The sequence below is a fragment of the Archocentrus centrarchus genome, chromosome 22, assembly GCF_007364275.1.
Source record: "Archocentrus centrarchus isolate MPI-CPG fArcCen1 chromosome 22, fArcCen1, whole genome shotgun sequence".
Taxonomy (NCBI): domain Eukaryota; kingdom Metazoa; phylum Chordata; class Actinopteri; order Cichliformes; family Cichlidae; genus Archocentrus; species Archocentrus centrarchus.
The window spans coordinates 22,791,247-22,852,194 of NC_044367.1; the positions used below are offsets into that span (position 1 = coordinate 22,791,247).

The following is a 60,948-nucleotide window of genomic DNA, read 5'->3' on the forward strand; positions in this document are numbered from 1 at the left end:
CCCTTTGTGCCTGTAGTAATTCAGAATACCTTTTTGGCCGTAAAGACGGTTAAAGACAATGAAATTACACAAATAACTCCTAAAGACAGAAACTATACACGCTGGTTTTATAGCTTTATTGTTCACCTCAGACTTGGCTAAATGAAAAATTTCCACACTGTGCAACATAGAGTGGAATCATTCCACCAATTAGTTACTGTACAGAAACACTCTCCAAGGGTAATGTCCAAAGGCTCCGTATGGATCAGATATTATTTATATCAGATATCAGTGCAGATAAAATGGTTGCTGCACTCAGCGGAGACAGTGCACTCTCTGGTGACCATGTACTGTATAACATTCAGTGGTAGAAAGTAACTGAATACATTTACTCAAGTATTTGAATTAAGCACAATTATGTTTATTTCACTTGACTTTTTACATTTTATGCCACTTTAGTTCATTTCATCTGAACTAAATATTTCGCTTTTAGATTTTTTTTGTGATCCTTTTATTTTTTGTCTTGTGATGGCCTGCAGGATGTACAGTAGGCACTCATTTGCATCTAAATAACCTTGTTGTTGAGGTATTTTTAGAATCTAAATTGTGTATGTAAACTCCAAATCTTGGTTTCAAAAGCTGGTAAGTCCTTACTCTGATTTTTGGAAGCCTGGATAAGCTGAAGTTGTTGAGGTGCTTGCAGGTGATTCTTGGTTTTCTGTTGTATTTGCAGTTTTTAGCATGCCTTTGTTCAGAATTTTTTCCTTTTTCCAATGTAAGCCAAAGGAAGGAGACTGTTTTATTCTAAAGTTAAGCTCTTGTTTTGAAATTTTACTTCTCTTCATTGTTCTTTCTCCCATACTTAATAATGTCTTGATTGAGTTTACAGGTGCCTTACTATCCCACTTCCTGGTGTGTGTATATATAGTCTGTGCATTCTCCCTCAGTCAGGCTGTTGTCAAAACTTTAGTCCCTTCTTATTTTTCCTGTGTTTTGTCTTTGCCTGTTTAAAGGATAAAAATAAGACACTTTCTTTTTCTTGTCAATGCATTACCTACAATGCAATACTCACTGCTTCTTTTCATTTTCAGTAAGTACAGAAATACATCCTGTTGCATGCTGTATACAGACTGACATGACATACTATTTCATCCATTTCGTGCACAGATGATTGTGGGTCACCAAAAAAGCATGTGGGTGTGCATACTGCTAAATGCAACCGGATGCATTAGGACATTCTGGTATCCTGGCAATTGTTGGCATGTTGCATTTCACATAGTATTGGAGCTATTGGAGCGTACTAAATCTTACTAAACCATATGAAATCAGCATCCTAAACAGTGATAGTAGTATTAACAGTATTGGTAAATGCATCCATGATCTCCAGCTGTTGAGTAAAGTGAGCTACAGATGTCTGTTAAGCACTTAGAGCTTTTTTTTCCTAAACACACAGCCCCTTTTTGGATCCAAGAAGAACCTAATCATCTTTTACTTTCACATACTGCGTGTTGTAATACCCACAAAAAAAGTGACTTGAATGAGTAAAATTGATAGCGTTTTCCTTCTAAAGTAGCTCTACCCTTACCAGCTGTAACAAAATTAAGCAAGGATATAATTACATCATATATAACTGTCATAGTGCAGTGAAAACAGGCAGGCTTGGACCCAGAAAGGAGGACTCGAGAGTCAAAATGTGAACTGAAGATACAACTTTAATACAGAAGATTCTCCAAACAGAATATAGACAGATTAGACCAGAACTGGGAGTCAGACTTGGAGCAGGAACAGAACACCACACTGTGAATGAGGGACGGTGTGACAAAGAACAGAAGAGGACTCAGACAATATGTACACAACAGGCAATCCGGTAGTTGGAACACACCAGAGAGCACAGCTGAAACTAATCACTGAAGGCCAGACAAGAAGTATAACTAAATACAAGACACGAGTGTGAGGAGACTATCAAAGTAAAGCAGGAAGTAATAAACATGGAGACCAGGACTGCAACAAAGATGGAAGATAAGTGCAGAGACTGATTTAACACAGGAAACACAACCGAACAGAAGGACAAGATAAACTACACGCAACCAAACGGGAAACCACACAACCATGGGGACAGGACACAGGAGGGACAAGACAGACACAGAGACACTGAGGACAAGGACGTGACCAGAACAGACCGGACACAACCGAACTAACATCACATCAACAGGGAACACAGGGGAAGCTAAACGAGGGATGGAAGTATCAAAGAACAATCAAGAACAGAACTAGATAAAGCCCCAAAACCTTAACACAAAACTCAAAACCAAACCAAGACAATAACAGTATATCAGACGCAAGTCACTTTTACTTAGTTACTAAGTTATTATCCTTAAAATGTCAGTGCTGCTTTAATTGGCTACACCACCTGGTGATAATAGCAACTGTAAAAATGGCAACAAAAATAGGCTTTACACACACACACACACACACACACACACACACACACACTGCAAAATTACTGATCAGAAATATTAATTTAAAAATGCAACTAACATTTTTTTAAAGATTTTTATTTATTTTATTATAGGAAAGGTGAGCTGTGAAACACAACATTTCTCACATCCTTTCACAAAGGCTGGTTATTTTTACATTAAATATGACAATATGGGTTCTTACAACATGACAACCACCTTTAAAAGGGGGGGGGGTGTTGTTTTCACCCTTGTATGATGTCAGTGAGAGGGGAAATTCCTAATATGGTCATTTCAGCCTCACTCACCTGCTGTTTGCAGCACACAAGTGATGTTTATATAATGATTCCTGATATCTAAGCTTTGGGTAATGCACTTCAGAATGTCCTGGGCTGTCTTGGAGAACAACAGGTGATGGTGCATGAAGAAATCACTTTTATTAGTGTGGGCTGTAAGATTTCTAGAAATAATGTGCTCACTTAAAATCTTTGAAGCTAACATTAATATTTACAGTACATATTATTTTAAAATAAGTCCTTGAAAAAAATCTCTCAGATAGTATACATATGCACAGCACATGACAAACACAGGACACGTGCAGCTTGCTTTGTGGTGAAGAAGACCCTGGGATTATTTACACCTCTGTGTCACAGAGTTCAGTTCTTTCTCCTTTAAGAGAAACATTATATTTATATTCTCTGATTTTATTTTGGTGATCAGGGTCTTTGTTTCTGGCTTTGAGTGACTGATCTGGATCAAACCACAGCTTGTGTGTCAGTGCCTCTGTGCTCGGTCAGTCACGCTGTTGACAGCTAGCTGATGTCCAACACGTTGGTGCTGATATGAAAGCAGATGTAGGAGAAGTACTCCTGCTGACAGAGTCCTGGGATGTCACAGCTCACCTGTTTGACAGATAACACACAGAAAACAGTCACACACACACACACACTGAACCAACAGGAGTGTTTGTGCACCGTGCAGATCCTGCTTTGGTTTGTACTGCATATTATGCACCATGGTTATTGTGCCCTTATTTGCATGCAGTAAATGTGGTTGCAGTATGTTAGAGCCAATTTGCTTTATCTCACTGTTGTCTGGCAAGACCACGTGAATTTGCCTGACAGATATGTCATTTCCTGTTTGGTTGGTTTTTTTTGTTTGCTTGGGTTTTTTTTTTTTTTTGGCGGGGGGGGGGGCTGTTTTTTTCCCCCTGAGTCTTGATTAAAAAACCTTCAGTATTTTGTGAACCTACCAAATGCAGGATGGGAGCAAAAGGAACAAAAATACATTTGTTCAGGCAGGCCACCAAGTCAAGCTCATCCACAGTACCCTTCAAATGAACTGATTATAACCTTATTACGACATTATAACAGTGTGGCTTCTTACATCAGTTATGCTGGCGGTGGGGTCCAGATGCACAAATAGTGAAGCGAGTTCTTTTTTCAGTTTCTTCGAGTGCTTCCTGTCAGTCTGCATTAGAAGAGCCTGATAATTCACAGGCAATCCATACCTGAAAGCAGAAATCATCAGATGAACATCAATCGTGAGCCCTTTTCACAAGAGAAAATCACCACCATCATCAGGGCTGACCTCAGGACTGATTCCACAAACACCCGCAATGCTTTCAAGTGAATCCAGGCAACAAACACTTCACTGAAATTCACCTTCAGCCAGCGTACAAAGATTCCCTGTGAAAGAGAGAGGCACATAAATAATACACCACAACATTAAAAAACTTCACAGAGAGCCTATGTAATGTTTGACTCACATATTGCTCCTTTTTGTGAAAACTAAGTTGCGCAATCTCCTGTTGCTTCCGCTCCTCCAGATCAAAGCTGTAATTGCGCACGAAGAACCTGTGTGGATCAGAGGCTACACTTTGGTAATTCAAAGAGACAACACAGACCTGACCTTATTAGGTGTTTTCTGTCACACCGTCCTGCTTACTTGCTCTCCTGGGCTTTGGCTCTGAATTCACAAACAGCTCTTTTGAAAAGTGTCACTGAGAAGACTCCCTCCTCTCCGTTCTCATACAGCTTCCTGACAGACACCCAAGACAGCAATAAAAGAGATTTAGTAACAAGGTAAAAGACAGCAAGGAGAAAGTCAAGTAGTCTTTATCACTTGCATCGTAACCTACTGCTTAAAGCAGACTTGTTATGCTCATTTCAAGCTCCCTGTTTTTATTTTTCATTAATACTTAGCAGACTGATCAGTATGCATTTGCAGAGTGCTAGGATTCCATAGACAAAATCAGCTTCACTGTCTGAAGGACATACACTTTGTTAGGTACACCTGTTCAACTGCTCGTTAACACAAATATCTAACAGGCCAATTACATGTCAGCAGCTCAGCGCATTTAGGCATGTAGATGTGGTCAAGACGACCTGCTGCAGTTCAAACTGAGCATCAGAATGGGGGAAAAATGCGATTTAAGTGACACTGAATGTGGCATGGTTGTTGGTGCCAGACAGGATGGTCTACTGGGATTTTCCCACACAACCATCTCCAGGGTTTACAGAGAATGGTCTGAAAAAGAGAAAATATCCAGTGAGCAGCAGTTCTCTGGATGAAAATGCCTTGCTGATGCCAGAGGTCAGAAGAGAATGGCCAGACTGTTTCCAAATGATAGGAAGGCAACAGCAACTTGTTACAAAACCACTTGTTACAAGCATGGTACACAGAGGAGCATCTCTGAATGCACAGCAGGAATCGGAGATTTGCATCATGGATCTGCAGCCAATATATCTGCTGCAACCATGTGATGCTCTCATGTCAACATGGATCAAAATCTGTGAGGAATGCTTCCAGCACCTCCATGAATCTATTCTGTAAAGAATTAAGGCAGTTCTGAAGGTAAATGGAGTCCAACCCAGTACAAGCAAGTTATACCTAATAAAGTGGCTGGTGAGTGTATAATTAACACTATTTACTAAAACTAAGATCAAATGTGGAATCTTTTTGTCTAAAAGTTAAATAATTATTAATTAATCTGTTTAGCACATATTCACTGAGGAGTATCTCACAAGTGATAGGTAGTGATCGGTAGATTTATCCCATTTTTGGAAAAAATAAAAATGAATAGGAAGTTGAATTGCTTTCTGAACATCAGCTCTGACAAAATGCTTTTATCATGTCAGGTGTTCTGTCTTATTTCATGTGAGATCCAAATATTCAAAACTTTGACATTTTACACTTCAAAAACAACATTTTTCCCCCTGCTTTCCAGGCCAAAAGACTCTTACTTTCTCCTGGTAATGAAACACCTGCGGTTACTTAGCCTGACCTTTTGGATGCTGAGAGCAGCTACCGGTGCGCTTGTACTTGGATCAAATGGAATGGCTTGTATTGTTGCCAAGAGTGCATAAAGACCGCTCACCTGCTCGACCGAGGGACAACAAATTCTGACAAGGACTCATAGGTCCTCTCCCACTGCAGGTAGCTCCCTCTGTGACCAGAAAACATGAGCAGAAACACATTTTAACGTAAAGAATATCACAGGAACACACAAATATGTTGTGTCACTGACCGGGCCACCACTACCAGCAGAGTGGTGAGGTACTCTGAGACCACCAGGTCTTCTTTCCTCACAACATCATTCAGACTGCAAGTCTGTAAACTGCCACTGCAAAGACAGACAGTCCAGTTTATAGATAGATAGATAGATAGATAGATAGATAGATAGATAGATAGATAGATAGATAGATAGATAGATAGATAGATAGATAGATAGATAGATAGATAGATAGATAGATAGATAGATAGATAGATAGATAGATAGATAGATAGATAGATAGATAGATAGTGTAGGGATTTATTTCTGTTCAGTATATAACCAATGTTACTCACTCTAGTTTGTGCTTAAGGTTTTCCAAGCTTGCTTTCACATTCTTGTACGCCGCAGCACGAGATTTTAACTCTGCCTCCACCTGCGAAACTTCCTGAAACACATGCAGGTATTAAACCTTGGGTAGGGAACATATTTTAACCACCTGAGGGGGAACTAGACTCCTGCAGCTGCTTTGGGCTTTGCTTTCAGGATTTAGAAAAGTTAGGCAGAGATGGGAGACATTTGCCAAACATGTCTTTTCAGAGTTTGTGGTTAGAAAAAAGTGTCGCAGCTGGTTTAAAATGAAGGCCTTTGAACTGGAAGAGCAGAGTTTGAATTATGTGTGAAGTTGAAAGTCAGCAATAATTTATTTTGGTGGGCAGAGCTTAAAACACAGAGGTGGCAGCAGCTGCAGAAGTAGTGCTCATTTTCAAATTCAGGAGTATTTTTTTCTCTCCCATTTCTAGTTTTTCAGCTTTCACAGCACACATGCATTAAATATGTAATGCATGAACTGAATGCAGTAACAGTTCTATACCTGTGCAGCCTGCAAGTAACTTATATACAGAAGTTACAATATTGTTCAACTTTATTAATTTAAAATGTAATTTAATCTTGTCAAATGTGTAAGTTAACTTTTATTTTTAAAAGTCTGGATATTTTGGTCTTGCCTGCTCAATCGTATAAAACTGCATATGAAGGTAAGCTAACAGGCACCAATCTGAGAATGATTTTTGGAAGATTATTTCTCAATCTGTAAATAAATAAGTAAAACTTGTAACTTTTATTATTCATTGGCTGCAGTCTGCCTTACTTAATTAAGCTTCCACATTTAACATGGGGTAAAATGAACTGTTCACTGTAATTCTCTGTGCTGTGGTGTATTTGCAGGCTACATTCATCCTGGAAATAAACTGCATACCTTGTTAATGATATCTGCCAGACTGGAGAGAGGAAGAGAGGTGGGATATTTTGCTTTGTCCCATTGAAACTTGGTCATGAAGTTCATCAAGTCCACTGAGGGAAAAACACACACACACACACACGCACACACAGATCTAACTGAAAACACAACAATTTTAACCATCACACAGAGGCTTTGATGTTGCTTTAAAAAAAAAAATCAAGCAGATTCTCCAGAAATGTGGGAAGAAATTCACAGTTTATAGCAGGAGTCACACAGAAGTACACGCCAGCTCAAAGAGCAGATAAAATACCCCTCAGAGCCTCGAGGTAAGCTTTCAGTGGTGACAGGGTGGTTCTCTGATTCTTGCTGTAGACTGATGGAGGGAAGAGTAATCAGACATGCTGGTTAGCCTGGTCTGCTGTGTCCTCTCACACAGCCTACAGCCTTAGTCTACTACAAAGTAAAAGCATCAGGCTTTTAATGGAGTTTTGCAGTAGCTCTTAGTCTTAATTGCAGTGTGCATGTGGCCTGTAGCTAGTTTTTCTATGAGGTAATTAACACTGTCAGCATGTGTGCTTTTGTGTGTGACTCACCTCCATTGGCCAAAGCATTTTCCAACACTTTGTCACTGGACTGCTCCATCACCTCCTTCATACACTGGCATGTTTTTTTGATCACACTGACCAAGCGACAGGAAAAGCACCATTACTACACAGTGTTTACATGTTTTGCATTAAGCTTCAGCTGCACACAATGAACTATTACTCTGGAAAGGCCTCAAACTGAAGACAGATTTGAGAAAGCAAGTAAAACTAAATTTGAGATACTGGACAAAAAGAAATCTGTCTGGCATTTAAGACGCCCCGTGATGGTCTGCTTGATTGCTTGATTTGTTAACTTGTCTCTGTGGCAGACCTTTATGCTGTCCAGAGCTCCTTAAATGTGATATAAATGTGTTCTGTCCTTGGTTCTCCTGTTGCCTCTTTTCAAGCCTCTTAAATTGCGTCCTTGGTGTACCAATTTCTCAGGTGAGCTCTGTTTTAGAAATGATTTTGCTGACTTAGCTTAGTCTTTCAGCTATTTTGGAGAGTTTTTGCCCTCTAGGACACCTGCTTACTCGCCCTCATGTGTCTATGTGGCATATCTCTTTACTGAACTAGATCAGAGAAGCAGACCGTCACAGAGACCCAGTGTTTCTTGTTAGAATCTATTAAACATGGGCATAGTTTTTGGCTCTGGAAAGTGAAGTCAATATGAAAGTGCCTTAAACCTGCACTATATTTAATGGCCAGCAGGAGGTGACTCCTCTCATTGCCAAATGGCTTCTGGCTGTATAAAAGTCTATGGGAAAATGGTCCTCAAATCTCTTTCTCTGTGACCTCAGTAAACACTTTCCTGATGACTTGATTGGCTTTTAAAGACTTGCTGAATAAAATATAATGCTCCTTATGTAAATTATTGTCATTGTTTGAATCAGATAGGAGCATTATCTAGGGTATGAACTCACTGCACGCAATAAGCATGCAATCATATTCAGATCCACCCCTCACTTGTATAAATGGTTTATAAATGGCAAGATGGTGAGAATAAAAAACTCAGTGGATGACATCACCAGGTTCCTTCCATCCATCCATCCATCCATCCATCCATCCATCCATCCAGTTTAGGGTTGCAGAGAGCTGGGGCCCATCCTAACTGTTCTTACCAGCAACAAACCCACGCTTACTTTTGGACTGTGGCAGGAAGCCGGAGTACCCGCAAGCACAGGACAAATTCCCAACCTTCCTTACTTAATGGAGGTTTTTTCTTATATTTTCTTTGTGCAGTTCAACATTTCAACACCTGATAATATTGACTTCCACACCTCATGGTTGTCTTTTTCTTTGTTCCATATTAATTTAATCTTATATTAATTTTGTTATTATATGTTCTGATTTTTTAAATCTTAATCCTACATCTCATCCGTGTCTCATCCTTGTCATGGCTTCTCAGCCAGTTGTTTTAGATTGTTTTTTCCTGTTTGCATTTGTCCAGTTTGTTGTTCAAAGCTAAATGTGGCTCACATTGCTAAATGGACTGGTACTTATAGTATATAGCACCTTTCTACTCTAACTGAGCACTCAGAGTGTTTTGCTGTGGCTCAAACTTCAGATGTGAGCCACATTTTGGCCAGACCTTCATTGCTATCTGGGAAATTATAAACTGAATTCATAATATCTGAATTATAGTCAAAATTAAATGACTGAAATTGGAATTTAACATACCTCAAATTGCATTTCAGATATTTGATGTTTAAGCTTTTGTTAGATACAAATTGATAATTAATTTCTTAATAATTTTAATGCAAAGAAATTAATTTCTGAGCAGTGAGTTTTGAGTTTTGGTTATTCTGTATTCCCTGATTTATTGTCTGTTCTCTCCAGTTTCCCTAGCTTTTTAATCTGTTTTTCTGCTTTTCCCCAGTTTGTTCCCTCGTGTTTTCCATTATTTTCCTAAGTTAGTTAGGAAAAAACCTCCTCCTGGGGCAGACCCAGCATGGAGGCCCTGGAGGAGGAGACCCCAGGGCAGACCCAGGACACACTGGAGAGATTATATCTCTCGGCTGGCCTGGGAATGCCTCAGTGTTCCTCTAGATAAGCTGGAGGAGGTGGCTGAGGAGAGGGAAGTGGGAGTTTCTCTGCTTGGGCTGCTGCCACCGCAACCCATCCTTGGATGGATGGATGGATGGATGGATGGAGTTTTTTAACCTTAGTTGGATTTACAGGTTTGTTTGTTGTTTGTGGTTTTTGTCTGTTTTATTTCCTGCAGCATATTAAGTTCCTACCTTTTATATCCATTTAACTTTGTGGTGAACTGTCCCTTTAAAATCCACACTCACACTGCATCAGCTCAGATGTACCAACAGTGAATTTAAAATCAGGAGGGAAAACTAACCGATAGCCATCCCTGACCATCAATTAATCATGGCACAGACCGCACAGGAGCTCAGAATCTTTGGGTCTTAATGAAGAACAAAACTGCGCATGAAGATGCGAACATGCAGCGATTGATGAGACAAACAGACTCCGGGAACAGAAACACATCAAGAGCAGCATATTCGGCATTTTTACCTTTCAGCCAGTGTGTCGAGTTTGGAGAGATCGTCTGACATGCTGAGCAGACTGTCCAGTGTTCCCACCTGAGGTCACAGCACAGTTAATGTTACTGCGACCTGTGTTTAATCAATCTGTCTTCACAGATAACTTGGATCGTTAGACCCTGCATTTACAATCGCTACACTGGAAGACATTTAATGTCTGAACTCTTGAACCAAAATGTATTCCCTGCAAGACAAGATGATCACTGATCACGTTGAGTGAAATGAGTCAGATGGAAATTTTGCCTCAAACTGTAGAGAGCAACCTGAGCCTTTACCTCTTCATCAGAGTAGGACACCAAACACCATCACTCTCCTGTACTGCTACAAACACAGAGCTAACACACACTCACGCCTCTTACTCTGTTTTTGTCAGTGCTAAGATGCCCCTTATCTCCCCCTGTAGCACAGTATAAATTATTTTTTTATCATTCAGATGATGCACATCCTCACCTTGAGATCTGGAATGGAGAACTTGCTGCAGGAGGAGGCCAGGTTGGTTTTGGCAATGGTGCGCTTGAGTTTCTCTACATTGATCAAACTGGTTTTGTCCAGTGGGACAGAAATCAGCCAAAAGTCTGTCATGACTCCCCACAGGTACCGGCTTTGGCACCAAACTGTGTTCCAGAGCAGACAAACCTATAGTAACATGAACTCTACTACTGAAATATATACAGGGTTTTGTTCTTAGACTGCTTTGTAAAAATGGTGTGATGACTTTTCACCTGTTCTCAGGGTTTTATTCTTTCAGCTCTTACTTTGACAAAAAGGAAAGAGAAAGCTCCTTTCAGAGCAAAGACTTACCTTCAGGTTATCTTCATGACCGTCCTGTGTCTGTCCCTGTGTGAGTGTTGGAGAGTCTGAGAAGCAGCTTCACCTGAGACTGGCTGAAAGCCAGCCCACTGTCCTGTTACGTCACTCCGGGTGAGCTGAGCAAATAACAAATATAGTCACCATTTTTGTATATGTGTGTGTGTGTGTGTGTGTGCTTGCGTGGCTGTGTTCACTAATAGATTGATGAGTATTAAACATATAATTCCAACTGGTAAAGATGAATGTAAAGCACCAATTAAAAACTAATTGGACAGTACAAGAACAGTATGAACACATTTTTAATACTTGATACCAATAGCAAATTTCCTACCTGTGAAAATAATCGTATTTGTAACTTAACAACAGAAGTTTGGCCTGTATGTGCAGAAAATAAAGCTCATATGCCACGTTGTGATGCGGGTGGCGTGGGTTCGAGTCCCGGCCTATCGCCAATTTGCCCGTGTGTCTTTCCCCTGTTTCCTCTCTCTCTCTCTCCGCTGCTGTGGCCAAAAATGCAAAAAAAAACCAAAACCTCCAAACCTTTATTTACCGCATTAAATTAAACTCAGATGCTGAAGAAACAGTTCACCCCGTGATACTTTTTTTAAAAAGGAAAAAATATACGGAAGATGATAGCATCCCAGCATTTAGAGGCCTCAAACAGTAAACTCACAACTAAACCTCTTCAATTTTAAATGTGGAATCTGCATAAACTGCCAGTACATTCAATTCAATTCAATTCAATTTTATTTATATTGCACCAAATCACAATAAACAGTCACGTCAAGGCACTTTGTATTGTAGGTAAAGACCCTACAATAATTACAGAGAAAACCCAACAGTCAAAACGACCCCCTATGAGCAGCACTTGGCAACAGTGGGAAGGAAAAACTCCCTTTAACAGGAAGAAACCTCCAACAGAACCAGGCTCAGGGAGACCGGTTGGGGCTGAGGGAAGGGAGACAGGACAAGACATGCTGTGGAAGAGAGACAGAGATTAATAATAACTAATGATTAAATACAGAGTGAAGTATAAACAGAGTAAATAAGGTGAATGAAAAGAAACAGTGCATTATGGGAACCCCCCAGCAGCCTAGGCCTATAGCAGCATAACTAAGGGAGGGTTCAGGGCCACCTGATCCAGCCCTAACAGCTTGATCAAAAAGGAAAGTTTTAAGTCTAATCTTAAAAATAGAGAGGGTGTCTGTCTCCCGGATCCAAGCTGGGAGCTGGTTCCACAGAAGAGGGGCCTGAAAGCTGAAGTATCCCAGGAACCACAAGTAATCTTTAAACTATCCAATCACTGGAAATGACATTTAATTGTATATGTGAAATACCCAACTCCCTTAAGGAATTATGTAATTAATAATAATTAAGTTCATCATTGAACACAGGAAAGAAATGGCTCAACACTTCTTCTTGCAACCATTTCTGTTAAATGAACATCACATTTCATACTTTTTTTTTTAGCTATCTGAAATACCATTATAATTAGTACAAATTATATTCATAGTATAAAAAAATTCTATCTATAATCACATAATCACTGGGCAGAATTTCATTTAAGAGTTCCAGAACAGGAATTTTCACAAGATAAAATGGCATTATTGTAATTACAACATTGTAATTATTTCCACATTTTTAATTTTTTAATATGTCATAGACATCAGACATGCAGTCTTATTATTAAATTAATGCATCTGCAGTAGTGGTGGTAAACTCAGTTCATTTTATTGACTCTGGTTATTCTGAGTCATTCAGTAATGTGATCCAGGTCACTTGTGTCATTTGAGTGCACCCCCCCCCCCCCCCCCCAAAAAAAACAAAACAAAAAAAAAAAACAAAAAAAAAAAAACAAGGGTTAGGGTTATGAAGGGTTATTAATTCACTTACACATTAAGGCATAAGTTGAATATAAAACTATAAAATACAGAGATATAAATAGTAAGAAATTATATGTGCAAATTAGAGGATAAACTAAGAATTTAATATTTTAAATAGCTATATAAACAAAAACAACCAAGCTGAAAAAGGGCTAAATGTGCAAATGACAATAGCAAGTGTATAAAATCAGCCACATAAAGAACACCAATGTATTTAAATACTTATTCATTGGAATATTTAACTTAATATTTACTCAAATCACTGACTGGAGTGAAGTCAGTCACTTGAGTCAGCGGTGTTTCCGGTGAGTCCACTACTCCGCTGACCGCTCTCACTCACTCACTCACCTTATGTACTTAACAGCAGCAGCTAGTCAGAGGACTCATACGATCCGGGCTAATGGAGCCCTCAGATTCGTGATTCATAATTTACTAGGAAGATTCGACTCATTAACCCAGGTGATTCAGGAAATGGCCGGTGCTAACTTGCAAGTCTGAAAAGGAACACCAACATGGAAGCACCTTAGACCTGCGTTCATTTTAATGACCAGCAGGTTCAGTGGTAGCGCTAAGGATTTTTTTCCATGAGTCTATTTTTTTCTGTGGACTCATGTGTCCCTTCAGAAGCCCATTTTCATTAATCCAAACCACAATTACATGAGTCCAAATTTTCCAAGGCAAACTGAGGCCAAAAACATAACCAGAGAATTGCCATGCTCATATGCAAAGCTGTGGCTGTGTCCAAGGTGAACCGAAGATGGTGCCTTGAAAACAAAGATGTTTTGAAATAAAGCAGTGAAAGAAACACAGGTGTCTAATGAAACATTTTATATTAATATAAGATCTTAAATATAAAATCTTAATATAACAAGTCTTGCCTAGTAAAGCTAATGAATCATTATTAAATGGACATGAAAATTCCAATCACAGATAGACTGAGAGATTTACAAGTTGGACAGATACCAATGATACCATTGCTCTGAAATTAGAAAACAGATCAGTGAGTATACTTTCCTAACTTCCATTCAAATGCGTAGACAAGTATTCATGCACCAAAACAGTATTCAACACCGACTGAGTGAATATACATTTGCCTGTACCCTGAAATTCCAGTCCAAACTTGCTATACGGCATTGGAACTCAGAGGGAAGGCCTAGGACTAGACCACTATTGAGTCTGTGGAAATGCTAGGGACTTAGGGGGAGGCTTGGACTGAGAGTGGTGCGTAAGGAAATTATGTTGCATTATTTTAGCTTGGGATTTTCCTTTTTAATACGTAGTAACTAAATAGTTCTTTGAATAGAACTTTATTTGTCATTATACATACAACGAAATTAATCATTATACAACAAATTATATAACGACGTTCCGTCACAATATAACGAAATTAACGAAACGAAATTGATTTTAAGGCATACCCTAAGCAAGGGCCTATGAAAGGTGTACAAACCTTGATTTCAAGGCTGTTTTGGCTGAAATACAAAGGCAAAAAGTCCCTAACTGTCTCGTTTAGCTGCCATTTTTTCCACAGTCAAACTCAATATGAAAGCAACCTCGCCTCCAGGCCAGACATTCTGATACTAGAGTTACATACCTACTGTACATACACAAACTACCTCCTGGACTTCAGGTTTGTGGGGGGGTTTATATGGTGTTGTCTAAATTGCTTCCTCATTGGTCTGAAAAACTGTGCAGGGGCCTGTCCAGAAAGAAGGTGTGGGGAATCACATAGTCAAGAGATTAAAATGTGAGGTCTTCTTCATCTTCGCCTGCCTGGAAGCTCCATATTCAACACACTTTGCCCAGTATATACTGCCTCCTCTCCAGGCTCTCTTCCACCTGCTTTCTACTCTCACTACAGATCACAATGTCATCTACAAACATCATAGTCCATGGAGACTCCCGCCTGACTTCATCTGTCAGCCTGTCCATCACCACTATGAACAAGAAGGGACTCAGATCCAATCCCTGATGTAATCCCACCCCCACTTTGAATCCATCTGTCACTCCTACTGCACACCTCACTGCTGTCTTGCTGTCCTCGTACGTCCTGCACCACACTCACATACTTCTCTGCTATTCCTGACTTCCTCGTGCAGTACCACAGCTCCTTCTGACCTTCTCTATATATCTCCATCAACACTCTCAAAACAGCAAACACCATATCTGTAGTGCTCTTTATTGGCATGAAGTCATACTTCTGCTCGCTCATCATCACCTCTCTACTTAACCTAGCTTCAACAGCTCTTTCCCATAGCTTCATGGTATGGCTCATCAGCTTTATCCTTCTGTAGTTACTACAGGTGTGCACATCATCATCATTGTTCTTGAAAACTGGTGCCAGTACATGTTTTCTCCATTCCTCAGATATCCCCTCCCTCTCCAAGACTGTGTTAAACAATCTGGTCAAAAGGTCCACCGCTCTCTACTAGACATCTCTATATTACCACAGGTATGTCATCTGGACCAATCGCCTTCCCACGTTTTATCCTCTTCATAGCTGCTCTCACTTCCTTTTTTACTAATCCTCCTATCTCTCATCTTCTTCATTCATCAGCTCCTCACAGTACTCCTCCCATTTTCTCAACACACTCTCTTCATTCATTAGCTCATTTTCATTTTTACATGGTCTGTCCTCAATCACTCTAACCTGCTGCACATCCTTCCCAACTTGGTCTTTCTGCCTAGCCAATCGGTACAAGTCCTTGTCTCATTCTTTAGTGTCCAGCCTCACCTCACTTTGAGCCTTTGCTGAAAACCTATCCTTCCAGTACTTCTGTCTACTTTGGTCATCTCCCTGACTATCCCACTTTTTCTTTTCCAGCCTCTTCCTTTGAATACTTTCCCAAATACATTATTCATAATAGGGCAGCCAAATATAGGTGACTGTGATTACTCTGGGCAGGATATAACCAAACAAATTCATGATACAAGCCATATTTCAGTACCACAGACTATCATTGAGAAGATGTGAGGGGTTTCTCTCTCTTTTTGCTACTTGGTTTATCAACAATAAACAGAGAATACGACTCTTGGCTATGCAGTGACCACCTGGAACTTTATACATAATATTACTTATTCTGTTTTTGCTTTTGTTTTTGTTTCTGTAAATTAATCCTTGCTATAACTGTTTAACAATTTTCAACTAAATTTAAAATGAAACCTCCCTAGTTAAAAACGGATATGTAATACATACTCAAAAAATACATTTTTGTATATCAAATGGTGAAAATAATAAGGAAATGCTTAGACATCTACACGCTGCTGAACCTCTCGGAACTAGTCTGTGCGGTTTCTACTCGGACCTGTTTCTCTAAACTCACCTCCACTTCCTGTTTTTGCTCGGGATCGGCAACGTGGGTCCAGCGTAGCTCGTCGGTGTGTTGTACCAGCATCAGTGTTATGTTCATTTTCTACAATGCAGGTTTCCAGCGTGAACGATGTGAAAATTTATAATCTGAGCTACGGGAAATCTCTTCCAGAGGTGAGAAACACAGTTCCTGCTCCCGATGCTCCCCATGTCATACCTCTAGTTACTGTTTCCCTTCAGCTTAACAGGCTAAACCCAGCTAGCCGCGAGAAGAGTGTTCTTAATAGTATGTATGAATGAAATGTCACTGCTGAATTCATACTCATTAACACGACAAATTAATTGTTATCCATATAAATAAACGGGAAAAAAAATGTCATTGCTTGGAAGAAGTGTAAAGATTCAGGAGGGCATTCTTGTGCCTGAAGTAGATGAGTCCTACACAGAAAATGTAATGATAGTTTGTCTGTATTTACGGCAGAGGTATTTGTTATAATTTGGGTGTTAACAACGGACTAAAGGTCTGAGCCTTCAGACACTTTCAGACAATCATAAACGTTTCGACGAAGCATTTTCAGGCAGGTTAGTGCAGTGCACAGGGCTTCACAGGCGGAGAAAAAATGTAGGAAAACTGATAAATGTAAATTAAAAAGGCGAAACATCAATTTGAATAAAATGTTCAATGAAGGGAAGGAGCCTGTTGAGGTGGTTTAGGCATCTGATGAGGATACCTTCTGAACACACCGGGTAACATCCAGCTTCCTTATCGCCTCTGTCTTGTTCATACAGTGGCTGTCCGACCGGAAGAAAAGACAGCTGCAAAAGAAAGATGTTGGTGAGTTGACAGCTACGATTACAGCATCACACACACTTATAAATTTTCTCCAAAATGTTTGTCATTTCTCACACTGTTCTGTTCTTTTCTCAGAAATTCAGCGCAGGATTGAGCTCATCCAGGACTTTGAGATGCCCACAGTGTGCACCTCCATCAAAGTGTCCCGGGATGGTCAGTTCATCCTGGCAGCAGGTAAGGCAAACTAAAGCTGCATTTCCATCTCAAGCGCTTTTATTCCCAGAATGCTTCAGCCTGATGGTAGTCTGTTAAACAATTATTAGGCAAATTGATTGGCTTAATATTAAAAAAAAAAAAAAGTTGTCTTTACTCAGCATCATCCGATTGGTTGATGGGTTGATTGTAGGTGATATTCAGCTTTTTTTTCTGATTATTCCTATAGTTATTTAAAAAATGCCAGTTTCAAATAAAATTAGTTTTAAAATCTGATTTGGCTCTGGTGCAGCCGCTTCTGTCTGTTTGTAGTTCAAAGCAGTGTCCTGATTTCAGAACTATGTAATTGGTCGCACGTCACAGGTGAAAGCCCAGATGAGCTAGTGGAGACTGTGGTTCAGAGTTTAGGTAGCAGATATCACTGATGTTGCTGTAAAAACACCACAATTTCCTCTGCTCAAGTTGCAACACTACGATAGTGCTCTGCTTCTCCAGTGACAAGCAGTTTCCCCATCACACTAAAATGCCTAAATAATGCACTTTGTTGCTGTAGCAGAAACACCCATCCTGCAGAAGCTGAACAAGAAGCCCAAACCATCAAATAAGGAAAACGTGACCAAGCTGATGCTTATAGTAAAAGAGTACGGTTATGCTAGTGGCTACGGGCCCCATTATACCTGCCATCTGGTGCCTGGTGAACAGCACCATACGTTGACGTAGTTGATGTCAAATTGGTGTCACATCTGCTGTTGCAAGCCGCCGTTTCTGATGGTTGTGCGCTTCTTTATTTTTGTAACTTGGCATGTTGGGCCGCTGCCACCACAGCAGGGTTGAAACATGAGTGTATAATCATGCCGGTTTTTACAGCCATTTTAATGATATATCCATACAGAAGCTCACACATTATACAGAGGGATATGTTGCAACAGTTTGAGAAGATGAGACTTGGCGGAAAAAAACTCAGCAATCTATTTGCCTCGGGTTTCGGTGACTTCTCCTCCTATGCCAGTGCTGATGTGGAGGTTTTGTCTGAATGGCAACTGCAGGGAATACTGCAGTGGGAACCTAAGCTAAATGGATGTGGCAGCAGCTATAATGGGGCCCTAAGTTAGCAGGCAAACTGAGCCAGAAGTTACTAGAAAATCATAACAGTTAATACTTGGAACATGTTTTGTGGTCAATAAAAGTGCTAGAACAGTTTAAGAAAGCAAAGAATAACAGATGTAAACAGTTTTGTCTCTCAGTAAACTAAGGGGCATGATGCTCTGATGCTGTCACTAATATTGCAAATGTTTGTTTTATTTCAAGAAGGAGCAGAGTACATGGATCCATCATGTAAAAGTGGTAGATTTTTCTATAATCCCTGGCAGGTTGGCGGCTTCTTAAAGAAAGAGAAATAAAAGAAAACATACAAAAGCACAGAAAATCTCTTGAAATGTCACATCTAGTTTCTAAAAATATGCCTGTTTACCATGAGGCTAAAACAAAGCCCAGCCCTAGACAGTTTGAAATTTGAGAGGTTAAAGTGATACACCTATACTTTTTGGTATCCTCTGAACTGATGTCACGGCCAGTGGTGTCACGGAATGATTACGTCGCGGGTCTGGATCATTCATACTTTACAGTGGAAACAGAAATGCTAAACGGGGGCAATTTTTGAAAGGCATCTTTTGGGGCAGAACATGCACAGAGGCGTGAGCCACCCTGAAGCGACTTGTAGTGGAGGTAAATAAGAGCATGAGGTTCCTGGTGTCTGGGGAAAGTTAATAAAGTGGAACTGTTGCTTTAGTGTTACCTTAAAAATGAGAGTCTGTGGCAGTCCAGGGTTGCTCAGGGGATCATACATATTTTTTTTTTTCCCTAGGTACTTACAAACCAAGGGTTCGCTGTTATGACACCTACCAGCTGTCCCTGAAGTTTGAGCGCTGTCTGGATTCAGATGGTAAGTTTTTAGACTCCAGCTTGTTGCTCAGCTCCGTTTACTGGACAGTGACCAATTTGATGATTTTCTTTTCTCCCCCTGGAAGTTGTGGCCTTTGACATCCTGTCTGAGGACTACTCTAAGGTGGGACTTTTTTTTTTTTAGGCATCCTAATAACACCCTTAAATGTTTGGTCTTTTTTCAGAATTTTTAAATTCACTGTGTTTTTCTGTCTCTTGCAGCTGGTGTTTCTGCACTGTGACCGCTACGTAGAGTTTCACTCGCAACATGGACACTACTATAAGACTCGTATTCCCAAATTTGGACGGGACTTTTCCTACCACTATCCCTCCTGTGATCTCTACTTTGTGGGGGCGAGGTGAGAGTACAATCACTTTTAGAGCCCTCTGTGCATGTTTTAGGAGTTAGCAAAGTGAAAGAATCCCACGAGTTTGTTTGGGCAGGAAGGTAGAGCGGTCTAAAACTCCCACACAGGGATGGAGATCTGCATGTTACTTGATATTTGTTGTGGGAAACAAAAATGTGACTGTAACGTGCCGAGATGTTGTGTTTGTCATCCCTGTTACTGGGGGGGGGTGATAAAAGTAGTGAATGGTTAAAAAAAAAAATGTATATCAAAATACAAGTCTGGCAGTTTCAGAGTACTTTTATCTTTTTGTGTGGCTGGCTTATTCTGCAAAGTTTTTTAATATTTTAAAACTTGCAGTATAGTGTGTCAGCAGCATGGTGACAGCAGCGAGGAAGAACTCCTTTTAACCCTTTAATACTGAACCTGTTGCCGGTGACAGAACGTACTTCAAAAGTGCCGCTGTTCTCTGACTTCTGGCAACAATGACCGTAATAACCCTACATTGGCTGTGAAGTGCAATTTCTAAGCTTTCTGAAACCGTCACATAATTACGGTAACTCAAAGTTCCTTTGACCAGCCGCCTCAGCAGTAGTAATAATTAAAATAATACTGCTTTAGTAAGCAGTATTATTTTAAAGAGTTATGTGCAATTCATTAATACTCAGTTTTTGTTTTCATTTTCAGCTCAGAGGTTTTCAGACTGAACCTGGAGCAGGGACGTTTCCTTAACTCACTTCAGACTGATGCTGTGTAAGTGTTTGTGTGTCGATGCTAATCCGGTGTGATCTGATATTAACTCCTCAGCTGATGCTTCTTTTTTGTTGACTCCTCGACCAGGGAGAATAACGTGTGCGATATCAACCCCATCCACCATTTGTTTGCAACAGGATCCGCTGAGGTAAGTGCCATCACAGGCACTGTGTGAAAGGAGGCTCGAGTTATTATCAGACGCAAGTGAAACACTGGCTGTGTCTGAGCGGTTTTCTCCATTTAGTGCTAATATAAGGCTAGGTGCTTGGACTTTATTACATTATTTCTCTTTTCAAGTAGTCACTAGTTTCAAAAATAGGATCTTTTATTTGTACAGTACAGAAAATTAGCTCCACATTGAGTTTTTTCTTTTTTCTCCCCCTTTATCCATCTCTTCTCACCTCTGCTTGATATTGTTTGGTAAAAAAGAATCACATACCAGCTGGGCTGACAAAAAATAAGTGTTAAGTTCAAATCGCTGCCTCTCAAATAAAGCTGCCCACATGAGAACTTGCCTGCTACTGCTTTCTAATCATTTTCAAATCTGCCCCAGTTAATTAGAAAAACTCAGAATTTGCACTTGTGTGAATCGCTGACATTTCTCCCGCTTGCTCACCAGGGACGGGTTGAGTGCTGGGACCCCCGAGTCCGGAATCGCGTGGGCAAGCTGGACTGCGCCCTGAGCAGCCTCACCGAAGGAACGGAGTAAGGGGCAAACTGTCACACTCAAAAAGATTTCAGCTGATCTCAGCCCGACGACGCATATGCAGCCACATGGCACTTTTCTCCACGGCCTGCATGAAAAACAAGCTGCAAGCTGTGTGTCATTATGGCACAAAACACAAATATCCAGCTTATTATCCTGTTACCGAGGAGCTGCAGTCCCCACCCCCACAAAAAAAACTTTTAAGTACTGTTCTGTTAACCTGGTAACTTTCTGATTGATTGTCAACAGAATTCAAGCTTTGCCGTCCATCAGTGCGCTGAAGTTTAACGGCTCCCTCACCATGGCGGTCGGCACCAGCACCGGGCAGGTGAATCAAAACATTTATGTTCCCCCAGCGTTCGTTTTCCACTGCTTCATCTGTGCTATTCCTAATTTCAAAACAGCATTTTCACATTATTGTCTGTCAGCAGTTGAACAGCGGTCAGGCCTTGCATCGCTGTAGCTTCATTCTTCTCCTTTTCCTTTGTGTGTTTGTTTTTGTGAGCTGTCAGCTGCCCACAGCCTGCAAAGTTCCTGTGATTAATCAGCTCACAATTAGGTGGCTGATGTCATGCAGTTTCCTAACTAAAGTTCAGTCTTCACTAAAAGGTCAAGGGCTGAGCTTTTGGTTAACCATGTAGATGTTTCCTCATGCCTTTAATTGGATTTCTCCTTGTTTTGGTCTTTGCATTTGGCAGCCCTCTCCTTCCAGGCTTCTGACAGTTTTCTCTACCTCTCTGTTCTCCTTCAGGTGCTGCTGTATGACCTGCGCTCCAGTCAGCCGCTTCTGGTTAAAGATCACTTCTACAACCTGCCAATCAACTCCCTCAACTTCCACAATCAGCTCGACTTGGTTTTGTCTTCTGACTCCAAGATCATAAAAATCTGGAACAAAGACACTGTAAGTAACAGCCAGCGCAGGACCCGAGTTATCCGACCTGTGCGTCATTGTGTTTTCACTGTCTGAATTACAAGAATTTCTTGCTTTAGCGGACCATCAGGATTTGTCTAGAAACTCTTGCTCACTCTCATCTCTCATTCTTCTTCCATCTTTTCCACAGGGAAAGTTGTTCTCCTCCATAGAGCCTCAGACCAACATCAACAGTGTTTGTGTCTACCCCAATTCAGGTGAGAATAAGTCATAGAAGCTGGGAAGAAAGTTTAAACAGAGCAGCGGCTGCAGTTGTGAGCTGTGCCGATGGCGGTTCAATTCAGGATGCTTTATTGAGGATCAGGATTGCCAATGAAGGATGAATGATTTAGAGTGATATAATTATTAATTATATACAGTGACTGCTTTCTTGTAGCAGCATACCTACTGCTGGCCTCGTCATCTCCTCTGTCTCTGTGCCTTCTTTGTCTCTGATAAAATTTAAAAGTGTTTTTCTGGATTGATCAAACCTTCTGTGACTGAGTCAAAGTTACTTTCGTCGTTATCCACATGCATGAGCTGTTGATTTTTAACCAGCAGCTATATACAGATTAACCTCATCAACCCAGCTGTATTTACTTTAATTTGTACTTATGCTCCCTAACTACACTCCTTGCATTCTTAATATTAATGTCACATAACTGAAGAGTTATTTCTCTGACAAAATAACTTATCAGAGGTAACTTGAAGGCATCAGTTTAGGAAAAGTTGTGCAGCAATGTTCACAGTACATTTCTGATTGACTGTATTCAGGAATATGGTTACAGCTTTAAGGTGTAGTGCATTTTAAATAATAATTTTCATGCAGCTGCTCTCCACCACAGGGTGGCACCATCTTACAGTAGAGCTGTCACACTGTAATTGTGTGTCAGTGTATTTGAATGGAAACGGGGAACAAAAGCCTAAAATTTTTGAGGTTTCTTCTCTAAAGCTGTGAGAAAAGCAGCACCAATTCACAGATTCTTCTGGTTTTGCGCCTTTTGGCTGCCTGAAAGCTTTTTAACTCATTATTAGAGCAGAAATCAATTTTGGCTTTAGGATATGCAAATTCAGATCTTAGACACTGTTTCATATACTGTTCTCGCTTTTAAAGTGCAGAAGGAACTTGAGATATAAATTACTAGACAAGATTTTAATTGGTGCTGTGCCCTCTGATTCATGAACAGGTATGCTCTTCACTGCCAATGAAGATCCCAAAATGAACACATTCTACATCCCAGTGAGTACAGAAGCATTTATATTCTTGTACACAGATCGCATTTATATTTGCGGTGCCCAGAAGAATAATTCATGTTACAGATGTGCACACAGCTTAACAGTGCTGGGGCATATTTAGCAGCTGGCCAAAGAGCATGAATGTGCCATTTGTTTTCTGTCATTAAATCAGTCGTTCTCAAACTGAGGGGTGCGGAGTCTCTGGAGCTTGAAAAGACTTCTTTTTTGTTTCTTGAAGACGTTTCACCTTTCGGATGAGAGAAGCGAAGCGTGCCAGAAAAAGCTCAAGAACCGCTGTTTTAATCAGACTCTTCATGAACCCTCTGGTTAATGAGTAATTACCTCCACCATTGAGGTTATGGTTTTGGTAGCATTTGCGTGTCTGTAAACACGATAACTCAAAGTTTTGAATGAATTCTGATAAAACTTTGTAGGGGCGCAGAGTGGAGTCGTGTTAATGAGCCATTAAAATTTGGCTTACGTCTCCAAGGTCGACTTAATGATTTATTGGTTGAAAATTCACAAGAAGCCTCATAACTTAAAAACTATAGTTCTTACAAGTGTGGCATGTATTATCGACCTAAAGAAAGTAATGTATACAGATTTAAAATAGCATGCCACTTTTGACCTCTGACCTCTCCTTCAAGGTCAGTAGATTGATCTGAAGGTCAAAGTGATAATAATGCTATACAGAGCTATTAAGAACTATGTTTCTTACTGCCATTGTTTGTCTTGACATCTGACCTCTTCTTCAAGGTCAAATAAGGTCAATCTTTCATAAATGTTTTTTTTAATATTATATAATAAGCTCAAGTTATTGGTACCCGGTAATGTTTGTGTAATCAAAGTAAACATCTGCCACTTATCTGAATTTTACTGCACTGCAAACTTCGTAAAGTACATTTAAAAAGAACAAAGAAAGCAAATTGAATATATACACAATACAATACAATACTGCTCCCTTAAAAGTAAATACTGCCCAGAGGGTGAGCTGCCTTGCAGAGGTTTGCACTCTGAGTACTTCTTGTTCTTGCTGTCAACAGTCTGTTCCATGATACAATCTTACCTCATGTGATATTGTGGAGAGTGCGTGCATGCATGCGTGTGTGTGTGTGTGTGTGTGGGTTGGTGTGTGTGTATAGTCAACTAGGGTTTGCTTAGTGTAAATGTGTAATTTCCAGCCCTGATTCCCATGCATGTGTTAAACTTGGGTCCTTTTGTCCCACACGAGAGAGCGAAAAGGTGAAACTGTCACTGTTTTCAATTTAAAAGCCAAAAACTGGACCTGATTTAAAATTAGCCCGTTCAAGATCATCTTCTTAGGCATGTCCAAACTCCAGGACAGCTGCTATTTTTAGATCACTCCTCAGAAGTCCTGTTCAGACCTCTTCGCTCAGCGATTTCACTGTGGATTCCAAGCTTGTGCAGGGTAAAAACATCAACTTGTTTCTAACTGGCCCAAAGTTCAAGAATCATCCCTGATAATGAGAGCCGTGTCTCTGTTCACAGCAGTGCAGTTTTTGTCCACAGATTCCAAGCCTACAGTAAAGGGACTTTTCCTGTAATGAGATGAGGTGTCAGATGGAGGACATTCATAGGAAATGATCTGAGTTTTTTTTGCCCACACCAACACAGTCCTTGCTCACCACCTAACAGATTTGCCTTCCTAAGGCCGTCGTCCACTTCCTGAAAATGAGCAGGTGGTGCAAGATCTGTGTAAATGCAGAGTTGGAGCCTCAAGTGGAGAAAAAAAAATGGATTTGAGATACTTTTGTCTGCAGCAACAAAGCACTTGGAGTCATTCTAAGTTGGCAGGAACTGTTAGAACCCAAAACCATATCACAAATTAATGTTAACTGATATACAACACGTGAAATTGTACCGATAATAAACCAAACGTTTGGACCCCCATGTGGATGCACAGTGGCTTCGGGTTTGGGGCTTTTTGAAGCGGACACAAAGAAATATTTAATATAATGTCTCAGTGTGTCATCTTTCAGTTAATTAAGAAAAGAATTGTCAGATTAATAAAAATAATGCTGCTGGTAATAGAAGTGGCAGTAAGCTCTGTTTGCTGCCCTGTTTGGATAAGTGAACTGAACAGTTTTCTTTGAAAGGTTCATCCTATTCTATCATTATTATCATGTTGTAAAAGCTTTTAAAATTATTTATTTATTTTTTTTCCAGTAATTTTAGAATAACAATAGACCACCGTTGTTGCGACTTAACGGCACGAGCTTTGATGAAACTTTGGAGCTTCAGTGTGGCTCTGAGGTGAAGCCAGGTTGTTACTGATGTGGAACAGGACGTTTTGTCCCAATACTTTTTTTTTTTAATGAAGCTGAACATCTATTCAGGCCTTTTCATCCAAGCTGACAATTTGTTTCTGCCACATTTCCTCAACCAAAAAACTGCTCTGAACTCTCTTCTCCTCATGTGACCCCCCCCAATGATCTCTCTGTGAACTTTGTTTGTTCAGGAGTGATGAAACTAAGAGCTGGGCGCTGGACTTGGACCTCAGTGATGTCAGAAGAAAAGAATTTAACCCATATCATCTCTGTCGGTACCAAAAGAGCGAGACGTTTAGAATGTGATAGAAATATTTAAACTTTGACAACCAGGTTACTACAAAGTGAAGAAGAATGAGAGCATTTGTTTACCAGCAATGGCCAGAGCACGACAATTTCTTAAATGGGGTGACTCTTTCTCATGTCCACCTGTTTCTCTTTGTCTTCAGTTTACTGAAGGAAGCCATGATTTAAACAGAAGAGGAAACTTTTTTTTTTCTTCTGAATTTGCTTTTCTGCAGACCTTTCCACAAAACTGGTAGATCTGTCTCCTAAAGTGGGCTCTAACTTACCTCTCTCTGCTGTGAAAAACTTTCCATCTGAGGTAATCTTTCTGCATTCAGATGTAAAATGTAAAGATGAGGGGAAAAATCTAATAATAGTTTGTGCGGTACAAATACTTTCTGCTTTGTGCAGTGCTATTAATAACACTCTGACCTATCCGAATTGCAGTATGTCACAGACTACTGATGGCCCCAACCCTGAGTTTGGGAAGTTCTAAGAGATTCTGTTGTTGTTTTGTTTTTTAGGTTAGTGACTAAACTTGTTATTTCTTTAGGTAGTCTTCAGGAACAGTTCTCCAGGCTTCTTGAAGGACATTCAAAGCTCTCCTTTGGATGTTGGCTGCCTTTTGTTCTGCTCTCTGTCAAGATGATCCCACACTGCTTCAATAATGTTGAGGTCTGAGCTCTGGGGAGGCCAATCCATGACTGATAGTGTTCCATTGTGTGTTTTTCTATCTAGGGATGCTTTTGCTGCATTGACAGTGTGTTTGAGGTCATTGTGATGCTGAGAAATGAAGCTGTTGCCAATCAGATGCTTTCCAGATGGTATTGCATGGTGGCTCAAAATCTGATGGTACTTTTCTGCATTCATATTTCCAACAATTTTGACAAGATCCCCAACAATACTGGCTGAAATGCAGCCCCAAACCATGACAGAGCCTCCATCGTGTTAAGCAGGTGGCTGTAGACACTCACTGTTGCACCTCTCGCCTGATCTACATATTGACAACAATTTGAACTAAAAATTTAAAATTTTGATTCATCACTTAAGACCTGCTGCCAATGATTTTCAGCCCACTTCATGTATAATTTGGCATACCTCAGGTTTTCTCTTCCCTTCTTCTCTTAAGAAGCCACCCTCCACTGAGACCATTTCTGAGGAGGCTTCAGTGAACAGTAGATAGATCAACTGAAGGGCCAAATTCATCTCTCCTGTTTCAGGATTTTTTTTTTAATTTCTTAAGGAGATGTTTTCAGATGCTGCTCCTCTGCTGTAGGTAGTTTTTTGGGTCTGCCATTTCTTCTTTTGGCCTCCACTTGTCCGGTTTCTTCAGATTCTCTAAGGGCACACTGCACACCATAGTAAGATATATCAAGGTTTTGGCTGATACCTGTCTGGGAATTTTTTACCTGTCTTTTTTTGTAGATTCAGCTAAAGAAATAGAAACAAAGGATGTGTTTTTGCAACATGCTGCTAAGCAACAGAATGCCTGAAGATACAATTTAAAATTGGTTCTTTGCTAAGTTGTCTGTTGTGTGTAGACACAACACTGATTCATTCCTTGATTTAGGTGGCTTTTTATACTTGAATGATTCATGCATCTGTGTTAAGTAACAAGCAACAAAATGTTCTCTGAAAATGATAAGGTATGAGGACTGGGCTAAAAATGACTGAGTAAGCAAGACAATGTTAAAAGATTACAAGAAAATCTGTCTCCTTGGAAGCAAAATATAAAGAAACGAGAAGGGCAGCGTGCATACTCGCCCACCCCAAACTGTCTACGTGCAGATACTGCGCTGCAATAGATGCCACCCAATGTTGATAAATTACTAGATAACAAAGACTAGAAATTTTATTTTACTGGCTTTAAAACAAATTAGGATTATATTGCCATGATTTTATATTTTTATTAAGAAAAGTTGATCCAGATGAACAGATAATGTTATATATAATCTGGATATATTTTGTTTATGTGCCTTAATATCATCCTCTAAAAATACTAAATCTAAGAAAAGAAAAACACAGATTTACTGAGATATGAATTGTATATGTGTATTTTTGTGTAGGGTTTGTTAGCTCACTTTGCATTATTGTGAGCATTTTAATTTAAAATAGAAAAAGATAATGAATGAAAACAGTAACTGTTTATACCTGAGTACCAAATTGCATGACAATATATGAAAAATTCACTGAGATATGAATTTAAAAATTTTGGCAATGATGAGAGAGGGATAGATGGATGGTTCTTAGGCCCTTCAGAAAAAGATTTGTCAATTTTGGTTCCAAACATACACATTTGTGGGCTCTCACAATGGTATAGAATCCTTTTAAAAGTTCCTGGAGCCTAGGTCAATTGTTCCTTGTACCACCCTCAACAGCTCCAGAAATTTTCATTGAAATCCATTCATAATTTTCCAGACAAAAAAAAAAAAAAGAAAAGGTGACTGAAAACACCTATTGGTGGGCAAGGTAATCAGGGGTGGCTCAAAACCTTTGCACAGTACTGTATGTTAGAGTCTGAGAGATGTAAGTATCCACATCAGACGGTGAATGTGATGCTCTGGGCAGATGTGTGCACCTGCTAATTTTTATCATTGTGTGGGCTTGTCTGCAAAAGTCCTTCATTACAGTACATCCACTATGCATGTGCCCTTAAGACAAACTTCAAGCACAAAAAAAGTATAACGGGAATGAACACTCGTCCATGGGCTCTGCAGCTGTCCCTGTAATCCCCGCCTTATAGTTCAAAAACTGGAACCTGGGAAGTGTTTTGCATTTATGCCTAAAAATAACTATAAGGATTGATCAGATCTTAAAAGAAGCTTCCACTTATGCCCAACTCATACTGAGCTCATGCATGAGCTTTAATTTCCCAGTTGTCTACATCTGTGAAAGCTATAAATAAGGCCAAGTGAGTTCTGGAGTGGTCAAGACTTTTTGCTAGATTAGATCCTGGCTGGAGTTTTTACACTGATTTTAATCTAAGTTTTTATAATATCTACAACAAAACGTCTGTTTTCTCAACTCTGGTGTCACACTTTCCGTTTTATGTTACGGTTTATGACCTGGATCATAACAAAACAGATCTGCAAGTTGCTGTCACTACTGCTAATTTACCCTATTTTGGATACCAGTAGGTTATAGAAAAGATCCCCAATATAAGAATGGGTGGGGGACATAAAAATCTACCCTGATGGGGGTCACAAGCTAGTTCTGGTCTCAACCACAGATAAATAGGAAGGGCAACCAAAGTAAAAACTGTGCCAACTCAGCATGCCGCTTCATACACTGTGGTAACCCCATGGTAAATAAGGGAGCTGCTGCAAGTACCTATTTCATACTTTTTAAAACATTTAATGGCAAGTTTCAAGCACATAGACATGACAAACATTAGGATAGTGGAAGGATGGAATGAAGAGTTTTTGTTTTAATTGTGAATATATTAAAAGTATGTTTGTAAAAGTTCACACTCGACCTTTTGCTACTTTTGCTACTCTGTATTTCCTGTGTCACCGGTGTTGCATTGCATGTCAGTACAGTTCTCTGAAAAACAAGAAAGGACATTTATTTTCAGCTGTAACAGAAACACGACCTGAGCGAGTTGGGTTATTTTTTCTTTCAACAAATACACAACAGGTTTCATACTTACCCAACAATCTAAATCTGAACCAAGCGGGCGTGTGTGTTTGTGTTTGTGTTTAGGCTCTGGGTCCAGCACCTCAGTGGTGCTCCTTCCTAGACAACCTAACAGAGGAGCTGGAGGAGAGCCCAGAGAGCACAGTGTATGATGACTACAAGTTTGTCACCCGGAAGGACCTGGAAAATCTGGGTGAGACCTCATTACCTTAGTTCTGCCTCAGAAACCACAGAGCATGTGGAGTAAATCAGCCCAGATTTGAGCAGCTTGTTCAGCACAAAGAAAAAATTCCTCAAAGCAAGCGTGCAGTTTATGCTTTCTCTTTTTTTTTGTTTGTTAGAAAGCAAAAATAATTCAGGAGATCTTTACACAGAGAGTGACTTTAATCCCAGCTATGAAAGTTATAACCAAAACTATGAATCAGTGTGAGCCACTCCGCCGCCTGGGGAGTTAGTTTGAGTGGCTAGACTGTCTAAGTAGAGGCCGCGGGAATGATTGAAATGTTTTAGGTAAGAGAAGTAGGGTGGAGGGGTGGGAGAGGGGGAGCATGAAGGGGTCGAGGGAGTGGACATTGGACGGGTTGAATGAACACTGGAATGCAGACTCAGCAGGAAAGAGATCAAATGACAAGAAGTAGGTGATTGGCTGATGTGGAATAAAGGAGCAGGCAGGGGGACAGCAGTGTTGGTATACAGGAGCCATGTAATGTGGCCCTATTATGTAAGAGAGCCTGCAAATATAGAGTACAGTGCACCGATGGAAGTTTCTGAAAAGAGCAAGTTAGTCCTCGTTCAGCGTGTAAGAGCGTGTGAATTTGAGGACACGCTCTTACATGCTTCCTGTGCAGTATGGGAGAGTATTTGTGCAACTTTTAAGGGGAAGTTAAGCATGGGAAAAAGTATGAAACCAAAATGTGTAGAAACTCAGTATATTTGTTTTTCTGAAGTAATGTCTGCATTATTTGCAAAGATATGCAAATAAAAAGAAAGCTTTAAAAATACTTAAGTTTAAAAAAAAAAAAAAAAGTGTATTCCATCCTCTGGGTACAAAAATATTCATGTGTCTGTAACTATTAATACATTTATTTATTTATTGCCAGGTTTGTCCCACCTGATCGGATCATCTCTCCTGAGAGCATACATGCATGGTTTCTTCATGGATATAAGGCTTTATCACAAGGTATCATCCTGTTTTTTCTACCTCTCAGATATTTGTCAGGGCTTGTTAAATTCATGCGACACACTAAACCTAACCTGTAAATATTTACTTGGTTTGGCCTCAGGTGAAAAGCATGGTCAATCCTTTTGCTTACGAGGAGTATCGCAAGGATAAGATCCGCCAGAAGATTGAGGAGGCCCGAACCCAGAGAGTTCAGGTTAAGGTGAGAGCTTTTTTTAAAAGTCGTTACCGATTCACTTGTATTGTAGAAGCATGCAGTGGTCAGGTTGTTTGATTTCTCACGCTAAGTACTGAAACAGGTCATATTCAGAAGTTGGATCAACCTAATATTTTTTTTTAACATTAAAAATATATTGTGGAATCCTCCATCAGAGTCAGTGGTGCTGAAGGAGCCCAGACGCTCAGTAAAGTGAGCGCTTGCAGGATCCACATTCAGAGATTTTTGGTTACTTCTGATGAATTCCCTAGAAATGTTCCCCCGATTATACAACTTTGACTAAAATGACAGTGGGAATTTCACGATCCAGTGAGTCAGCAGGGAGAGGATTCAGCCTTAAGAATAAAATAAAATCAACCATGAAAATTAAGGTGTCTGAGAAACAGACTTCTCTCTGGTGCATTTTATTAGGGTCAAGCAAACACCCAGATTTAAGTCCATTTAGCAGTGCTTCAGTGCCTCTGCTGTAACTGCAGGAAAAAAAATAATTCATCTGCAGCATCAACATGAAACATGACCGCAGACGGTGTTTATCTTTTCTCTCCACGCCCTCATCCAACACCTTTCTGTGTATTACTCACTATGATCATGTTATTTTTCAAAGGGTAACACTATTACATATTAAATAAGATCCATTATCATTCAAAAACAAAAATCCTGATGTTGAGATGAATCAGTCCCTTTAACAACATTCCACAGAGTTACATCCACCCATTAAACTGGATTGCACTGGTTTTGCTGTGAGGTAAGCAGACGTTCAAAGATTTACTCACATCCTGTCACGCTGATTTCAAAACTAGAAAAGCTAAAAGCTGGTAGGCTGATTCACACTTCAAGCTGATTGGATCATATTCCCTCTGTCCCGTGTGTGATGTGTACATTTTGTTCTTACTGAGACAGAAGCTGCCAATGGTGAACAAGGAGTTGGCTCTTAAACTGATGGAGGAGGGTGATGATGAGGCGGTGGCGGCTTCCAGGAAAAAGAAGGGCAAAGTAAGAAAACAAGATTACAACATTTGTGTGTTCGGAATTAATAATGTTCTGTTCTCTTTGGCACTTTCTTCGAACACGTGACGTCATTGTTTCTTCTCGTTCACTTTTTTTCAAATCACAGGCTCTCCCCAGCATCCTGGAAGATGATCGTTTCAAGGTGATGTTTGAAAACCCAGAATACCAGGTGGATGAGCAGAGTGAAGAGTTCCGCCTGCTCAACCCCATCGTCTCCAAAGTCAGCCAGAAAAGGAAAAAGAAGCTCCGACTGCTGGCTCAGCAGGCTGCCGTGTCCGAACAGGTAGCGCTGCTTTGTTTTACTGCCCTGAACTTGGATTTCGTGTGTGGTATTTTTGGTATCAATGCACTGCAAATTTTTTTGACTGATTCCAGTTTCCATTTTTTAAATCTGTCCTCCTGGTTGTTTGTGTTCGCAATAAAACGTCATCCATTTAACAACTATTACAGTTTCTCTAAAACAGCTCCAGGTTACAGGCAGTTACTGCTGTTACAGCGAGTAAAACAAGTATTGAACACGTCACAAATTTTCTAAGTAAAGGTGCTGTTAATATGAAATTTGCACCAGATGTCTAACAACCCTTCCAGTCCACACATGCAAAGAAATCAAACTATAGATGTCCATAAATTAAGTCATGTGTAATAATGAGAAATGGCACAGGGAAAAAGTATTGAACACATGAAGAAAGGGAGTGCAAAAAAGCATGACACCAGCTGACATCTATCAGTAATTAGAAAGCAAGCCTGCCACTTCAGTCCCAACTAATGGCCTATAAAAAGGTGTCGCACAAGAAACATCTCATAATGGGTAAAACCACTGAGCTCTCGCAAGACCTTTGCAACCTTATTGTTGCAAAACATACTGATGGCAGAAGAATTACAGAAGAATTTCTAAACTACTGAAGGTTCCAGTGAGCACTGTTGGGGCCATAATCTGGAGGTGGAAAGAACATAATTACACCACAAACCGGCCATGACCGGGTGCTCCCTGCAAGATTTCAGACAGAGGAGGGAAAAGAATTAAGAGTTGTCTAAGAGCCAAGGACCACTTGCAGAGAACTACAGAAAGACCTGGAATCAGCAGGTACAATTGTTTAAAAGAAAACAATAAGTAACGCACTCAACCGCCATGGCCTGTATGCATACTCAGCACACAAGACACCATTGCCAAAGAAAAAGCTGAACGTTTAGACAAGCCTGTGAAATACTGGGAGAATATAGTCTGGTCAGATGAGACCAAAATTGAACTCTTTGGATGCCCTAAATCACACCATGTTTGAAGGTCAAAAGGCCCTGCATATCACCCCAAAAACACCACACCAACAGTGAAGTTTGGTGGTGTGGATTCTACCAGGATGATGATGAAACTGGGGTGGACATTTCAGCAAAACAATGATCCCAAACACACAGCCAAGGAAACTCTCATTTGGTTTCAGAGAAAGAAAATACAGCTGCTAGAATGCCCCAGACGATCACCTGACCTAAAGCCAATTGAAAAATTCTCAGTACACATAATTTATGGACATTTCCTTGCATGTGTGGATTGGATGGGTTGTTACCGACATCTGGTGCGAATTTCATATCAATAGCACCTTTATAAATCTATTGTGATACCTCCAAAACCCTGGGCCTTTACTGTTAGCTTCCTCCATGGTATGTTGGCTCTGCTGGTGATCACACCCGGCAATGTAAACAACACAACATTGAGCTGAATACCTCAATCAGCTTTTAGAGTGGGGATAGGACTGATATAAAGTCCAGGTAGAGAGGTGCTACCAGGAAAACCTCATTTGTTGCAGTCTGCACCTCAGAAATGTGGCTAAATCTCCTGCAGAGGTGCTTGATAGCAGCTATCACAGGCTGATGAGATGGGTATAGAATCAGATGCAGCCAAGGCTAATTTGGCTGGTACACAATGATAGACGTTCAGCTGAAAACCAGCAGACTTTCAATCACCAGCAGACTGGTACACATGTAGTGTTCACATCTTTTAGAAAGCAAGCATGTGCTAAAACTTTTGCACAAAAGGAAAAAAGAATAAGTGGTTTGTGCCAAAGGGAAGATGTGTGACTACACCGTGGCTTTTCAGATTAATTTCTTTTATTGGAACCAGTGGAATATCAATCCCTCCAGACATGGTCTCATATTGTTTATAGGCCTCACTAACCCAGCTGTGTATGCGCATGCTGTGTTTTCTTGATACATTGGAAGTTAAGGGCTCAGAAAGCAGATCACGCTACGTCTCTTTGCAGGTGCCTGAAGACAACGATGAGGAGCCAGAGGGGCGAGCCAGCTCCGAGGAGGAGAGCTCCGACGATGACAAGAGCTGGGTGGAGGAGGTCAGGGAGCAGCGGAAGTTGCTTCGGCAGGAAGACAGAGACCGCCGGCGGCAGGAGAGGAAGGACGCAGACCGCAACACTGTCCTTGTGGAACGGGAGCGGAACGGAGGAGAAGAAACCTCAAACGGGGCTGAGAGCAAGAAGACGAGTCAGCCACAGTTTTATCAGATCAAAGCTGGAGAGGAGTTCAGAAGCTTTAATGACATGGCCCGCAAGCAGAAACTACAGAAGTACGTCTTTGGAAATGTTGGATAACTTATTGTTTGAGACACTCTTTGAAACCAAAACTGCTTCAGGGTTTGCAGCTGTTAAAGGCAGCGACTCACACCCACCTGTGAAGTATTAAGAGTCAAAACAGTGACAAACACAGTATATCAGTCTCCTAACACTTTCTGACAGCACTCTGTGTGTACTGTTGGTATATTGTGCTTGAGGATCATGCGTTCCTTCTTCTAGGACTTCTCTGGAGGACCGGCTGAAGTTAGAGGAGCACTCCGAAATCAGCAACATGGCTGACAATGCAGTGGGCAGCAAACAGCTGACCTTCACTCTCAAAAAGGTACGCCACTTATGTGAGGCAGAGCATCAAATGAGTGTCTTGACCGCTGATTCTATTTGTATCTCCCAGTGAGCACTGAAATTAAAGTGATTTAAATAATTCTTCAGAATAACAGTTTTCACCTCTCGTCCTGTTGCTCTGTGCTAATTTTCTTTGCATAGACAATCACCCAAACAGGCACAGATGTCAAATTGATCTGTCTGAATGACATTGTGACTGTCTTAAATCCTCTCTGGGTGAGACAAAGCAAACTAAAATGCTCTACAAAAGAATTCACATAAGTTGTTATGCAGAGAGGGTTTGTATCTCATTGGTTCTTCTCCTTAAATAAGTCATTAAATACGTCATCAGTCAGCAGGTAGTGGAATCACAACACCTGCATTTATTAACATATGTAATCCTGTCATCATCTGCAGTCAGAGCAACAGAAGAAGCAGCAGCAAGCTGAGCGGGAGCACCACGAAGAGAGGAAGAAGCTGAGGCGCTCAGCTGGACACTTGAGCAGCGGCCGCGGGAGAGGCTGGGGCGGCAGAGGACGAGGCCGCCACTGACTGATGCCTAACCAGCAGAAACCTTGCCCTGAAGTCAGAGTTGTATAGTTTGTCCCATTAAATCAGCTCTGGCAGTCGTCTTCAAGTGTAGAAGTATTGTACTGACTTTAAGCTTTTAATCAGTGCTGGGAAGGCTGGAGACGTGCTGCAGAGACTGGTACTGCTGAACAGACGAGCCTGTCCCTCTCCTGGGTGGTCTGGGTCATGTGTTTACCTGCTCTCTGCTAATTCAGAGCATATTAAGAAAGAAGAGATTACCCATGTCGCTGTCTGTATGAATATAATGCCGGGCCATTATCCATAAGTACTCTGACTGCATATATTTTATGAGGAGGAGTTAAACACAAAGAGCTGAGAGGACTTGACATGAGCTGCTTTCTGTGGCGTCTAGTTTCTTAAAGTGGCTCCTCTGTGGAGCCTATTTCAACTAATGAGGGGAGGACTGGAACGTGTGGAATAAAAGTTTCATTTTTTTATTGATGCTGTTTAATATTAATGCATAAACATTGTTAAACCAACACTGGATTAACAACATTTGTACTTAATTATATTATATTTGGTACATTTGCCTGTCTGCATTGTTTTTATTGTTGAAAATCAAAATATAAAATCATCTGCTGGAATACTCTGGAAAAATGGAGCATCCTTCCTTTGCAGCAGATTACTCCCTGCTTGCGTCAGAAATAGAAAAGGAGGAGAATAATGTGAATGAGGAGACTTTTTTTCCCCCCTCTTACCCCAAAACAACTGCAGTTCTTGGAAATGGGATTTTCCTGTGAGTTGTTCCCATCCCCCAGCCTGCTGATGGTGTGAACCCCCTCTGTTCCAGTAATGGCTCTTTTCAAATGTGAAGAAGGGCTGTTTTCTGCACCCAGCATGCTAACCCCAACCATTTGATGTTGCCACGCCTCTCCACCACAATCCATCAGGTTTGTGACAGTTTGGAGAGTACCTCATGCAAGAGAAATCCAGCAAATTAGCATTTCATATACATAGTTGCCCCTGAAAATTTGCTTCAGAAGCCTGGCGTACTGTACTCGGTGTGTAGAGCAACCCTTAAAGGAGTAGTTATCAGGGTTTTTATTGTTAACTGAAAGTGATTTAACTTGGAAAAATAGACTTGAGAGGAAAAAAGCGTATTGTGTACTAACATGACTAAAATTTGTCACACTTTTTTTTCCAGTTTCAGCTCATCAAATAAGACAAAATAATGTGAATAAATACAAAATGAACTTTTTAAATGATTTCAGCTATTTAAAGGAAAAGGTCATGTATGCTGAATGTCAGTACTGCTGAATAACCCAAGTGCACTTGAGCTTCAGGGCTCAAAACTTTGGGGGATCATCAAGATGTTTTCTGGTAAATGTGAGTCGAGCCTTTGTGTTCTTTTCGGTCAGCAGTGGTTTTCTCCTTGGAACTCCATGGTTGACATTTTGCCATTTGTCTCTTTCTTGTTGAATCATGAGTTCTGACTCAAGTGAGGCCTGCAGTTCTTTAGATGTTATTCTGGGTTCTCTTGTGACCTTCTGGATGAGTCGTTGATGTGCATGATGTGTTGCTTTTTGAGATCTTTCAGCCTGCTTAACTCTGTCAGGTTTAGGTTTAGCTTTAGGTGGCTGAGACCTCTGTGGATCAGATTTGTTACTGTGTAGAACGTTTCAAAGCTTGGTCAACATCCGGTGATCAGTTTCATGTGGTCTGAGCTTTTCATGAGCAGTTTTTCTGCTACAGACAGATGCAGTATCCTGGTGGGGGGGAGACCACTGCTGTTGGGGAGTGCAATGAGCTTGTTTCCTTGCTCTACAGTAATGTTTAGGCAGCTGGTATATTCAACGTAACATCCACATTAATGTCTGGACCTGAGGTTTTTCAGCAGGAACAAAACTGGCAGTTTACTAGCTTTTTTTTTTCTCCATAAAAGAATTGTTTTTGTTATACAGTTTTTTTTTTTTTTATAGTTCAGTCAAACTACACGTGAATTGTTAATTTGACCAGAGTTGTTTTTAAGGGGATTTTGATGCCTCTCTAGGGAGCTGGTTTTCTGTCCCCTGTACATATGAAAAATGATATCAGTGTTTTCACATCTAACTCCGAGCAATACCTCCTCAAGATATCAAATTATGAATGTCCCCTTTACTTGAAATGAGGACGCGCTCCTTTAATCCTGTCACTTTGTAAACAAATCTAGGTTTAACACACTTATAAACCTTTCCAGGATCAACAGAAGGCTTTGGGCTTGTGTAAGTGAATGAGAAAGGCTTGGTGACGAAGCTTCAGTCCAATTTACTCCTTTGTTTGGGGGCATGAGTGACATTTCTTTTTGGACACATAAACATAAATAAATTTTTTTTAAAATGTCATGTGGTGTAGTACCAACCAGATTGTCCTCCTTTTCTTTCACCATGACGACTGGCAAGTAGGCTGCAGGAACTGGGTCAACCAGAGCCAGTACAAAGAAGGAAACAAACTGTATGTAAGATGAACTGTCATGCAGGTCTGCACTGTGCTGTGTGGTTTGAATTTTGGGTTATATAAGTTATTTTTACCTCTGCTAGTTATGTGAGTGGTTATGGTCACATTTAAAAATGTGTGTGTGTGTGCTGTGAAAGGAATTTTAGAACGGACTCCTGGTTTTCCCATGTAATGATCAGCGATCTGATCAATGAGTTTTTAGTTTGATTGTAGAATGGCAGCCTCTTGTTTGTTTCAGACTAAATTTTTAGACCGCCACCTTTCTGATCAACACTTGTGGCTCCATTGTGGTAATTCCAGGGTCAATTCCTGAAAACTGTGAGGCAGTTTGTTGATTACTGTAGACTGTCCACTGTAGACACAGTTTTGTTGCCAAGCTCAGTGGTACTTTTTCCCCCTCAAAGTTGATGTGACATTTTTTAATGATCCCACCATCCCTTTTGAATCTGCAGCCTATCTCTTTTACTTTTATAAAGGACCCAGAGCTGTCTATGATAAAGTGTTACATTCCCTTAAAAGAATGTAAGATGTATATAAAGCCTTCATGTTTTCCAAGGTGCTTCCAGGTCCTGGTTTCTGGGTTCCCTCTGTTCCTTCTTACTGACATGACTGAGGAGTCAAATCTCAAAACTCGGGTCTGAGTCCTGCGTCCAGTGGGTGCCTTCCAGGGCCTATATAGGTTGGCTGAAACTGCACTCCAGGGTTGAACAGAATGTACAGCAGGTTAAGGACAAAGATGGAAATGTACTAGCGAGTGAAGAGATTGTTGAGAAGATGGAAGGAGTACTATAAGGAACTTGTGAATGAAGAAAATGAGAGAAAGAGGAGGACCCATGGAGGAAAGTTAGTGAATCGGGAAGTGCAGAGGATTAGTAAGGAGGATGTGAGAGCAGCTATGACGAGTGGAAAGGTGGTTGGTCCAGATGACACACCTGTGGAGGTATGGAAATGTCTAGGAGAAAGAGCAGTGGACTTATTGACCAGATTAAGACAATCTTGGCAAGTGAGAGGATGTGTGAGGAATGCATCCTCTCATTCTATGATATACTGTTTCCGGAGAGACATACATGCATAAAACCTGCAATTTAGTAGTTTTGTTTGTAGATTGCCCGCTTCCTCATTGGGCCTTCTTGACTCACTAATTTGCATTGCTCTTGGTAAATTGCGTTGGTCATTATGGAAATGAGCTGGCTGTCCTGTGGTCATGAATTTGCACTTTCCGCACTTTTTTGTGAGTCCAGCATCAGAGAAATTTGGCCCTCAGTAGTAGTGTCTACAGTTGGGTATGAACTCCACTTTTAGATCCTCCTGCCAGTTATCTTCACCAAACCTTCACAGCACCAAATGTGGCCCTGAAACTGCAGCTCTTACAAGGTCATTGGACATTTGAACATTAATTAGATGTACTGTAGTGTGACTTTTTAAACATTCATTACATGCCAACTTGGTGTGATTCTGCAGGCCTCAGTAGGTGGTTTATTATATATGCAACATTTTGCACTTTCATCCTAAGTTTCATAGAATAAATAGTAGAACTGTGACGCCTGAAGTGTAAAGCTCAAAGCCTTCTCTTCAGTCTGGGCCTTTTTTCTGCAAAAGGATCAAAGGAGTGAAATGTGCTGATGCAGCAGGCTGTTCGCTGAGCTTCAGGGCAACCCAGTAAAAAAAATTGTGACAATACCTTCACTCTTTTTTTTTTTTTCTTTTTTTTGGAGGGCCTCAGTCTTCACACCGCCAAGCGAACAAACTCTCAGCAACTCAACCCTGAAAGCAGAAAAAAATGATGAGTCAGCAGAGAGCCACCTCAAATAACCCTCTGACAAGTAGACAAGTACAGCATAAGCTCAAAGGCGAACAGTGTTAGAATAATCTTTTGATATTACACAGCTTGAAATGATAAGAAATGTCCTTTGGACACTACTGTTTTTAATCTGAAAATTAAGAACAGCTCTGATTTCACCAAATTGTTTTCATTCCAGGGTCAAATAATGATATATCAAAACTACCAGTGAGTCTAAGTTAGGCACAAGTATCCTCTGGCTGCTGTGCATGATGTAGTGGGTTGGTGCAAGGTTGTGTTTTACCTCAAACCATGATCTTCTTCGTTGTGAGTAAAAGTTCAATTCAGTTTTATTTATATAGCGCCAAATCACAACAAACAGTCGCCTCAAGGCGCTTTGTATTGTGGGTAAAGACCCTACAATAATACAGAGAAAACCCAACAGTCAAAACAACCCCCTATGAGCAGCATTTGGCGACAGTGGGAAGGAAAAACTCCCTTTTAACAGGAAGAAACCTCCAGCAGAACCAGGCTCAGGGAGGGGCAGCCATCTGCTGTGACCAGTTGGGCTGAGGGGAGAGAGACAGGACAAAAGACACACTGTGGAAGAGAGCCAGAGATTAATAACAATTAATGATTAAATACAGAGTGAAGTATAAACAAAGTAAATAAGGTGAATGAAAAGAAACTGTGCATTATGGGAGCCCCCCCAGCAGCCTAGTCCTATAGCAGCATAACTAAGGGGTTGTTCAGGATCATCTGATCCAGCCCTAACTATAGGCTTGATCATAAGTTTTAAGCCTAATTTTAAAAATAGAGAGGGTGTCTGTCTCCCGAATCCAAACTGGGAGCTGGTTCCACTGAAGAGGGGCCTGAAAGCTGAAGGCTCTGCCTCCCATTCTACTCTTAAGTATCCTAGGAACCACAAGTAAGCCAGCAGCCAAAAAGCAAAGTGCTCTATTGGGGTGATACGGTACTATAAGGTACTAAAAGTGTAACCCAGCAAACATTTTGACAGAGCATCTTTCTTCATCTGGACGTCATCTTGTCTTTTCTGCAGGTGTAGTTTTGGTTGAAAAGTAGCTCCAAAATGATAATTGTGCCAACACTTGAGATAAAACCTCACCATCTACTGGATCTCCTTTATGTAACTGTGTAGCAAGGGGACGCTTTTTTAGAAAAACTGTTTTGTTGTCCTTTGAGATTCTTGCTTGTACCGGGAGAGAGAGAGACAAAGTCATGAAAAGCAACCAGGAGATTTAGATTGATTACTTCACTCTCTCAAGCCCTTCCTTAACCTAATGAGCTAGGTGATAAACCCACCAATTAGGCTGCACCACAGGGTTATAATGTAGTTTATGTTCAGGAGGCAAAGAGGTGATGACTGAAAGTCCACATGAGTAAGTTCACCAACAAGTAAGACAGAATTTACACGCATGTTTATGTAAAATGGCGTAAATGTTTTTTTTATATCTAAAAAAAAAAGGGCATCCAGTAACACTAGTCTGCATGTGTCGGCATATAGCTGGACGATCACATCCATTTTTTTTTAATTAAATAAGCAGTATATCACATTAAGGCAGTGCGGTGGTTAGCACTGTTGCTTAACAGCACAAAAGTCTGAGGTTCAAATCCACCTTAGCCTCTCTGTGTGGAGTTTGCATGTTCTCCCAGTGTCTGTGTGAGTCTTCTCTGGGTACTCCAGTTTCCTCCCACAATCTAAACACATGCACGTAGCGGGGTTAGATTAACTGGTGATCCTAAATTGCCCACAGGTGTGAATGGAAAGAACAGCATGATACTCCACACCAAGACTTAAGTTATATTTATTTTTTTACATCATAATTGATTGTTCTTGGACAAAAGGTTCTAATGTATCTGCTTTTTGACTTTGTTACTCTGAGAAGAACAAGGCCAAACACCCACCACTGTACAATAGACAGCTTCTGTAAATTTATTGACCTTAAGATTAGAAACTCACATGATACAAGGAACACTGTAGCAGCTTTCTGATTTTTCTTGCATCCACACATATTTGGAGTAAAGTATTGGTGCTCTTCATTCCTAATAGCCACCTGATACCAGGTGGTATCTATATTTTGCCTTTGAAACAGCCTCACTTCTCTGTGGCACGTATGAGGAGATGATTTTGCTGACCCCACTTCCAGCAGCTTTGTCAGTTGAGTTTCTTGTTTTGAACAGGTGGCATTATTGCAGTTCCTATAATGTCAACTTTAAGCTGGCCCTTTCTGGTGTTGGAGCCTTTTAAAGCATTTCAAATGAAATTATCTGGCAAATGATACAGTGTGGTTAGCTGCACTAACAGACCATCCAAGGTGGTGAGTGAAATTCAAGTCTGTTACTTAGGACCAATACTTTACTCCAAGTATGGTCACTTCTGGCTCTAAAAGCCAACACTAGTGGTCAAAATGCTTATTTCGGGGCTTCAAAATGCAGTGGATATCTCCATCCTTTATATACAGTCTATGATTGTGAGCTACCCACCTTGTGTCTCTTCCTTAGATCTTTACACACCCTTACAAGCAAGAGGCCCACCTATCTTTATTGGTTTCTCATGAACGGGGATTCCACGGAGACAACTTCTCTGGAAAGAAAGACATAACACTCTCCTCTTTCAGATCACTTTTTTTTCATGATTCCTTTCTCACTTCTCTACTGTTCGATCCTGCAATTAACCTGTGGCTACAAATTCCTTAAGTGGTATCCTCTGAAAACCATTAAGATTTCATCTTGAGCACATTAATCCATGAGCTGACACAGTTTGTCAGGAATGCAGAAGTATCATGACATCAGCCTTGTCAATGAACAGCCAGTCGGGAGGCACCCGCAAGAACAAACCTTTAATTGACTTTTTTTTTTTTGTTTGTTTTTTGAAGCTACTGTGGTAACACGCCTCGCTTTAAAGCTAAACCTAAATTACAAGCCTCTCAGTGTCTATGGATTTTATGAAAATACACATTTTAACATTTAACTTCATTCTTTCCCTGGAATCTCTTAGTCACGCTAAGCACTCTCACTCTTGTTGTATCTCGCCTAATTGCAGCATGGAATGATGTAAGAAAACTAGCATAAATTTGAGACCTGAATACAGGGTGTGTAACCTCGCTCCTCCTGTGAATGACTGCCTAGAGCAATCGATTTAGCTCTACCTCGCTGTCAGGTTGGATTCTGTGGCGTCCTCGGAGCTTTAAGTTAATTAAATTATCTGTGTGTTCTGTTGAAAGTCACGCTGTCTAATCTGAAATCAGGCAGCGTAAACAAACACCACAGGTACCATCCGTTAGACCTAAAGTCATACAGAAAAACATCAAGATTTACAGTCTCACTCTGAGTCAGGAAGGTTGAGTCCATTTAAATGGATAAATGAAGTAGCTGCTGTTGTAGGCAACAGGTTTATGCAACTTATTATGATATGATTTTATTTATTTTTGGCAAATGACAAATGCAGCTAGATCTCTGGTCATGGCTCAATAGACAAAAACACTTAAAACATGATGTGAAAGGAGAATAATTTCCTTCAAGTGAAATATTGTGGGAATCCCCAGATAGGGGATGGCACCCCGACAGGAGACTGTAACATAAATCCAAGGAGTCACTTTTTTTTTTTCTTGTGAAAAAGCTTAGAAGGCAAAGCCGGTCTCGACACGCACCTGTAGATTGTATAATGCTCAATGATAGATGATGAAATCAACTTATCCCAGAACTATGTGCTGTCATCTTTAGACTGGCGACATAATTTTCAACTAGAATCTGGACAGGAGTAATGATTGTGTCGCATCTCCTGCTTGGGCCAAATGTGCGCACTCCTCAGCTCAACTGCTCGATAGTTCTCAGACTATCAAGGACTCTTGAGCATGCTTGCTGGAGAGGTGTGGCCCCCTCTGGCCACCACACATAACTAATGCTCCTAGAGCTAGTATTACATGTAGTAACAAATTATTCCCAGTGGAACATTGAGGAACTGTTTTTCTTAAGCCATTATTTACACATGGAAACATTTTAACTTTTTATCCACCCTGGAGAGCCTGGGGCAAAGGGCGGGTCACACCCTGGACAGGTTGCCAGTTTACCGCAGGGTTTTAATGTTTCATTTAATTTAATTTTTAGGTATCTTACAAGCTTTATCAATGGTTAAAATTGAATAACCTTACCCTTTTTAAACACAAGTACACTCAAATTGTTATACTGGTTCCAACTTGAGAAAAGTCACTAAAAACTGTTTTCTTACTGTTAAGTGGTGCAGATATATACACTGAAACCCTCAAACTGAGTCTGTCAGCTGAACTGTACGCAACGAAATGCAAAAAGAAAAGTAAAGAGAAATAACAAAGCCAGATGCAGCGATACACGCAGGCACCAAGGTCTCTAACACTGTGCTGTATCTTGTGGGTGGCCAGTAACAATTATCCTCCTTGTTTTTGGTGAGGCCTTGGAAATGTGGGGGAGAGGCCACACTGGCGCACAGAAACGCTAACAGAAACTCCACACACAGCGAGATACAGACATTACAAGAAGAGGAGCAAGATAGGGGAGAAACACAGGCAATTTGTGGGAAAAAGGCAAGAAAGAAATAGCTGGAGTGCCTGGAAGTAGTTTATTATAAAAATTGATTTAATATGTGTGTGTGTGTGTGTGTGTGCGTGCGTTTTGATCTTGTGATTTTGAACAAGCCGATAAACATCTGCTGAAAATTAATTTGCCCCATGTGTGTGCCCACTTCCTGCCTGACAGGCATGGGGCTGCATAGGATTTGAGGCCTGCCTGCCTGCCTACTGTAAGTTCACATTCAGGGCATGACTATAAGGAAAACTGCAATGTATGAAAATAATTGGAGATTATGTCATCATACAAGGTTGCTGCTTAACCTCATTTTAACTTTCTGACCAATCCGCAAAGGGCTGCACTTTGTAGGTTTTTGGAATAAATTACTTCATTGACCAACCCTGCAAAAGATTTGAAAGGAAACTCTGTAGTGCAAAGAGTAAAATGCTGTCCTGATTGCAGCCTCAAGACCTGGAAAAGATATTAAGTGAAGCCCACAGAAACAGTATGTGGTCCTCTTGAAGCCCTAAAGGGTCCTGCAAAGTGCCTGTGCAACATTTCCACATGTACTGTTGGGTCACACTAACCAAATCCTTCGTTTTCCTCCATTTAGTAATGTCTGCTTGCAAACCAAATGTCTATGAAAGCAACCTTTGGACTGATTAGACTGTGCAGTGAGGGGAAAATGTCTGGAGTCTGCCTAAAAAGCATTTTACTGCCATGAAAGTCATCTTTTCAATCCTGAACACTATTTTTAGTGGGATGTGTATTTTTTTATTCATAGAAAGTTTTTTTTTTTTTTTTTCTGAACTAAGCTGGACATAAAAATGTGCCATCATTCTTTGAAAATGGAGGGATTATGTAAGCAGTGGCTGTAATTACACATCAATCACATCTCAATTGTGTCATTTAGAATCCACTGTGGTGCTGTATAAAGGGAAAATTACACAAATATTGTCTCGCTGTCTAAATACTTATTCACCCAGTTGCATATACATATACAACACCTGACTGAGCTGCTCTGGCATCTGTGCTTGTGTTGGCACTTCTGAGTCATGCTGTGATCTCCTTTAATCTCACCGTGCAGGTCAGGACGTCAGAGTGAGACTAAGCAGACTGCTGTCAGGTCACAGGCTGAGATCGTGCTGCCAATGAGACACAACAGATTTCTGCAGTCTGCCGGCATAAGCGAGCACCTCTGGGATTAACACAAAATCCAGTGTAGGCTTCTTCTCCCCTGACAATCATTAGATGCTGATACATGCTCGTATGGCCAAGCATATATCAGTATTATATTAGACATAGAAAGCAGCAAATTCTCACCCTAACTTGCATTATAACTAATAATAACAATAACAATTAGTAAATTATATCAGGGGTTTTGTTTATTTTGCTTTTGTTGTTATTTATTCCCCATTTTCCATTAGTGAAACTAAGATAAATTATAAGATATAAGATAAATCCCAGATTGCCATGTTAGGTAGTTAAAACCAGATGTGATGAGATCCGACCGCCGTCTGTGTGCTCATTCGCTAACGATTTGTGATTGACAGGTTGTCAGCCAAAGAGCACTCCCTGGTTTATCCTCCTTTCTGACTCTGGTGGGACCATAATTTACAAAATTAAAACCATGTTTTAGTCAGCATGACCTGAAATTAGTGATCAGGCCCAAAAAGTCACCAGGAAAGGCAACTTAAAATCTTTTCTCAGCCAGAGGAGTCATGTCTTGCTGACTATTAAAAAAGAAGTTTAAGGCTTCACTTTTAAGACCTGGAATCTACGTCCATCTTTTATATTGTCTTAGGCCAAGGTGTTTTAAGACTTTCTTCTAGCAGACTTTAAGAGTCCTGCCACAGTCCTTTTCACTTTATTAGAAAACTATTTTAACAACAAATGAATCATGAAGCTAAACCTGGAAGAAAAGAAAAAAAATGTAGGCAAAAAGGTGATCTTTCAAATGCTATAACTTGTTTTGACCAGTCATCTAGCACCATGACACTTGAAAGTTTACTCAAGTTTACTATTTTTTTTTTTTTTTGCTTCATTAACTCAATAGCAAACATACAACACGCAGGGTACTCGTGCTTGTTTTTGTTACTCTGCAACACTAAATTAGTGGCGTTTTGCTACTTAAACTATGATACATACCATGCAATTGATGCTCAGAGTTATGGAAAAAAGTCATACTGAACAAAGATTTGATTGTGCCTTTGGATTGGGTGTAAAATTGATGTGACTTCACTTCTTTTTAACAGCTTGAATGGATTTTTCAACCCTCAAAATTATGCATAGCCACCTCTTAAAAATAATGTGGGACAGAAATTGCTGAAAAAATAATAACTTAAACAAGAGGCTTAAAAAGTGCCAGATTTTGACCCACCATCATGTACTTTAAGGTCCTCTAACTTATAAAATATAAATCACATGAAATTAAGATTTTTTCATGGCTACAAATAAGAAAAAACATCTGATTCTGAAGGTTTTGGTTAGTTTTTCAGCTTTGATTGATTTTATATGGAATGACCCCATAGGTTTAAATTCAAGTGTTACGTTTCTGTTTTATTGTGTGTGTGTGTGTGTGTGTGTGTGTGTGTGTGTGTGTGTGTGTGTCTGCCTTTCCCACCATGTGGATGAGGGGACAAGACTAAACCGGTTCCTGTGTGGATGCGAGGCCGGTTCCAGCTGGCTGCGTTGCCCCAGTAACGCATGCGCTATAAATACCGCCGGGTTCGCAGACCGGCTTTCACTCAGTTCCATCTGTGGTTTAAAGACTACACCTCCAGCAGAGGCTTCACCGCGAAGGGAGCTGCTCTATTTCTTTTTATCCCAGCTTTCAGGGCTAATGGACAAACTCTTTGTAAATGCTTTTTAAGGTAAGTAAAGACCTTTCGACGCATTCTTGACAAATAGTAGGTCTTTTTTTTTTAAGTAAATACTCGTCAGCTAATAATAGTAATTGGCAGGCTCATTCATTTGTGGCAGCTTTAGACTAGAGGGGACAAATGAAAAGATTTAACATATTATGTATTCCTACGTTGTTATATTAACCAAAACGGCGGTTTCATTTAAAACTCAGTCGCTGTGGCTTGTTACCAAACAGCTCGACGTGGCCGGTGAAACGGATGGATGGTTAGCTGTTAGCAGTATCCCTCTTTTGTGCTTGTCTTTGTGAACAATTCTGCAAGGATCCGCCAGGAGGTTAGCTTATGAGGCCTGTTTTTCGGGTCCTGTATGTCTGGTTTTATTGACCTTAGGTGGGTAAAGTTATTTTGTCTTGTGTGTTAATGACGGACAAAGCGCATCAAGATAACTGTAACTTAAAATTGCCTCATGGCATTGCAACGCTCTAAGCGGAACCGGTATAGTGACGTTGGCGTTAAATGTTAACCGCTGATTGGCTCCTTTTCGTGCCTCTCTAGTTTAAAGGAGGGGCGTCTTTGTAACTTTCCTGTCCAGATGTCCCGGGTTGTGTTATAGTTCATTGTGCATATATTAAGCATGTCTTACGTCTCTCAAACTTCAATATTCCTATTAGTTATAATAGAACAAAGCTTATAAATTTAACAATGATAACTGGTGTTGAATTTATGAGCCTAATAATTTCATGGACATTTTTGTTAAGGCTTTAACAGCGGCGATCGGCGCCAATGCACCTGATCCCTGCCTTTACTTACCGTGAACAGCTGATTATCGCCGAGCATATCACCGCTGAAACATCTGATTAAACGCTTTTTGAACTACCGTAATTACGCGACCGTTTGTACTATCGGAAATATTCGAACCCTTTCTGGAAGCTGAGGAATTGCGCTTCACACCGAACATAGAGTTATTACGGTAATTATTGCCGGAAGTCCGCAAATGGCGGCACCTTTTGAAGTTAACGGGGGGCCCTTGTAAATAAAGGTTTAAATTATAAACCCCTTATATTTGCAGAATCTTCACTCTAGGAAATCACACACTGGCTACTCAGCGGGCCCTGGCCTTGAGTCTTATTTGAAGGGGTTTAACTTCACTGGTGAGCCACCTTGGCTTCTCTGCACCTGAGTGACCGCAACGCCAAATTCCATCTCTTTCATATCCAAGTAAGTGTCCCGCTGTTGGTTATTTGAAACTTGATTTAACACTGCATTGTCATTTGGTCATGACCTTCAGATAGTACTGTAACAAAAACACTTATTCACTCAATGCTTTTAGACGTCCTTATCTGTGGGATATGAAGGGGGGCTTTAGTAACTGAAGACAGAGGAATCTGAATGTGCCTTCTTTCTTCCAGTTCACTAGTGACCACTCAAAAGGACTTCTTGTGACCATGAACACTGCCACACCCACTGACTTTGAACTGTCTTTCCTCGATGAGGGTTTCTCTGCTCGTGACATTGTTGAGCAGAAGATCAATGAGTCATCCATGACAGTAAGCATCCTGTGCTGGAACCAATATTACAAATAGTGTGTGTTTGTGAGTGTGTATTTATTTTTATTGTGCCTGTTAATCATTGCAGGATGACCGGGATGCCTTCTATGTCTGCGACTTGGGGGATGTCGTGAAGAAGCACCTGCGCTGGGTCCGGGCCTTGCCTCGTGTTAGACCGTTTTATGCCGTCAAATGTAATGACAGCCGGTCTGTGGTGATGACACTGGCGTCCCTGGGAACAGGCTTCGACTGTGCAAGCAAGGTGGGCTTTGAAACTGCTTCCATAGTGTTGGATGTTCTTTCAAGAACACAGTACAAAGCGCTCCTGAAGATTAGCTGGAATTGCATTGGCAGCTTGTATTTTTATGTTGGCACTTTCTGACTGTTGGCTTTGTCACTCTAGATGGAGATTCAGCTGGTTCAGTCTCTGGGAGTTGATCCAAGCAGAATCATCTATGCCAACCCCTGCAAGCAGGTTTCTCAGATCAAGTATGCATCTGCCCACGGGGTCCAGATGATGACCTTTGATAGTGAGGTGGAACTCATGAAGGTGGCTCGCTGCCATGACAATGCCAAGTAAGACTTTTCTTCAACAAGGAGTTTTTGTTTGTACTTTTATTTCCTCCCAACTTATTAACTTTTTGTGCTCAGGCTGGTGCTGCGTATTGCCACAGATGACTCGAAGGCAATTTGCCGTCTGAGCGTGAAGTTTGGGGCCCCTCTCAAAGATTGTCGAGGTCTCTTGGAGCGTGCTAAGGAACTGGGGCTGGATGTGATCGGTGTCAGCTTCCATGTTGGCAGCGGCTGCACGGACCCAGAAAGCTATACCCAGGCTATTGCAGATGCCCGCTGTGTGTTTGACATGGGGGTGAGTTAACTGAAATGCATGCAGTTACAATTATGTGGATTTCATACAGCCAAGTTAAACCTGCCTGTTGTAACCTGTAGGAAGAGTTGGGGTTCAACATGGATCTACTTGACATTGGAGGTGGTTTTCCTGGTTCGGACAACACTGTGTTGAAATTTGAAGAGGTATTTTCCTTTTTAAGTGCTGTCTCACTTGGATGACATGACACAGAAAAGTCTTAATCTAATATTCATATGTGGACACTTCTCTTAGATCACAGCAGTAATCAACCCAGCCCTGGATAAGTACTTTCCAGTTGACTGTGGTGTTAAAATAATTGCTGAGCCAGGACGCTTCTATGTAGCTTCTGCTTACACACTGGTTGTGAACATCATTGCCAAGAAAGTCATCATGGACGAGGAGTCAGCCTCTGATGGTAAGGACTCTGCTTTAAACTAAGAATTTCTAATCAATTTCTTATCCTGTACATGGATCTTTAATATTGCTCCTAGTGAAATAATGACTTCCTCCCACAGAGGAAGACGAAGGGACCAGCGACAGGACTCTGATGTACTACGTCAATGATGGCGTGTACGGATCCTTCAATTGCATTCTTTATGACCATGCTCACTGTCTGCCAATCCTGCACAAGGTACATAAAAAAAGGGCCTTATTTCCTCTTTACACCTTTCATCATTTCCTTTTTAACACTTTCCCGCTTCCTCTACTAGAAGCCAAAGCCAGATGAAGCGATGTACCCCTGCAGTATCTGGGGCCCAACATGCGATGGTCTTGACCGCATTGTCGAGCAGTGTAGCCTGCCCGACCTCCAGGTGGGCGACTGGTTGGTGTTTGAAAACATGGGGGCTTACACTGTGGCAGCCTCCTCCACCTTCAACGGCTTCCAGAGACCTGACATCCACTACGTCATGTCACGCCCTGCCTGGTGAGTCAATGTCAGAGGCACAAAATGTGCTAGTTAAATGATTCATGAGGGGAAATTTTACAGGTTTAAATGAACCCTTCTTACTGAACTTTTATTTTTCTCCAGGCAACTTGTGCAGCAGGTCTGTTCTCAGGGCATGCCGGCTCCTGCAGAGGAGTCGTACCTGTTTGAAGTGCCTGCCTGCTGTGGCAGAGAGAGCAGCTTGGATCTGCCCACTAAACCTTGCCAGGCCCACATGGTTTAAAATTGCAGTACAATGCAGCATGCTTGTCACACTTAGCATCCATTGATTTATTGGTGGGGGTTAACTGTGTGGTGGGGTTTTGTTTTGTTTTTTCCCCTTTCCCTCCCATTAGCTAAAAATGTACAGTGCTTAAACAAGGCCAGGCCAGTTACTTGACAGAGGAATGAGGGCTGTGTTGCAAAAATTTGTTCTTTATGGAAGCTGGAGATCAATCCTGAATGGAACTCGGTGTCTCTGTGGGTTCCAGGTGCAGTGTTGCAGGGAAGCTCTGTACTTGAATTTGCTGCTGCAGGTTTCCTGGCAGACTGTAAGCGCTGTAGTTCACAATGAACCTATTTAACTGGAGGGAGTTGTGTTGTGTGGAGGGGGGGAATTTGTAAGGACTTGCAGCACTGGAAACTGGCAGATTTTTAAAACACAGCTTACCTGCAGTGTAAGAGGGCAGAGTATATTAAAGATCCAGAGTTAGATGTGGTGTATGGTAATTAAGGTTATATTACATTTATTTATTTATGGGTTAACTTGGGGGGGTAAATCGGTGTTTTCATTCCTAGAATGAGCCCCCCCCCCTTTTATTTTAATTTTTTCTGGGGTCCATTTGGATTTTTAATATTCACTATTAGGTTCTCATTTTTAAGTATCAGTACATCCTAAAGTTAAAGTGCTGTCCTTTCAGGGATCTGTCAACAGCTAAAGTGATATCCCCAGCTGGTAACTTGCACAGAGGCAATGGAGTATGACCTTTTTTTTTTTTTTTTCTTTTTTTTCTTTTTTTTTGTTTTTTTAATGGCTGCTATATTAATATTTATCTTTTTCGTGATCTCCACTTCTGTACAGAACCCCCCCAAAAGTGTTAATCCTCAAGATGACAAAACATATTTATTTTCCAGCAGTTACTCAGTGCTTGTTCTGTCAGTGCTTCTTTGCAGATTTTGACCAGAACCTGCATTTCCTGTATGACTTTTGAATATTCTTTACATGAACTAATGTATGCATGAATCATGCTGTGTATTGAAACAGCACACATGAGCTATATATATACACAACAAACATTTTAAACTCCTGGGAGCCAGCAATACATCTTAAAGATTAACACTTCAACACAGGGACTCAAGCAGACTGTACCTCTCCTCTTCTATTTTCTTTTGTAAGTTGTAGAACAGTCCATTCACCTTATTAATAAGCAGACACAGTGTTTAACCATACATTTGAAATGGATATGAAAGAGATGGGATTGCAAATTCATAACGCTTTCCTATGGAAACTTTAAGTTTTGTATTTTTTTAAATAAAATAACAGGTGCAGAGCCTAATGTGTGTTTGTGGGGTTTTTTTGTTTTTGTGTAACTCTTGACTAAAAGCAGTCTTAAACTTTCATTTTAGCCTATAAAATGAAATTCATGTTTCAACAGCACCATCTAGTGATTGAGGAGTGAGAAACAGCATGACCGCTTGCATACAGCTATTTAGAGCAGTTATATGGAATCATTTTTTTTTCCCCCCTCCCATTTAACAGTTGGAGTCAATATTTTCCTAGAAGTCAGTTTTACTTGTAAGATTGTATACACCACAGTCAGAAGGTAAATATTTGTATCTGCATTTGTCTTCACTGAGAGCAAAATTTAAATCGCACTTTCAGCCGCTCCCTTGTTTCCCAAGGGGTCACCACTGCTTGTATGATTCATCACAGATTTTACACCAGTTGCAACCCTCCCATTTATGCAGGCTTGGGAACAACATTGAAAGAACACTAGCTAACGAGCTCCCGAGGTCAGGTTTATCTTCTGCCAGTCTTGAACAGGGGATGTTTGATGTGGGAATTCAACCACTATACTATGGAGCCACTGACTGTGCTTGCATTTACAAGGTCATGACAAAGTATTTGATCCCTTCTCAATTTAGTTTTTTTTTTTTTTCCAAGTCTAATTTTTACATTAGACAGTGACCTCCAAGCTGAAGTGCACCAGGATCACCAGGTGGCCGATGTGGTGTTTTGTACAAGTATATAAAGTGTTTTTTAAAAGCATAAATGTCATTGTGAAGGCTTCGTGGACAACAAATCAATTCACAGGCAATTCAAGAGAACCATCTAGTGGCTGAAGAGAAACTATTTTTATTAGCTTTGCACACAGTTATTAACAGCAGTGATTACAGTTTTCCCCAGTTATAAGTTACAACAACAACTTTGCCAAATTAGGCCAAACATCTATCATCAGTGTTACTGTGCTACTGCTACTATATTAGTGTCCCCAGTGACTGGAACTGATAAATGACCTGGTACCTATATGAGTATTTACAATATTATGCATGCCGTGTGTGTGGTAACTGATCTCAGAGCAGGGAAAGCAGAGCCAGCAGGAGCTTGTGTAGCAAGGCGGTTTCCTGTCAAAGACCAGCGGTTTATCCACAATGCACATGTGCAGAGAACCTGAGAAAGCTGCTTCCTTCTCAGCTTGGTGAGCTCAAGCTGCTGTTAATGGGACACAAATGGCCATTAAAACAACTTAAGTTACAGATTCAAGCGGCTGGGAGTCAAACCTGCTTCAAGTCAACTGTGGCCACAAGATGGCAGCAATTGAAAAGCTGGATGCAAACAGGCAATAGTTTGCATTGTTGGAGGTGTAGCCTCTTTGACTGATGCGTCACCTCAGCTAATTAGAAGCACTAAAGCGGACCTTTGGATCATGTTTGTGCGTTCTGGAGCATTATTTGCATGACAAATAATATGGGTTGCCGTGCAGTTAATAGTACAATTACACAGCTCAAGAAGTCGGTGCTCCACTTTTGGTGAGGGAAATTCTGCATGTTATATGATTCCACAGAAAGATGATAGACAAAAGAAGAGTTAAACATTTATTCACTTTCTGGTGAAGGTGGGCTGCAGCTGAGATGTGGTTAGCTTAGAAAATATTCAACTTTTTCTTTGTGTGGTAAAATTTCACAGGCTAAATATACAAAATTCCAAGTTGGAAAAGTGAAGCCATTGCGATAATAAAAGCTAAAATGACAACAATGAAAACGCTCAGCTTGAGGTTTCACAGCAGGACTTCAGTAACCAATGGGTGATGTCCCAGTGGCTGCATTCATCTTTTATATACAGTCTATGGCCAAACCACATATTAAATTGCCAGAAAGACCCAGTGGGTATAATTTCATCAAAAGCAGGTAAATTTTGTTGCAGATCAGTGTTATTTATAGCACTCACAGAGAGTTTAGGTGAGACTACGACTGCACCACAGATATGCCCTTCCGCTCATAATGCTTCCTGATGTACTCAGTAATAGCGTTCTGATGATTAAGCTCTTTCCTGAACAACATAATGTAACACTTGGGGGCCAAGTGACAGCCAAGGATGCTGAAGCAGGAAGTGAGGATGGCTGCAGCTTCTACTGCTGGTTTGTACATCCCTGTCAACGTCAGATAAATAGGGAGGAAGATGATCCAAATGACTATAAACATCAGCATGCCGATGGTGATTAAAGAAGCATTTTTATACAAATCTGGCAACTGTTTGCCTTTGAATGCAAACACGAAACAAATAAGACCCAAGAAACCGTTGTAGGCTAACATGGCTAAAAAGTGGTGAAGGGACTCAAACTCACACTGGTGCAGGGTGGTTTTGTCTGAAAAGTCAGTGTTCTCTTTAGGAGTTGGTGGTTCTTTGATCAGCCATGACACAGACAAGGCTAACTGGACCCCAGAGATGATGGTCACCAACAGCAGTGGCTTATTCAGCTTCTTTATACAAGACCCTCTCTGAAGGTCAAAGTTGAAACCCACCAAGATCTGAAATAAGTTAGCCAGAATGCAAGCAATACAGAGGGTAAAGGCTATACCAAAGAGAGGCAGACCCATACAGTCTGAGCTCTTAGTAGGTTTGCCAATGAAGGTGAATATAAGGCAGAAGGCGGCCAACAAGGAAAAAAGCTCCAGAAAACACAAATAACCTCCAACTGCCTTCACGATGGGAGTTCTAAGATAGACTGCAAACAGGACAGTAAACACAACAGTAAGAATGATCCCAACGGCTGCCAGAGAACAGAGGATGATCGAGAAGGGATCTGACCATTGGAGAAATTCATCTCTCTTGTTTAAACACTCATTCCTCTGTTTATCAAGTGAGTACCGCTTTTCACCACAGTGCTTGCATGTTGAACCTGCAGAGGGGAAACAAAAACATAAATAGTACAAGAAAAGAGGAAATTATTTTTCTTATTAATTACAAGGAGCCGAAGAAAACTGCAACATTTAGAAAAACATGCTTTTAAATGGAGAAGCACCAGACCACAGTATCTGATCACAGAGCAGTAGCATGAGAGGAACACCAGAGAATATTTGCAAATTAATGCAATGCAATGTAAACATTTTACATGTTTTTTTTGTTGTTTTTTTTAATGTAAAAAAGAGGGGTAATTAGGGATTATGCAGGGGACTGAGCCTTGCAGAAATCCTGGCCAGTTAGGCTTGTAGTCATGTGAAAAAGAAAGTTTTCACAGGGCTGCATAGAACATTTGAGGTGGGACCTTACATGAGCTGTACATAACTGAATCTCAACAATTCTAAATGAAGTGAAGTAACGATGTAAGTGGACCAAAGAGTGGACCAAAATTCATTTACAATAATGCGAGAGATGGCTGAAGTCACACAGAAAACAGTTACAGAAAAAAACATACGGAAAACCATGTTTTTCGCATGACTATACAGGTGCTGGTCATAAAATAGAATATCACGAAAAAGTTGATTTATTTCAGTAATTCCATTCAAAAAGTGAAACTTGTATATTATATTCATTCATTACACAATGACTGATATATTTCTAATGTTTATTTTAATTTTGATGATTATAACTGGCAACTAATGAAAAGAAGAACTAATGAAGACCTGGTGCCACACTCTAATCAGCTAATTAACTCCAAAGACCTGCAAAGGCCTTTAAATGGTCTCTCAGTCTAGTTCTGTAGGCTACACAATCATGGGAAAGACTGCTGACTTGACAGTTGTCCAAAAGACGATCTTTGACACATTGCACAAAGAGGGCAAGACACAAAAGGTCATTGCTAAAGAGGCTGGCTGTTCACAGAGCTCTGTGTCCAAGCACATTAACAGAGAGGCGAAGGGAAGGAAAAGATGTGGTAGAAAAAAGTGTACAAGCAATAAGGATAACCACACCCTGGAGAGGATTGTGAAACAAAAGCCATTCAAAAATGTGGGGGAGATTCACAAAGAGTGGACTGCAGCTGGAGTCAGTGCTTCAAGAACCACCACGCACATACGTGTGCAGACATGGGTTTCAGCTGTCGCAGTCCTCGTGTCGAGCCACTCTTGAACAAGAGACGGCGTCAGAAGCTTCTCGCCTGGGCTAAAGACAAAAAGGACTGGACTGCTGCTGAGTGCTCCAAAGTTATGTTCTCTGATCAAAGTAAATTTTGCATTTCCTTTGGAAATCAAGGTCCCAGAGTCTGGAGGAAGAGAGGAGAGGCACAGAATCCACATTGTTTCAGGTCCAGTGTAAAGTTTGGGGTGCCATGTCATCTGCTGGTGTTGGTCCACTGTGTTTTCTGAGGTCCAAGGTCAACACAGGCATCTACCAGGAAGTTTTAGAGCACTTCATGCTTCCTGCTGCTGACCAACTTTATGGAGATGCAGATTTCATTTTCCAACAGGACTTGGCACCTGCACACAGTGCCAAAGCTACCAGTACCTGGTTTAAGGACCATGGTATCCCTGTTCTTATTTGGCCAGCAAACTCGCCTGACCTTAACCCCATAGAAAATCTATGGGCTATTGTGAAGAGGAAGATGTGATATGCCAGACCCAACAATTTAGAAGAGCTGAAGGCCACTATCAGAGCAACCTGGGCTCTCATAACACCTGAGCAGTGCCACAGACTGATCGACTCCATGCCACGCCGCATTGCTGCAGTAATCCAGGCAGAAGGAGCCCCAACTAAGTATTGAGTGCTGTACATGCTCATACTTTTCATGTTCATACTTTTCAGTTGGCCAGCATTTCTAAAAATCCTTTTTTTGTATTGGTCTTAAGTAATAATCTAATTTTCTGAGATACTGAATTTGGGGTTTTCATTAGTTGTCAGTTATAATCATCAAAATTAAAAGAAATAAACATGTGAAATATATCAGTCTGTGTGTAATGAATGAAAAGTTTCACTTTTTGAATGGAATTACTGAAATAAATAAACTTTTTCACGATATTCTAATTTTATGACCAGCACCTATAAGTGTAAAAATAGCTGCACTGCAGGGTTTTCAAAGTCAAGACAAGGCTTTGCACCAAACACAAGGACCCAAAGTATATACAACCTCCACAACCGCAAATACAAAACATTGTGGACTTTTAATGTTTGTCCTGTTACTTGTGCTGTGATTAGTTTTTTCAGTTGTTTTGTGTTTGCACTTTAATTTCTGTGTATGTGTGATGAGGTTTCTGGTGTTTATGTAGTCAAAAACAATGTGAAGGCTTGCTGGTTAGTGTATCTGTTGATGGCATTGTTGGTCAAATGTTAATCACACCAGTGTAGTTTATGTATTAAATGGGTTGCATAAAGTGAATTTAACTTAAAATTATTAAATTAAATTAAATTAAATTAGATTAAGGCAGTGTACTTTGTTTTATTCAGTCCATGTCACTGATTCTGCGTAAATACTGAAAACTCAAACAGTTTAGTATAATGTCCATTAAGTTAAGGTGAAATACCTAATTTCCTCATTGAATTAGTTTTCATGATTTTTTCTTCTGCAAAACAGCAAAATGTAAATTTTTATATATAAAATCTAACTAATATTATATAATTAACATGGAAAGAAACAGCTGTAAATATTTTTAATAAAGCTACATTACTGTGAGAGTGGCCCGCTCATGTGAGTAAAATAAATTGTCTATATTGTTGAACTTTATAAATATTTGTGATAAAAGACTCACCGTTTCCAGGGGAAAACTCTCCACTTGCACATGGAACACAAACCGGGCAACACTTTTTTGTTTCCATTTTTAGTTCTTGCCCTGGATCACACGTTTTTGAGCAGTTGTAAACAGAGCCCTTTAAAGTAGCCAGTTAGCATCAGTACATGATATTCATAAATTATTATGGGAAATAAAATAATGTTGAAATTTCACCTCACCGTCTGATTTATCAGGTGTCTGAAATGATGTACTTGGACTTCAATTTCTCCATCTGGGTGGTATTCTCCAACACGGTGTATCTGTGCACGCTGATGGAATTCAGACATATTCCAATATACGATATTGTATCCCAAATTGGGATCTCCATCACTATTAAAGAAAATACGTGTGGTGCCCACAGAAAAGTTTACTTTCTGGATTTCTGAGAGAAGCTGTGGAAACAAAAAAAAAAAAATCATAAATCAGATTTATCCATTTGTTTATAGAATTAAATCATCACAACAACATATTTGGAATGTTAATGTTTTATAAAGCTTAGATACATTTTCTGAGGTCATCAACTCCTAGCTGCAGCTTCATATTTCCAAGATAGACATAAAAGACTTGGCAATCTTCTCATATAATTGAAAATTTCTTGTTAAAGAAAAAAATTATTATCAGCAAGATATCTTTACTGTACCTCTGAGGGTGTGAAGTTGGAGCTACGTTCACACTGATGGTTGTCACACTTCAGCAAACATCTGAGACCCTCAGCAATGACTTGAACAGCTAAATAGATACTATAAGACTGATCCTTGTCAATGTAAGTAGCCAATAAGTTTGGGTCCAGACACTGCTTGGACCCCAGTTGATTCCTTGTTGGTAAGGAAGCATTAGCTCTTTTCTCTTCAGACTGATTTGAACAAAGTGGATGCTGTGTCAGGTGATAGTTGAGAATATCATTTTTAGTTCCATTAAACATCGACATGACATAGTCTTTAAAGCCAGGCACCTCACTCTGCTTGAAGATGAACCCGAAAACTTGCCCAATATGCTCAATTCCTGGCATTGCAGAGATTGTTGGAGAGTTGGACCATGAATCACTTGCAATCCAAGTTCTGTTGACTTTGTCTTTAATAGCTGCTCCCAGGATGATTTTAACATTGGAGCCCTTCGTGAAGAGGATGATGGCTTCAGCGGAGGAATTTTTGATGTCTCCCAGTAGTTCATTCAGCTTCCTTTGGGTCTGGGAATTGTTTTTCATAAAATCAGCAGACAAGATGTGAACAGCTTCAACGCAGACGTTTGTTTCACTAAAGGTGTTCACAAGGCCGTCACTGCCGTACTTCCCATATTCATCATCACTTCCGACAATGAACACTGTTTGCCAATGAAATGTCTTCACCAGCTCAACAATACCCTTTGTCTGATATTCATCACTAGGCACTGTTCGCAGAAAAGCGGGGAACTTGAACTTCCTGCTTAACAACTCACTGGTCGATGCATAACTAATCTGTAAAACAGACATAAATATATATTAAAATAGTTCCTCAAAGATTTTTCAACAGATATGCATGGAAATCTAGAGTATTTTGACTGCTATTAGTGGATTTCCTCAGATTTCTTTCTAAGTAGGACAGTATCAGATAAAGAGAACAAACCTGGGCAACTGATGACAGAGCAACAATTCGTGCAACAGCTATCGATACTTCTGAAGAAGTTTCCCCGATCACCACTTTTGTTTGGGGTTCTGCTGGCAGTAAACAGCTTTGTGGGTCTGACTGGTTCTTCAGCAGCTCGAGAGTCGCCATTATGGCGAGGCTGACATCTCCACAAGTGTCATAGATGTCGTAGCCTATGGTGATATCAGGTAGGCTTATTTCTCGGATGGCATAGATCATCACTTGACTGCGCAGGAACATTTGTAAATCATAGCTGTAAAAATGGATGGAAAACAGATTAAATTCATGAATAATTTATATGATACCCATGAGCTAATGAACTGAGGCTGTACTTACTCACTACAGGAGACAGGTCCTGGAGTTTCAGTCCTGTTGGTTTTTAAGTGAATAGGGAAAAGTCCTCCAATGATGATATCCCCAGGAGAGTATGCACGGAGGCAACTATTCTCCCCTAAAAAGGAATCAAACATACTCATGACAAATACCCACATCAATAACATTGTGGAACCACACAGGTACAACATGTACATGTGTGCATTAGCTGTTCCTCTTGAGTAAAAACTGGTTCACAGACAGTAGCAGTCACAAACTTCCCCTCATGGATTAGTTGCATTGTCAGACAGAGTTTTTGTAACTCAATACAAAACGGTCTCTTTTCCTTAACTCTTCCATGCATGAAAGCACCAAGATGATTTGAATCACTCATAGAAAACAGCTCATTCATGTACAGGCCTGAGCAACAGTTTATATGTAATCACAAAAAAATGAAATTGCAAAGATTACAAAAAAATGAGCAACGATGAATTAAATGTGTAAATCAATTAAGGTTATGACAAGAATTAGTATCTACATTCTAAGGGCCAGGGTTGGTTTGGCTGACAAAGACAATGGTGAGTCTGGCTGCTGCAGCTGAGTGACAGGGTCACCTAATATGGGCCAGATATCAGATGTCAAACTGAACTTTGGTCATTCTATATTTTCAATAATTTCTTAAACAAACAAACAAACAAACAAACAAAACAAAACAAAAAAAGTTCCTTAGCGGCCAATATGAGTGATCACCTTTATCCTGATAGTGAAATTTATTATATCTGGATTAACCACTTGAGATGTAGCATCTTATTTTTGAGGGAAGGAAACAAAGGTTTATACAACAAATGGCAATAGAACAATATGTAATGTGACATAACACAACAAAAATAGAACAAATAAAATAAGACTTGATGAAAACATAAGCAGTCTGGGAGACTTCAACACTCACGTGGGCAACGACAGTGACACCTGGAGGGGCATGGTTGGGAGGAACGGCCTGCCTGAGGTGGTTGGTACCTGTTGTGGTGGTAATCCCTGAACCAGATGGTAGTCACCAGAGATGAAGGGAGCCATCAAGCTGAAGAAGGAGTCCTATCCTGCCTGGTTGGCCTGTTGGACTCCTGAGGGAGCTGATGGGTACCGGCGGCCCAAGCGGAACATGGCTCGAGTGGTGGCTGAAGCAAAAACTCGGATGTCGGAGGAGTTCGGTGAGGCCATGGAAAAAGACTTTCGGACGGCCTTGAAGCAATTCTGGCAAACTGTCAGGTGACTCAAGAGGGGGGGAACGGTGCTCTACTCACAGTTTATAGTGCAGGTGGGGCGCTGCTGACTTCAACTAAGACTATAGTTAGGCGGTGGAAGGAATACGTTGAGGACCTCCTTAATCCCACTGACACATCTTCTGTGGTGGAAGCAGAGTCAAGGGACGAGGGGGATGACTGCTCCTTGGTGGCAGGGCCCCTACAGTGGATGAGATTTGCCCTGAGTTCCTGAAGGCTCTGGATGTTGTAGGGCTG

General features: G+C 40.6%; 4 protein-coding genes across 4 annotated transcripts; 2 read left to right on the forward strand and 2 right to left on the reverse strand.

Annotated features, from left to right (window-relative positions):
• Window positions 1-3,247: 3,247 nt before the first annotated feature.
• Window positions 3,248-11,142, reverse strand: atp6v1c2 (ATPase H+ transporting V1 subunit C2). Its single transcript, XM_030719604.1, has 14 exons — window positions 11,112-11,142; window positions 10,761-10,924; window positions 10,282-10,349; window positions 7,765-7,850; window positions 7,482-7,544; window positions 7,187-7,281; window positions 6,285-6,376; window positions 5,965-6,060; window positions 5,815-5,883; window positions 4,383-4,475; window positions 4,204-4,291; window positions 4,026-4,123; window positions 3,822-3,945; window positions 3,248-3,337 (listed from the first exon to the last, which is right to left on the reverse strand). The coding sequence occupies exons 2-14, from the start codon at window positions 10,890-10,892 to the stop codon at window positions 3,248-3,250; spliced, it is 1,194 nt and encodes a 397-aa protein (XP_030575464.1). The 5' UTR covers window positions 10,893-10,924; window positions 11,112-11,142.
• A 5,188-nt stretch (window positions 11,143-16,330) lies between these two features.
• Window positions 16,331-37,593, forward strand: nol10 (nucleolar protein 10). The gene is made up of 21 exons (XM_030719605.1): window positions 16,331-16,487; window positions 17,103-17,148; window positions 17,242-17,340; window positions 19,184-19,261; window positions 19,347-19,384; window positions 19,483-19,619; window positions 20,295-20,360; window positions 20,448-20,508; window positions 20,980-21,065; window positions 21,316-21,394; window positions 21,818-21,967; window positions 22,128-22,194; window positions 23,164-23,216; window positions 29,488-29,614; window positions 30,522-30,601; window positions 30,705-30,803; window positions 31,719-31,811; window positions 31,933-32,109; window positions 34,079-34,395; window positions 34,622-34,724; window positions 35,141-37,593. Exons 1-21 carry the CDS (start codon window positions 16,422-16,424, stop codon window positions 35,273-35,275), a joined length of 2,157 nt encoding a protein of 718 aa, XP_030575465.1. The 5' UTR covers window positions 16,331-16,421; the 3' UTR covers window positions 35,276-37,593.
• Window positions 37,594-46,807: 9,214 nt separating this feature from the next.
• Window positions 46,808-51,850, forward strand: odc1 (ornithine decarboxylase 1). Its single transcript, XM_030718669.1, has 11 exons — window positions 46,808-46,963; window positions 48,024-48,172; window positions 48,364-48,501; window positions 48,590-48,763; window positions 48,905-49,077; window positions 49,153-49,369; window positions 49,450-49,533; window positions 49,622-49,784; window positions 49,885-50,000; window positions 50,080-50,294; window positions 50,400-51,850. Exons 3-11 carry the CDS (start codon window positions 48,400-48,402, stop codon window positions 50,536-50,538), a joined length of 1,383 nt encoding a protein of 460 aa, XP_030574529.1. The 5' UTR covers window positions 46,808-46,963; window positions 48,024-48,172; window positions 48,364-48,399; the 3' UTR covers window positions 50,539-51,850.
• Window positions 51,851-52,689: 839 nt separating this feature from the next.
• On the reverse strand, window positions 52,690-59,643 carry LOC115772899 (G-protein coupled receptor family C group 6 member A-like). The gene is made up of 6 exons (XM_030719335.1): window positions 59,456-59,643; window positions 59,099-59,372; window positions 58,138-58,950; window positions 57,677-57,889; window positions 57,477-57,594; window positions 52,690-54,694 (listed from the first exon to the last, which is right to left on the reverse strand). Exons 1-6 carry the CDS (start codon window positions 59,641-59,643, stop codon window positions 53,760-53,762), a joined length of 2,541 nt encoding a protein of 846 aa, XP_030575195.1. The 3' UTR covers window positions 52,690-53,759.
• Between the last annotated feature and the right edge of the window lie 1,305 nt (window positions 59,644-60,948).

Coding starts and splice junctions, on each gene's coding strand:
- odc1 (XM_030718669.1), top strand. CDS start 48,400: ATGAACACTGCCACACCCACTGACTTTGAACTGTCTTTCCTCGATGAG. Junction 48,502..48,589: donor TCAATGAGTCATCCATGACA/GTAAGCATCCTG, acceptor TAATCATTGCAG/GATGACCGGGATGCCTTCTA. Junction 49,785..49,884: donor CGAGGAGTCAGCCTCTGATG/GTAAGGACTCTG, acceptor TTCCTCCCACAG/AGGAAGACGAAGGGACCAGC.
- nol10 (XM_030719605.1), top strand. CDS start 16,422: ATGCAGGTTTCCAGCGTGAACGATGTGAAAATTTATAATCTGAGCTAC. Junction 21,968..22,127: donor AAATCTGGAACAAAGACACT/GTAAGTAACAGC, acceptor TCTTTTCCACAG/GGAAAGTTGTTCTCCTCCAT. Junction 23,217..29,487: donor TGAACACATTCTACATCCCA/GTGAGTACAGAA, acceptor GTTTGTGTTTAG/GCTCTGGGTCCAGCACCTCA.
- LOC115772899 (XM_030719335.1), bottom strand. CDS start 59,643: ATGTTGTACCTGTGTGGTTCCACAATGTTATTGATGTGGGTATTTGTC. Junction 58,951..59,098: donor CTCTGTCATCAGTTGCCCAG/GTTTGTTCTCTT, acceptor TCTGTTTTACAG/ATTAGTTATGCATCGACCAG. Junction 54,695..57,476: donor AGAGTTTTCCCCTGGAAACG/GTGAGTCTTTTA, acceptor TCCCCTCTGCAG/GTTCAACATGCAAGCACTGT.
- atp6v1c2 (XM_030719604.1), bottom strand. CDS start 10,892: ATGACAGACTTTTGGCTGATTTCTGTCCCACTGGACAAAACCAGTTTG. Junction 7,851..10,281: donor CTCGACACACTGGCTGAAAG/GTAAAAATGCCG, acceptor TCGCTTGGTCAG/TGTGATCAAAAAAACATGCC. Junction 4,476..5,814: donor GTTGTCCCTCGGTCGAGCAG/GTGAGCGGTCTT, acceptor GGTGTCTGTCAG/GAAGCTGTATGAGAACGGAG.